This window comes from Phocoena phocoena, chromosome 19 (assembly GCF_963924675.1).
Source record: "Phocoena phocoena chromosome 19, mPhoPho1.1, whole genome shotgun sequence".
Lineage (NCBI taxonomy): Eukaryota > Metazoa > Chordata > Mammalia > Artiodactyla > Phocoenidae > Phocoena > Phocoena phocoena.
The window spans coordinates 6335403-6404298 of record NC_089237.1 but is presented as its reverse complement, the minus strand read 5'-3'; the positions used below and the strand labels follow the sequence as shown (position 1 = coordinate 6404298).

The following is a 68896-nucleotide window of genomic DNA, read 5'->3' as shown; positions in this document are numbered from 1 at the left end:
CGTGAGGGCTTTCTCTAGTTGCAGCAAGTGGGAGCTACTCTTCGTTGCGGTGTGCAGGCTCTCATTGCAGTGGCTTCTCTTGTGGAGCACCAGCTCTAGGCACGCGGGCTTCAGTAGTTGCGGCACGTAGGCTCAGTAGTTGTGGCACATGGACTTAGTTGCTCTGCAGCATGTGGGATCTTCCTGGTCCAGGGCTCGAACCTGTGTCCCCTGAATTGGCAGGTGGATTCTTAACTACTGCACCACCAGGGAAGTCCTCCCTCTTTTTCTTGATGAGTCTGGCTAATGGTTTATCAGTTTTGTTTATCTTCTCAAAGAACCAGCTTTTAGTTTTATTGATCTTTCCTATTGTTTTCTTTGTTTCTGTTTCATTGATTTCTGCTCTGATCTTTGTGATTTCTTTCCTTCTGCTAACTTTGGGTTTTGTTTGTTCTTCTTTCTGTAGTTCCTTTAGGTGTAAGGTTAGATTGTTTATGTGAGATTTTTCTTGTTTCTTGAGGTAGGCTTGTATAGCTATAAACTTCCCTCTTAGAACTGCTTTTGCTGCATCCCATAGGTTTTGGATCGTCGTGTTTTCATTATCATTTGTCTCTAGGTATTTTTTTATTTCCTCTTTGATTTCTTCAGTGACCTCTTGGTTATTTAGTAAAGTATTGTTTAACCTCCATGTGTTTGTGTTTTTTACATTTTTTTCCCTGTAATTGATTTCTAATCTCATAGCGTTGTGGTCAGAAAAGATGCTTGATATGATTTCAATTTTCTTAAATTTACTGAGGTTTGATTTGTGACCCAAGATGTGTTGTATCCTGGAGAATGTTCCATGCACACTTGAGAAGAAAGTGTAATCTGCTGTTTTTGGATGGAATGTCCTATAAATATCAATTAAATCTATCTGGTCTCTTGTGTCATTTAAAGCTTGTGTTTCCTTATTAATTTTCTGTTTAGATGATCTGCCCATTGGTGTAAGTGAGGTGGTAAAGTTCCCCACTATTTTTTAAAATTTTTTTATTTATTTATTTTGGGCTGCATTGGGTCTTTTTTTTAAATCTTATTTTATTTTATTTTAAGTTCCCCACTTTTATTGTGTTACTGTCGATTTCCTCTTTCATAGCTGTTAGCAGTTGCCTTATGTATTGAGGTGCTCCTATGTTGGGTGCATATGTATTTATAATTGTTATATCTTATTCTTGGATTGATCCCTGATCATTATGTACTGTCCTTCCTTGTCTCTTGTAACATTCTTTATTTTAAAGTCTATTTTATCTGATATGAGTATTGCTACTACAGGTTTCTTTTGATTTACATTTGCATGGAATATCTTTTTCCATCCCCTCACTTTCAGTATGAATGTGTCCCTAGGTCTGAAGTGGGTCTCTTGTAGACAGCATATAGATGGGTCTTATTTTTGTATCCATTCAGCAAGCCTGCATCTTTTGGTTGGAGCATTTAATCACGTTTAAGGTAATTATCGATATGTATGTTCCTATTACCATTTTCTTAATTGTTATGGGTTTGTTTTTGTAGGTCCTTTTCTTCTCTTGTGTTTCCCACTTAGAGAAGTTCCTTTAGCATTTGTTGTAGAGCTTTTTTGGTGGTGCTGAATCCTCTTAGCTTTTGCCTGTCTGTAAAGGTTTTGATTTCTCTGTGGTATCTGAATGAGATCCTTGCCAGGTAGAGTAATCTTGGTTGTAGGTTCTTCCCTGTCATCACTTTAAGTATATCATGCCACTCCCTTCTGGCTTGTAGAGTTTCTGCTGAGAAATCAGCTGTTAACTTTATGGGAGTTCCTGTGTATACTATTTGTCATTTTTCCCTTGCTGCTTTCAGTAATTTTTCTTTGTCTTTAATTTTTGCCAGTTTGATTACTATGTGTCTCGGCGTGTTTCTCCTTGGATTTATCCTGCCTGGGACTCTCTGCACTTCCTGGACTTGGGTGGCTATTTCCTTTCCCATGTTAGGGAAATTTTCAACTATAATCTCTTCACATATTTTCTCGGGTCCTTTCTCTCTCTCTCCTCCTTCTGGGACTCCTATAATGTGAATGTTCTTGCATTTAATGTTGTCCCAGAGGTCTCTTAGGCTGTCTTCATTTCTCTTCATTCTTTTTTCTTTATTCTGTTCTGCAGGAATGAGTTCTACCATTCTGTCTTCCAGGTCTCTTATCCATTCTTCTGCCTCAGTTATTCTGCTATTGATTCCTTCTAGTGTAGTTTTCATTTCAGTTATTGTATTGTTCATCTCTGTTTGTTCTTTAATTCTTCTAGGTCTTTGTTAAACATTTGCATCTTCTCGATCTTTGCCTCCATTCTTTTTCCGAGGTCCTGGATCATCTTCACTATCATTATTCTGAATTCTTTTTCTGGAAGGTTGCCTATCTCCACTTCATTTAGTTGTTTTTCTGGGGTTTTATCTTGTTCCTTCATCCAGTACAAAGTCCTCTGCCTTTTCAGCTTGTCTATCTTTCAGTGAATATGGTTTTCCCTCCACAGGTTGCAGAATTGTAGTTCTTCTTGCTTCTGCTGTCTGCCCTTTGGTGGATGAGGCTATCTAAGAGGGCTGTGCAAGCTTCCCGATGGTGGGTAGAGCCGGGTGTTGCTCTGTTGGGCAGAGCTCAGTAAAACTTTAATCCACTTGTCTGCTGATGGGTGGGGCTGGGTTCCCTCTCTGTTGGTTGTTTGGCCTGAGGTGACACAGCAATGGAGCCTACCCGGCTCTTTGGTGGGGCTAAGGGCAGACTCTGGGAGGGCTCATGCCAAGGAGTACTTCCCAGAACTTCTGCTACCAGTGTCCTTGTCCTCATGGTGAGACACAGCCACCCCCCGCCTCTACAGGAGACCCTCCAACACTAGCAGGTAGGTCTGGTTCAGTCTCCCCTGGGGTCACTGCTCCTTCCCCTGGGTCCCGATGCGCACACTACTTTGTGTGTGCCCTCCAGGAGTGGAGTCTCTGTTTCCCCCAGTCCTGTCGAAGTCCTGCAATCAAATCCCACTAGCCTTCAAAGTCTGACTCTCTAAGAATTCCTCCTCCCATTGCCGGACGCCCAGGTTGGGAAGCCTTACGCGGGGCTCAGAACCTTCACTCCAGTGGGTGGACTTCTGTGGTATAAGTGTTCTCCAGTCTGTGAGTCACCCACCCAGCAGCTATGGGATTAGATTTTATTGTGATTGCGCCCCTCCTACCGTCTCATTGTGGCTTCTCCTTTGTCTGCGGATGTGGGGTGTCTTTTTTGGTGAGTTCCAGTGTCTTCCTGTCGATGACTGTTTAGCAGTTAGTTGTGATTCCGGTGCTCGCGCAAGAGGGATTGAGCACACGTCCTACTCCGTCATCTTGAACCAATCTCCTGTCCCTGGCTTCTTAAGTGGCAGCTCACAACTCAGAGCAGGTAGAAATGGCCAGTCCTCTCAAGAGTTGGGTGTGGATATGGCTCAGCATCCCTTCTGCCATATTCTCTTGGTCAAAGCAGTCACAAGGCAGTGTGGCTATAAGGGAGTGGAGAAGTGGACTCTACCTCCCAATGGGGCAGTGGTATGAACATAGGAGGGCAGGAATTGATGGCCACCATCTTTTTTTTTTAGTTAATTAATTAATTTATTTTTGGCTACATTGGGTCTTTGTTGCTGCACGCGGGATTTCTCTAGTTGCATCTAGCGGGGGCTACTCTTTGTTGTGGTGCACAGGCTTCTCAATGCGGTAGCTTCTCTTGCTGTGGAGCATGGGCTCTAGGCTCTTGGGCTTCAATTGTTGTGGCACGCGGGCTCAGTAGTTGTGGCTCACGGACTCTAGAGCGCAGGCTCAGTAGTTGTGGCGCATGGGCTCAGTTGCTCTGTGGCATGTGGGATCTTCCCGGACAAGGACTTGAACCTGTGTCCCCTGCGTTGGCAGGCGGATTCTTAACCACTCTGCCATCAGGGAAGTCCCTGGTCACCATCTTTGAGACAAGCTACCACTCAGATTAAGGGACAGTCCCACTACTCAGGCTCCTGAGCTGTCCAGCTTTGAAGGGCTGTTGCTATGACAACAGCCTTTGGTGGAGTGTGGGGACAGGAAGAAACCTCTCAATCGAAAAGCTACTGGGAAACCTTAGTCCCCTCCCTTGTCACCTAGGTGCTGCTGACTTGCCCTGGACAACGGGAATCCTGGTAGAGCACAGGCCCTGGGGCACCAAGATCAGAGTCACAACATAGAGGCCAATACATGGCCACCATCTAGCCTGGTTTTACTCCCACATCCTGACCACAGCTCTGACCTAGAAGTTGAATGGCTTCGTGGGAGTGGTATCAGATTGTCTGCTGGACAGCTGTGCAGGCACAGGCCCTGATGTGGGGGTGGTGAGGGCAGCTTGAAGTGGAAGAGGGAAGCCGACCAAACAATGCATTCATTGAATGCGCCATCTTTCTTTAATAAAGAACTTGTCACCAGCCCCGTTTATTTGCAGTTCTCAGGCAGAGAGGAGATGGATCCTTGCTCAGCCAGCCTCACCTCCCATTTATTTCCTGACTTCACCCCTATTCCTGGCTCCTAGCAGTGGTTTACCTTAAACTTGCATTATACTCCCTGGCTTTCCAAACCCACCCTGGCCCACCGGTGGATTTCCCCCTACCTGCGTCCTTTCCCTGTCCCTTCTCTTATCCTACTAACATCATTGTGGACCTCAGAGTGTGCCGGGCACCTGAACACCAGGAACTACCCTCAAAAGTTCACACATGGTGTGTTAATTTCCTGCACTGCTGTAACAAATTCTCACAAACTGGGAGCCTTCAAAGAACGGAAATTTAATCTCTCACAGTTCTGGAGGCCAGAAGTCTGAAATCCAGGTGTCGTCAGAGCCACACTCTTTCTGAAGCCTCTAGAGAAGGATCCTTCCAGCCTCTCCCAGCTTCTGGAGGCTGCCGGCAATCCTTGGCTTGTAGGCACATCATTCCAGTCTCTGCCTCCATCTCCACATCACCATGGTCCCTAAGTCGCCTGCCATGTTTCCTTTTCTGGTTCTTACAAGGACACTCTTATTTGATTTAGGGCCCGTTTTAATCCAGTCTGATCCCATGTCAATCCTGACTTTGATTTTGTCTGTAAAAACCCTATTTCCAAATAAGGTCATGACCTGGGTTTCCAGGTGAGTGGATGTGAATTTTTGAGAGACACCATCCAACGCAGTACACGGGGGCACTGGGATATACACCCAACAACCCCCAAAGAATCTGTCCTTTCCTGGGAAAGACTGGCAGGTGTACAAGAGACAGGCTCAGAGGCAACTCCCTCTTCCTCCCCAGAAAGTGAAAACGCAGTTATTCCAATGGAGCTGCTTCTCTGCCCACTGCCTGCAGACGTTCTGCAGCTCCCTTGCCCACTCCCATCCTTTTCTTCTTGTACATGTCTTCTTGTATATCATGCTTCCCTTTAAAAAAAACACCTTTATTTGTTTTTATCGAACTATAGTTGATTTACAGTGTTGTGGTAGTTTCAGGTATACAGCAAAGTGATTCAGTTATACATACATATATAGCTATTTTTTTTTCAGATTCTTTTTTCACACTTCCCTTTTGACTATAACTAACTCTGTATGCCCTGGGGCAAATTATTACTTCTCTGAGACTCAGTTTCCTTACCTGTAACATAGAGATAATAAGAGCTACCTCATAGGGTTGCTATAAGCATTAAATAAGATTTAACTTAGCAGTTCCTAGTACAAGTCTGACACATGGAAGATGCCCACTGAGTAAGTTAACAGCCATAGCTGCAGGTACGGCCCTGCCCCCAAAATGTTAGGTGTTAAATGCTTTGCATGTATTATCTGATCTAAACCTCAGGGTGCCAGGAACCAAGGACTGTTTTTATCTCCATTTTATAAATCAAGGAAAGTATAAAGCTTACAGAGATTAAGTAACTTGCCCAAGGTCATTTGGTTAGTAAGTGACAGCAGCTCTGAGACTTGAACCCATTTTTTCCCACAGCAGCCTGATCTGAAGCCCCATGGTCCCTCCTCAGGCTTCCAGCTTTTTCTCTATACTCACATACCCCCTGCAGAAGGGTCACTCCTTGTTCATCCCTGTAAGTAAGGGGCCTACCTTGGTGATTTTTGTGACAAGCCACAAACACTCGTTCACTGGGGAGGTATCGGATCAGGTTTAATTAAATTGGGCAAAGGTGAAGTGATTTCTGGGGTCGGGGTGGAGGGCTCAGCTCGGCAAACATCTGCTTCCTCTCTCCCCATACAAACTCTCCTCTCGGCAGTGATGGACATCCGGGCTCTCGGGGAATACTGCAGGTCCAGAGTTTAGGGAGGATGCCAGTCTTAAAGGCTGCTCAGACCTGCCCGAGCAGGGGTCTGGTGAATTACAGCAGGGGTCAGCAAACTATACTCCACAGGCCAAATCCTGCCCTTGGCCCGTTTTTATAAATAAAGTTTTATTGGAACACGGCCACAGCCATTTGCTGATGTATTGTCTGTCTGTGTTCATGCCGCAATGGCAGAGTTGAGTAGTTGTGACGGAGACCACGTGGCCACAAAGTCAAAAATCTTTGCTTTCTGGCCCTTTACAAAAACTGTTGGCGGGCTTCCCTGGTGGCGCGGTGGTTAGGAATCGGCCTGCCAATGCAGGACACGGGTTTGAGCCCTGGTTGGGGAAGATCCCACATGCCACGGAACAACTAAGCCCAAGTGCCACAACTATTGAGCCTGCACTCTAGAGCCCGCGAACCACAACTACTGAGTCCGTGTGCCACAACTACTGAGCCCGTGTGCCACAACTGCTGAACCCTGTGCGCCTAGGGCCCATGCTCCGCAACAAGAGAAGCCACTGCAATGAGAAGCCTGCGCACCACAACGAAGAGTGGCCCCCGCTCTCCGCAACCAGAGAAAAGCCCACGTGCAGCAACGAAGAACAATGCAGCCAAAAAATAAAATAAAATAAATAAATTTATAAAAAACCATAAAAAACAAACTGTTGGCTCCTGAATTAGGGAAGCCCTCAAGCTGCCCGCTACATGAGGATTTCTGTTTGAGCTGATAGAGGAGATTTGTGTTTCGAGTCAGTGACAGTCTGTTGGAGGGGATGTTTGGGTGTTTCTCCCAACCTGATGGGCTGGACTTGTTCAGAATGAGAGCAGGTTGAGGTCTTAAGTGGTGCTGACTCAGGACCTGGGTTGTTTTTTACTCCTGCCCTGAGCCATTGGTCACTGGGCAGCCGCAGTCCCCAGCAGAGAACCACTGGTTCCCTCTGTCCACCAGGTCCTGGGCAGCCCAGGAGGAATGGATAGAACTTGTTCCCAGCACGTGAAGAATTTCCGGCCCCCATGCCCCTAAATGACTGCGGAGACTGAGGGGCAGGAGGTAAATTCCGGAGGGGTGAGAGCCACTGTTACTTGAGCTCAGTGTGACCTGGTGTACTCAGCTCGCTGGAGGGCCCTGGGCTCCCTGCCAACCCTGCCTCTCTCCCACTTCTTCGGAGTCATCCTGGGGACCTGCCCTCCTTTCATGGGCAGAGTGACGGTGGGTAGGGACTGCCCCTGTTAGGAACAGCAGTAGTCTCCTATAAGGTCCCTTTCTTGCTCCTGTGGTCTCCGGGGTTCTCCATGGACCGTGCCCCCAGCCACTTTCCCAGACCTGGGAGGGGCTGTGAGCAAGGTAGTACTTTGTCCTGGGCGGACTCCAGCCACATGGGGAAATTCACACCCACACCCACGTGCGAGGAGCTTCAAACAGCAAATAAACAAGTACAAATGCACACGGCTCCATTCTTCCTCACTGCCTGGTGAAGGTGTGCCAGCCCCCGCCTGTGCCCTTGGGCACTGAATACACTTGGCCAAGGCTGGCCCCAGCGTCTGCTGAGCCATCAGTATGCCCAGAACCCACAGCTGCAAGCTGGCTTCTTGGGACGATGGCCTTGGCGCCCAGCTCCCTTACTCTGGTGGGCTGGTGCCCCGGTGATTGATTTTTTTTAAATGTGTTCTGTGCTGACTCCACTCGGTTCTGTAGCATCCTCCTCTCTGGCACCACGGCTCCTGCCTACAAGCTGGTGTGGCCAGACAGCCAGGGAGAAGCACATGTCCCAGACCTGGGAGCTCAGAGGGAGGGAGGGATAGCATCCTCGCAGCCACATGGAGCTGCATCCCTATCCCCCGCCTCCCCTGGAACCCAGGTTCCACCCCAGCTGATCTCACGGGCATCCGCGGCCGGGCCGACCGACCCACACACAGGCACGGAAGAATAGCTGGCAGCTTAACGAGGCTGGAAACCTTTTGAAGCCCACAAAATACATTAATACAGTAACATATTTAGTCACTGTAAACATTCCTAAACTCTTTTTTTAATCACAAAGGAATTCATAATTGATAAAAAAAATTTGAAAGAAGATCAGAGTCGCTTGAAGATGGGGCATGTCCCTGATCCCTCTTCCCCCTTCCATTCCCTGCAGAAGCCAGCGTGGGCTGTAGCTTTCCAGATGTTTTCTGTGCTTGATCATTTGAACCTCACCACAATTCCACGAGACGGGCAGGTCCGATAGCAAAGTGGACAGTTTACAGGGGAGCAACGTGGGCCCCAGGTCTAGCAGCAAAAGCAGAGGACCTGGGAGTGGAGGGGCTGAAGGACAGCGAGGCCTCCAGTCCCAGGAAGGAGGCCATGGGGAGAGCGTGGTCCCGACTCCGGGCTCCAGAGGGACCAGTGGAGCAGGTGGGACCTACTCCCACTTCAACTCTGCTCTTAGCTTCCGTGTTGAGCTGCAGCCTTGTCTATTCTAGAAACCAGAGAATTGGAGGGCAGTATATTCAGACCTGACAATCACAGAAGGCCACACAGATTCCCACTCCACCTTAGTTATTTGACCTTGATGAAAAACATGTTTCCAATGGATAAGTAATATCCATTGCAGGTTAAGTCAGAAGTGCTGTGATCATTTTGCTGCCAAAGAGTGAATAGACTTGGCCTTGCGGCCTAGAGGGGAGCATTCAGTGGATCTTTTTGTAACCACTTACCAACTCAGTGAGAAAAGAAAGCAAATTTGCATTCTTTGTGTCCCTCAGGTAAAATAAAATCTGTTCTCCCAGGAAGCAGGTGAATGTCTGGTTTTGAGTTTTTCTATAAGTTTAGCATTTCTCCCACCCTTAGAACCTCCTCAAAGTCTGATCTGAGTGTCAAAGTCCTACCTAGAACAAAGAGAGTTGGGGTATCACAAGTCTATACCTGGTGGTATAATAGGAGCAATATTTGGTCTTTTTCTTCTGTTCTAGACACAGAGCTCCTGAAACACGTTTAATTTCCTAAGTGACAGGAGTACCTTTTGTGATTCATAACAAGCCCTTTGGGACACAACTGAGTTGGTGCTGATGGGATGACCTAGAGTGGGATCCCTATATAGCCTCTGGATGGGGCTGGTCACCAGGAAGACCAAGCGAATAGAATTCAGCTCCATCTACCACTGGGGAGCAGAGCTGGAGATAAGCTGCAGAAACACTCTTGAACAACAAACTTGATGAGCTTCTGGAGTGGTGCCTTCACGTGCCAGAAGTATGGTGCACCCCAGATCCACAGGGACAGAAGCTCCGGAGCTTGGCACCCTTCTGGACTTCACCCTATGTACTTCTTCACCTAGTGGTTCATTTGTATCCTTCATAATGTCTTTTGTAATAAACCAGTATTCTACTAAGTAAACTTTTCCTGAGTTCTGTGAAGTGTTTTAGCCAATTAATCGGACCCAAAAAGGGAGTCATGGGAACCTCGGATTCATAGCTGGATGGTCAGAAGTACATGTCATAACATGGACTTGCAGTTGGTGTCTAAAGTGGGGGTAGGGATGGTGGGGTGGGACTGAACCCTTACGCTGTGGGATCTGATGCTATCTTCCGGTGAATAATGTCAGAACTGAGCTAAAGTTGTAGGACACTCTGTTGGTGTCCTCTGGGGACTGGAGAATTGCTTGGTGTGTTGGAAACACTCCAGATCTATAAAAACAAGGAAAGATTGTATAGAGACAAGATGTTTGTAAAATTTACATGGACGGGCAAAGGAATCGGAATAGCCAAAACAATTTGGAAAAAGAAGAATAAACTGGTAGGACTTAAAATCATTCTACCCAACTTTATTTTTTTTTAAATAGATTATTCAGTTTTTTAAAAATTTATTTATTTCTTTAGCTGCATTGGGTCTTCGTTGCAGCGCGTGGGCTTTCTCTAGTTGCGGCGAGTGGGGGCTGCTCTTCATTGCGGTGGCTCCTTGTTGCAGAGCACAGGCTCTAAGTGCGCGGGTTTCAGTAGTTGTGGCATGCGGGCTCAGTAGTTGTGGCTCGCGGGCTCTACAGCGCAGGCTCGGTGGTTGTGGCGCACGGGCTTAGTTGCTCCGCGGCATGTGGGATCTTCCCCGCCCATGGCTCGAACCCGTGTCCCCTGCACTGGCAGGTGGATTCTTAACCACTGCGCCACCAGGGAAGTCCCTACCCAAATTTAAGACAGTATAAAACCACAGTTATAAAGAAAATGTGGTGTAAGCAAACAGGCAGACATCATCAGTCGATGAGACAGAACAGAGAACCCAGAAACAGACAAAAACCCAAGGGGGCAAAAGTAATATCTTGGAAGAGGATGGTGTTTTCAACACTTGGTGCTGGAATAATTGGACATTCGTATGCAAAAAAAGGGGGGACCTAAAATTCACACCTTGCGCACAAATTAACTCAAAATGGATCATAGATCTAAACGTAAAACTATAAAATTTTAGAAGAAAACAGGAGAAAATCTTCATGACCTGGAGTTATAGGCAAAAGAGTTCTCACACATGGCGCCAACTGCACAATACAGAGAAAGAAAAACGTCACAAATTAGACTTCATCAAAATTAGAATATGGGGCTTCCCTGGTGGCGCAGTGGTTGGAAGTCCGCCTGCCCATGCAGGGGACGCAGGTTCGTGTCCCGGTCCGGGAAGATCCCACATGCCGCGGAGCGGCTGGGCCCGTGAGCCATGGCCGCTGAGCCTGCGCGTCCGGAGCCTGTGCTCCGCGACGGGAGAGGCCACAACAGTGAGAGGCCCGCGTACCGCAAAAAAAAAAAAAAAAAAAAAAAATTAGAATATAACACACCATGTGAATATAAGACAGAATGACCTCCACCACCTCATGCTGTCCTGGAACTAGTAGCTGCCTCTCAAGTACTGGAGTTATTCCTTTCCATTATGGAGGTGGGGAGCACATACTTTAAACTGTATTTTCTTTTTCAATAGGTCGTATATTCACACAGTTCAAAAGGTATATAATGAAGATGTTTGCTTCTAGAAAACCGATGAAACCAGTTTCTTGGGTATCCGTCCAGAGAGATTCTTCGGTACGTACAACCAGACAAGGATATATACTGTTTTTCTTACCCTTTTTTACCCAAATTGTAGCATGCCATTTCATTCACTCATCGAGAATTGAAGCCAGATAGCCTCAGAACCTGTTCTCCTTCTGCTTTGCTTTTCTTGCGTTTTCGCACATTACAATGCATCTGGGTGTGTTTCCAAATCCATACATCCATGGTTCTAATTCTTTGTTCTGGCTGCTGTATTCCATCACCTGGGCATACCATGAGTGCGGACCTACGGAGGATACCTCCAATCTCTTGTCATTCTTACGAACAATGCCACTTGTCATTTCACCAATGCACAGGCACAGCTAGACACCACATTTCTAGAAGTGGAATTGCTGGGTCAAAGAATTCGTGCATTACATAAAGTTTGCCAAATTTCCCTCCACGGAGGCTGTATGGTTTTCCAATCCCGCTAGCGAACCATGAGAAATCCTTTCCCCACCCTTGCCAACTCAGTGCGTGATCAAACCTTTGATGTTTGCCAATCTGCTTTGTGGGACGTTGGACCTGGGTATAGTTTTCATTTGACTGCTCATAATCTAAGTGAGATTGAGCGTCTTTTCAGCATCCAGCTCGGCCGCTAGCCTCAGTGCTCTCCCCACATAGCCTAAGGCCATGGCCTTGCCTGCTACCCCTTCTGCAAGATCCAGGACTAGATTTGTTTTCGTCTGCCAGCTTCTTGCCGAGTCACTCACAGGAAGGAAAGGGCAGCCGGTTCAGGTTATTCTGCCCCGGGAGCCATCTGAGCTGCCAGTCCTGGGAAGACCTTGGTCTCTGGCATTCCCTGTGGGCACCCGTGCACTGGATCATTGCACCTGTCAAACCCCGGCCCCCTGGTACCTTTGGGACAGATGGGGCTTGCAGGTTAGGATCAGGTCAGACATGTTTGCAAACTAGGCATGGAAAGGACCCAGCTAGATTTGGAGAGGGGACATTTGGAAGAAACTAATGAGAGCAGAGTCCAAAGTTATAAGTGACAGAATGAGGGGAACCGAGCTGGGTGTAGAGAAGGCAGGATTTAAATTGTTGGAAAGGACTTTGGGCAGAAAGGGTGGTGAGCCACGATGAAGGAATCAGGGGAAGTTGGTAAAAGATTCTCACCTGAAATCTCTAAATGGGGACTTCCCTGGTAGTCCGGGGGTTAAGACTGCATATGCTTCCATGGCAGGGGGTGCGGGCTCGATCCCTGGTCAGGGAACTAAGACCCCGCAGGCCACGCAGTGCAGCCAAAAAAAAAAATCTCTAAATGTATCTCTCATGAGGTGCGCCCCGCCCTGGTTCCTCAGCTCGTCACCACTTCAGGGTTAGTGCCAAGAGCTGCCTGGGACGGGAAGCAGGGGCCCCCCTTTGGCTGCACATGGAGGATTCAGGGCTCTTGTGTGACCACCTAGAGGTATGGGAGGCCAAGGGACCCTCACTGACGCTCTCTGAGTGGGTTCTGGGCATCTGTGGGGCAGCCCGGGTCGGGTTGTTGTCATTTAACCTCTGTGCTGGGCTCTGCATCTGGTTGCATACAAGCCAGGAGGAGCCAGTGGCTAGACTCCTGGGCCCTGGGGAGTCTGCCACTGTTATTTCCAGACTCACATCAAAAGCAAATTTGCCCTGGATATTGCTGGAGCAGAGTCATCCTGAAGCCCTTTGAAGCATGGGCTGCTGTGTACGTTTATGACCTCCAGGACATCTAGATCCCATACGGGAGCTGGGCTGTGGCATCCATGAGCTACCATAGAGCCCCAGTCCTATTGGACCTGTTCTAGGCTGCGTGACTGTTCACAGTCAAGCCTGTCCTCTCTACTGGGGCTGGGGATCCAGAACTGTACTCAAGGTATGGACAGCGGGTGGCGCCCTCTTGCATCTCGGTCCCCACTGCAGTCCCTCCCAGGGCTCCTCGCGCTGCTCCTGCTTCAGGCAGAGGATGGGCTCTTTATACCCGAGACCACGGCTGGTGCGGGAGCGGGCATCCCCAGGCAGAGGGCAGGGTGGGGCTGCCTTTCTGCGGAGAGCTTCTCGGAGTCTTCTCAACGCCACATCACGAAGCAGAGTTTTCAAGAGCTGCGGCTACAGAGGCTCTCCTCCCCCACGCCTCTGCCTCCCCGGGGAGAAAAGTACAAAAAGTTGAGGCTGTCCCTGAGGCTACCAAGAAATGCTCAATTGCTTTCTGAGAGAGTAGTCACCTCATGGAGGAAGGGCCTCCATCACCCTGGTCCACCTCTTCTCCAAGCGCTGGCACCTTTTCCTTAGAGAGCTGGGTCTGAACATGTCTGCTCCCCTGGCTGCGTCCCAAAGTACCAGGGGCCCGGGTGCTGAACAGTAGCTCGCTTCTCCAAATATATTGCTACACCACCTTTGCTGAAAAAGGAACCCTATGTTTTGGGGGAATAAATGTGCATTTTTCTGTGAGCCAGGCACTCGCTGCCAGCAGATGGATGGTGGCCCAGGCCAGGTGAGTCAGCCAGACTTTGGAGCAGACAGTGTGAACCAGGACAGGCATGGGAGCCAGCCACAGGCAGTGAAATACAGGGATATTTGGAGGTTTTCATCCCAGGAGTTTAGTCAGCACCTTGTGCACTTTGTTTCAGATCGCGGGCCTAGTAGAGGGGTGTGTATCGTGAAAGGTAGGCTAAAAAGCAGTAATAAATAGACCCCTAAATGTATAATGGTCTAAATATCTTAGAAATTTATTTCTTACTCATATATCTCATATCACACACTGAGGCAGGCATTCTTTTTTTTAAAAACAATTATTTATTTATTTTGGCTGCGTTGGGTCTTTGTTGCTGCACGGGGGCTTTCTCTAGTTGTGGAGAGTGGGGGCTACTCTTTGTTGCGGCACGCAGGCTTCAGTAGTTCTGGCGCACGGGCTTAGTTGCTCCGTGGCATGTGGGATCTTCCCGGACCAGGGCTGGAGCCCATGTCCCCTGCATTGGCAGGCGGATTCTCAACCACTGCGCCACCAGGCAAGTCTGAGGCAGGCATTATTTGTTGGCCAGTGGCTTTCCTCCATATGGTGATCCAGGGACTCAGGCTCTCTCCAGCTCGGGGCTCTGCCATTCTCCAGGGTCTCACTGTCATCTACATCCAGCTGGCAGAAGAGGAAGGGGTGTACGGAGGAGGCACACCTGCTTCTTACCCTGCTTCTTATGGGGTTGGCATACATTTCTTCTGCTCACATTCTATTGGTGGGAACCAGTCACATGACCACACCTAGTTTGCAAGGGCAGCTGGGAAATGTAGTCTCAGCTCCTCAGCGAAAACGCTATACTATGGAAGGGGAGCAGAGATTTGGATGGACAGCTAACCATCTTTGCCACGGGATGAATCAAGTCATTTAGGTCATGGGACCAAGAGAGAGAGACAACAATTCATTCTGAGTTTTAAGGGACTCTCTGGAAGAATAGTCTGGGTCCTGACAGGGAGTCCTAGATAACTTGCTGGAAGGGATTTTGCTTTTGTTAAAGACTGAGAGACCCAACAGTTTCAGAAATGGGCAGAAATATAGGAAAAGCTAGCAGAGAAGCAAACGTATAAGAAACATGGATAATTAGGCCTAAGAAGCTGTGCCCTTCACCTGTAATTGGTCTATTGATCAATAGTTTGTTCCCAAACTTCCTAGCCCAGTGATTGGAGCTTGACCCTCTGGCAGAGGCTACATGGACAGAGATTTCGATGCCTCTGTGTGGAGGAGGGTCACAGCCAGAGTGCAGGAAGAGGCTGAAACCCCAAGGTTGTGGGTGAAATCAGAATCATGCCTTTTCCTTCTCACTTGGGTCAACATGCATGACCTGGAACCTTCACTGTGTAGGCACTTATATTGCCAAGTTAACAAGTCACCACAAGCTTAGAGGCTTAACAAGCCCCATTTATTAGCTCCCAGTTTTGTAGGTCAGAGGTCTGGGGTGGGCTTGACTGGGTCTCTGCTTAAGACTTAAGGCCAAAATCAAGGAGCTGTCCAGGCTGAGCTCTTACTGGAGGTTCTGGGAAAGAATTCGCTCCCAAGTTTGTTTAGGTCATTGGCAGGACCAGTGCCCTGTGGTTGTAGGACTGAGGTCCCTGTGCTTTTGCTGGCTGAGACAGAGTCTCAGTTCCTAGAGTCGGCTCTCAAGTCCTTTCCTTGCAGTCCTCCATCTTCAAAGCCACTGACTGTGCATCAAATCCTTCTTTTGCTTAGAATCTCTGACTCTCCCTTTGCCATCAGACAAACTCTACTTTTTTTTTTTTTTGGCCGCACTTCGCGGCATAAGGAACTTCCCTGACTAGGGATTGAACCTGTGCCCCCTGCAGTGGAAGAGTAGAGTCTTAACCACCGGACCACCAGGGAAGTCCCAAAACTCTCTGCTTTTAAAGGGCTCTTTCCCTGGTGGTGCAGTGGTTAAGAATCCGCCTGCCAATGCAGGGGACACAGGTTCGATCCCTGGTCCGGAAAGATCCCACATGCCACGGAACAACTAAGCCCGTGCGCCACAACTACTGAGCCTGCGCTCTAGAGCCCCCGAGCCACAACTACCGAAGCCCACTCGCCTAGAGCCCGTGCTGCGCAACAAGAGAAGCCACCACAATGAGAAGCCCGCACACTGAAGAGTAGCCCCCACTCCCCGCAACTAGAGAAAGCCCGTGCACAGCAACGAAGACCCAACACAGGCAAAAAAAAAAAAAAAAAAAAATATATATATATATATATATATATATATGTATGTATGAATGTATAAAGGGCTCTTTCAATTTAGGTCAGACCTACCCGGGTAACCAATCTATTTGACGGTCAACTGATTAGTGATCTTAATTCCACTAAAAATCTCTTTCGCCATTTAATGAAAAACAATCTCAAGGGCAACACCCAGGGGAAATCTTAGAATTCTGCCTTCCACAATGCCTGTTGCTTTGGGTCTGGGATCCAGAGTGGTGTCCTTTGGAGCTAAAGAGACTCTCAACTTCTGGCCAAAGAGCTGCCCCACTTGGTTCCACCCAGCCATGGTCGGGCGACCAACGTGCCTGGCCCCAATTCTTTCCAGATACACTCTGGAATCTAGGAATAGAGAGGAAAGGCACTCCTCTCCCTCTGCTGCAAATTCCTTTCTCTGAAAGCCTCATGGAGATGGGACCACCCCCCACCCCCCCCAAGCAGAAGCTCAACATTGCACATAGCTCTCTGCCCCCCAAGAGAAAGCTGGGCCCTGTCTGTAGGCTCCAGGCTTCCCTGAAGTTCTGCCCTTAACTTGCTCCCATTTGTAGCTCCTCTCAATGCCTGTTCCTTGTAGCAATGCCAGGTGAGTTGCCTCTCCCTGCCCCCAACATCTGGGGCCTGCTCCCCTTTAGCTATTCAGGAATGTAGGTGCCTGCAGCAAAAACCACTAGAAATGTTTTCTTAGCTGCAGGCCTCCCCGCTGGGGCCCCTCATTGCAGAAGGATGCTTTGTGCAGATTTCTCCTCCTTCGCCCAGGAGCTGGCATCTCAGACCCAACTCAGATTCGACCTTGCTCTCTACTCCTGTTGGTGAGTTTCAGGGCCTGGAGGACTCAAAGGGGCCCCTGTCCAGGTAGTCAAACAATGTAATCCAGAGCTCTCATCAAAAGCCATCTGTTGGGCCTGCAGCCCTTCCTTTCCTCTGGGACCCCATGGAGGGCAGCCAGCGACAGACAGGCAGCAAGGGATGGGGGTGGTTGAGGCCCAGGTGGCCGCCCAGTTCCCTGGGGCCCAGACATTCTCTGCAGCGTCACTGGGCAGAGGAACACAGCAAAGGCGCTCAGGCTGGTGTGCACGCAGGTGCCGCGGGCGCTGCCCGGAATTCCAAAACGAAAAGGAAACTCTCCAATGGGCCGGACTTCCTGTTATCATTTGTGCACTTGGTACAAATTTAACGGATAGTAACATCCATGTGTCAGGCACTGAGGCGGTGTGGTTGGGAGGGAGTATGCGGGGAGAGATGGGCTGAGAGGCTGGGTGCCAGGCCCCGGAAAGGGCAGGACTTCCCCCGAGGCAACAGGAAGCCAGCAGAGGGCTTTGCGCAGTGACTCTATGCAGGGTCAGGACTGCATCGAGAAAGATGACTCTGGTGGGACTTCTCTGGCGGTCCAGTGGTTAGGACTCCACGCGTCCACTGCAGGAGGCACGGGTTCGATCCCTGGTCAGGGAACTGAGATCCCACAAGCTGTGCAGCGTGGCCAAAAAATTTTAAAAAATAAAATAAAATAAACAGGTGACTCTGGCTGCAGAGAGAGGAGGGGACACACCTGGAGGAGAGAGGCCAGGGGACCCACTGCTGGAAGCCTGGAGAGGTGACAGAGGCCTGTGGACCACGGCTCCCTTCTCTCCATCAGCACCAATCATCCACAACTGAGTCTGTAATGAAAACTGCGTGCCCTTTGCCAAATCTGATTTGGCACCAAGCAGCAGCTCCTCTAAGGAGAGGTTTGCCTCCCAAGTCCAGTTTCTTTGTGCATCTTCTCATCCTGTCTCCTCTTAGCCCCTCTGGCTGCTAAACGGGTTACAACTTCCTTTTCTCCCAGAACCCCACCCTCTGCACCCTCAGCTTGTTTTCTGTGTCTCTCCTCCATCTGCCCAGCCTACATGACACTTTTTCTCTTTCTTTTTCAAAAAGAAAAATTTCTTATTGAAGTATAGTTGATTTACAATGTTGTGTTAATTTCTGCTATACGGCAGAGTGACTCAGTTATACGTATACGTACATTCGTTTTTATATTCTTTTCCGTTATGGTTTATCCCAGGATGTTGAATATACTTCCCTGCGCTATACAGTAGGACCTTATTGTTTATCCATTCTATATGTAATCGTTTGCATCTACTAACCCCAACCTCCCAATCCTTCCCTCCCTCCCCCTTCCCCCCCTTGGCAACCACAAGTCTGTTCTCTATGTCTGTTTCATAGATACTTTCATTTGTGTCATGTTTTAGATTCCACATATAAGTGATATCATATGGTATTGGTTTTTCTCTTTCTGACTTTCTTCACCTAGTATGATAATCTCTAGTTGCATGCTTTTTTCTTTCCTTAGCTTTTCAGGGACCAAGCCCTCTGTGGGATGCCTTTCTGGAGACAAGAAAGAAGAGAGAAAGCTGAAGGTGGCAGAGCCACTGAGATGTCTAAAGGCAGCTGCTTGACGGGCCCCGCCCACTCCCTTTCTCCTGCAGTGAGTTGTGTCCACCTGGAAGTCAGAAGGGCCGTGAGTGAGGGTCACGAGGGGTCAGTCACCTCCCCAGCCTGGGCTCAGACTCCCAATGCACAACCTTGTGTGCAGTGAGCCAGGTGCCTGGAGGCTCCCCAGGCTGTGGGATTCAGAAGTCTTTATCAGGGGACTTCCCTGACAGTCCAGTGGTTAAGGCTCCACGCAGGGTAAACGGGTTCTACCCTGGTCAGGGAACTAAGATGCCCCATGCCGAAAGGCGTGGCCAAAAAAAAAAGTCTTTATCAGTTGTGACCACACCCCTCCTCCTGCAGGGCCCGGGAAGAAAGCAGAACCAAGCCCTGGGAAAGATCAACGGCCACACATTTTTTTGCTTCATAGGTGTTGCCCTTCTACCCTGAGGTTGTAGAGTAACTGGGGCTGCGGAGGGCGGGGCGGGGGGCTGGGGTGAGGGGATGAGGGGCCCTGAGGGAATCACTCGTGCCTGCGGATACCACACCCACATCCGGAAATGATTTCATCTGCTTGTCTCTTTCCCCGGGACCGAGGAGCCACCTACACCCACCTGACCCGCGTAACCCAGGGGAGCTGGCCTTAATCCTGGCCTCAGAGGAACCTGGATCATAATTGGTAAGGTTAGATTACTCAGGCCAACGCACCTCCCTTCACAGATACAGAAACTGGGGCTGGTGGAGTCTCCGGGCAAGTACAGAACCCGCTGGCAGCCAGGTCACCTGACCCACCCCCCCACCCCCATCACCTGACCCATCAGGTCACCCGCCCTCAGGCCGCTGCCCTTGCCCCCGCGGTATGGTTCTCTCCACACCGGGAATCTCTCTGACTGTGTAACATGATATAATTATGGAATAACTCTTGAGGACAGAGACGGAGATCACGAGGCCACCTAAGAATTCTGCCTCCAGTGGGGCCCCAGGCTCCCATCCCCAGCACCTGGCCATGCCCCCAGGCCAGCTCCTGGGAGGAAGTGTCCTTCTCAGCTCTTAGCTGTCCCTTTCACTCAGCGAGGTTGGACCAGATCCCCCAGTACGCTGATTATAACAGGGGGGTGGACAGGCCCGTGGGCAGACAGCTCTTGTCTCCCAGAGGCCGGTTCCCTCCCAGTCCGACTGGCCCAGACTCGCAAGTCTCAGCCTGTGGTTTCAGCTTCCAAGCAGGGAGTGCAGAGATGCTTGCGGGATGCCAGAGGGGACGATGACCAAGAGCTCGGCAGTTCTAACTGCAGGTGCCTCTTCAGCCAGGATCCCCTATCTTTACTATTTAATTCTATTATTTTATTTATTTTTCTGGCCATGACACATGGCTTGCGGAATCTCAGTTCCCCAACCAGGGACTGAACCCGGGCCGTGAGAGTTAAAGCCTGGAATCCTAACCACTGGACCGCCAGGGAACTCCCCGCCCCCCGACTCTCTGTTTGCATTTCTACTTGGTTGCCTCAAACATTAGTATGAGTTCCTTTAATAAATATTTATTGAGAGCGTGCTCAAAGTACTGGCATAGGAGCTGGAGGCTAGGGGGCAGGACCCTTGCCTTCAGAAGACTGAAGGGGAAAAAACAGCAGCACAAAACCAGTGGGCTCCAGTCCAAGTTCTGAAACCTACTGGCTCTGGGACTTCGGCGGGTCACTTAGCCTTTTCGATTCCTAGTTTGTTTGCCTGAAACACCGGAGTAATATTCACGGGTTGTTGTCGAGAGACTGACTATACAGATGGATAATGGCCAGAGCATCTATAAAAATAGAACTCTGACCCGCAATCTACAGCAACCAAGCCAGGAAGCCGGCCTGCTAGCTGCAAGTCAGACTTGCAGGAAATCAGACCACCATCTCGAACAACCGGTCCAGGAAGCCGAACAATAACCCCTGTAGCAATCGCCCCAAATGGCCAGAACTGATTAATGATTGACAGCTTCCCTGACTCTCATCCCTGCTTCCAACTTAGGACCAACCAGAGAAAACCAGGTATGCACCTCTAACCAGTCACATAGGACACCCCATTTCTATTCTTCTTCTTCTTCTTTTCGCCCGGCCCTGCAGCTTGCAGGATCTTAGTTCCCCGACCAGGGATTGAACCTGAGCCCCAGCAGTGAAAGCACCGAGTCCTAACCACTGGACCTCCAGGGAGGTCCCAAGGACACCCCACTTCTAGTGAGCCCCCCTAAGCTTCCCTGTGCCCATGGCCTCCAATCGGGGCACCCCTGACACCTTCCCTTTGCCCCACTAGGACACCGTTCCCCTCCCTGTCTCGCGATGGTGGCCGACTTCTTGTGTAGCACACTGGATAGTCTCTGCTTGCTCTCATTCGAGTGGCCTTCGTTTTTTCCCATATTGGGGTCAAAGGAGCTAGGGAATGTGGCTGAGCTGGGGAATTCTGGGCTTCTGAAGAGCCCAGAATTCTAGGCACGTAAGGTAGGAAGATTCAAGGTGGAGAGGGTCATGGCTAGGAGAGCCTCTTGATTGCAGCGGCTGGCCCTGCTCCAGGCCACTGTTCAGAGTTCTGAAGGGGGCGGTGTTTGGGTCAGCCTCCCCCGGGCCTGTGGCTCCTTACGTGTAGCCATCGCATGAGCCCTATAAGGACAGGCCCCAGCGCCCCCAGCCTAGAAACGCCAGCTGTGGCAAAGTGAGCAAGGGCCGGTGAGTGGGGGGAGGCCAGGCCGCCAGGGCTGCCGGGGGGGTGGATCTCTGCTCACCCCCAAGCATCCCTTCCCTTCAGACCACCTCTAGGTACCTGGCCAGAGTCTGGAGGGACACCTCTGAATGCCTGGACTCAGGGCTAAGCCCTGACAGGTACAGGCTGATCAGTGCAGAGGGGAGAGAGCTGAACCCCCCAACTTATGTAGCGGTGGAAACCCAGGGTGTAATATAGGGACCGTCTTATGGGGGATTATGTCACAACACAGGCAAAGTATCCTCCTTGTCTCCACGTCCAGCCTCTTCCACAACCTTCCTTCTCCCCAGAAGTGTTGCAGGGGCCACAGAGCGGGTGAGCTTTCCCTCCCTCTGTCCCCGGGTCTCCTCCAAACTCAGCATATCCTGCAGGAGCATCTGGGCCTCTGTCCTGGACTCACACTAGCCTGGACCATCGCAGTGGTCTCCTAAGGGGCATCCAGCATCCTAACTCACCGATCCCTTGTCTAGAATGCCGTCGGTGGGATCTTTCTAGAACTTGATCCTAAGAACCTTCAGGAGCTCAGCCTGCATAGAAAGAGCAGCCTCCATGCCAGCACCAACCCACCTTTCCAGCTTCATCTCTCACTGCCGGCAGCCCCCTCCCCGACCCACCAGTCTCCGGCTGCACCAAACTATTAATACCCCCTGTTCTTACCTGACTCCAAGAGTGAGAGTAAAGAGAGGTGTGCTCGTGCGTGTCTGGCCGTGCAGACTATGCGCTGTACCTCCCTCTGGACCTGGGCTCCATGCTAACTCAAGCGTCTCCCTGAGCCTTGCACAATGGTTAGATATACAGAATGCAGAGGTAAAGGGGCCTTGATCCGAGTCCTGCCTCCCCCACTAGCCAGGTATGTTCTTTAGGCCAATTGCTTTAACTCTTTGACCCTCAGTATGTCCATCTAGAAAATGGATGCAATAATTCCTGCCTCTGAAACGGGAGGGAAGGGGGCAGGGTATAACCTTTGAAAGAATGACATAGTCTGAGGACACGACATAAAACTGATTAGAACCAAATGGGTCCAAGATGGCAGAGGAGTCGGCTTCCACTAGACCCTGAGCCTCAGTATACGCTCATTGTAACACATCAGCTAAATGACACACCCGTAGGTGCCATGACAGTTCCAAGGCCTACCATCAAGGTCAAAAAGTGAGTGGTGGCCCAATTCCTGGAAATCCCACCCCTTCTCCAAAATAGCTGGAATACTTCTCCCACTCATTAGCCTATGAAATTACCCAGCCCTATAAAAACTGACAACCCCGTACCCTGGGGCCGCTCTCGCCCTCTGAGATGGCCCATACTCTGTCTGTGGAGTGTGTTTCTTTCTAAATAAATCAACTTCTTCCCTATCACTTTGTCTCTCACTGAATTCTTTCTGTGGTGAGACATCAAGAACCGGAGCTTCATTAAATCCTGAGACCAGGTGTGTGATCTCAGTGAAAAGAACGTGGGCTCAAGTCCTAATCCGAGTTACACGGTTTCACCTCCTGCCTGTTATTGTAGTAGTCTATGAGACGGTGCAAATAAAATGTTAAGTCTAGGGCTTCCCTGGTGGCGCAGCGGTTGAGAGTCCGCCTGCCGATGCAGGGGACGCGGGTTCGTGCCCTGGTCCGGGAAGATCCCACGTGCCGCGGAGCGGCTGGGCCCGTGAGCCATGGCCGCTGGGCCTGTGCTTCCGGAGCCTGTGCTCCACAACGGGAGAGGCCACAACAGTGAGAGGCCCACGTACCGCAAAAAAAAGAAAAAGTTAAGTCTAGTGCCTGGTCCATGGAAAGTGCTCAGAAGATGCTACCTATTCTGTGAGATGCCTCCCATCCAGCAGGCTCTTCTACGCCGAACTAAGGTTCATGGAGGACTCAGGAGTTTGCCAATGGACTTGACCGTTGGTCCCATCTGGTCCAACCATCACATTTTACAGACAAAGTAACTGAGACCCCCGGGGCTGGAAATGACTTTCCCAAAGTCACACAGTGCATTGGTGTCAGAGAAGGGCCTGGAACCCAGGTCCTCCCGTGCCAGCCCTGTGGCTTCCCTACCGTGTCCCACCGCAACACTTGTGTGCTCTTTGCATCAAACAGCAGACCAGCTCACTTGCATCCATCTCCCTACTTTTACAGTCTCCCCCCAGAAAGAATTATCAGGTCAAACTGTGTCCTCATAGTTTGTAGAGAGGGCACTCTGGGGAAGGGGTTTCGGTCAGTTACCTCCATGAGGGTTCGTGACACAGAAAGTTCTAGAAGGGTGGTGATCCCTGGTCAGGGGAATCCAAACAGACTAAGACCTGTAACCACTGGCATGTCTTGATGGCAGGCGACCCCTGGATCTTTTCTGGAAGGGCCCATTTCTCTGCTGGCTGAGGGGGCCCCACCCAGAGATGCGCGTACTCCAGGCCTCAGTGGGTGTCAGTGGGTCAGGGAACTGAGTTCTAGGACAAGTGGGAGGCTCTCTGGGATCTGGCTGGACTGCTCCATTGACCCGGGGAAGAAAGGAGGGCCCCTGGTGACAAGCCCTGGGGATGAGAGGTAAAGATCTGCAGAATTCTCCCTGGGTCTCTGGGAAGGGTGCAGACACTCCAATTTAAAAAAAAACAAATATGCAAACAAAATATAGTTCCCAAGAACAGAACGTCCCAGAGGTTCTTGGAGGAATTGGATTACTTGCTTCACCGTTTCCACCCTCTCAAAGTCAAAATACTCTGCAATCAGCCCACCTCCAGTTATTTCTCAACATCACGCTCTCAAGGGCAGGGTCCTTGGAAGTGCTCTCCGTGGAGAACTTAGAAAAACTCTTCTGCTCTAGCCGGGTGGGTGCCTGGACCAGAAGGGGCACCCTGCCAGAGACCCTCAGTTCCCACAGCCGCCTGGCTGGGGCCAGCACGGGGGCTCAGTAGGTGGAAGGAACCCTCCCAGCGAGCCCTGCCCCAGTGCCCGCCACAGTGAGCCCTCTGATCCCAGCCCTCTTTCCACAATCCTCCCGTGTCCCTGGGAGACCTGGTCACTCAGTCCTTCGCCCTGGAAAAAGAGCAACGTCCTGCCCTCTCCTACTGGGGCCTCGAAGTCCTCTCTGAGACCACAGCCTTCCATTTAAGGCCAACTCACACATCCCTGCCCCCCTCCATCGCCCCTCCCCCTCCCCCCAGGAGTGGTGTGGCAGATCAGGGGCTACAGTGCCAGGGCATCTGGGCATTCCTCTCCCTGGGCCTTGCCCTGTCTGCTAAATATACATCCAGGAGGAGCCCGGGAAGCAAACGGCCACAGACCTTGTTAACTCTTTCACCTCTGGCAGCTGTGGAGGGGGCGGAGGACTGGCAATCCGGTGGGAGGGGCGCCCAAGGCCAGACTGGGGTGGGGGGGGGTGGGGGGTGGGGGGTGGGTGGGAGGACCCAGCCCCTCACACCCAGTCATGGGGATGGGGACCTGGGCTCAGAGGTCAGGGGTGACCTGTGGAAGGAGACCAGCTGTGTCCTCACTGCCCCCTCCCCACTCCTGCCCAGAGGAGGAACCGAGGTCAAGGAGGGCAGCCCTGAGGCTGAGTCAGGCCCTCAGCCACTTTCTCCAGGAGGACCTGAAGGATGGCCTGAGCTCTCCTTTCAAGGAGAAAGTGAGGGAGTGCCAAGCGGGCAGGCCCCCTTCTCCCCAGGGTGGGTCCCTTTCCCAGGCCCCTGGAGTAGAGGTGTGAAGGCCTGGGAGTTGGCCTCAGAGGGGAGGTTGCTCTGGATTCGCCCCCCATCTTCCCCTCGTCCTTCCTCTCAGCGTGGCGCCCCTCAGCCCAGGCCTGGCTTCCTGCCACCAAAGATGCTCCCAGAGCCTCCCCAGGTCCTCCTGGCTAGAGGGCAGGGAGCGTCGTTGGAACCCCACCCTGGTTCTCTCCTCCCTGGGTCCCAGCTCTGCTCCTGACTCACTGTGGGCTTTGGCAGGCTCCCTCCCTCCTCACCTTCCCAGCCCCTTTCCCTCCATCCTTGTCGTGTGCCGCTGGTGGCAAGACTCAAACTCCCTCAGGGGGCAGGATGCCCAAGTGGTTGCCGCGGACAGGAACCGCTGGTGGAACTTGGGACCCCAGAGGACTGACTGGAGCCCTGGGGCTCTGAACCCAGGAGGGCTGGGCTCCGCACAAAGGGGAAGGCAGGCAGCTGAACCAGAGACCAGGGGGAGGGGCTGGCCGGACCCTGCCCCTGGAGAGGGGAGGGACGAGGGTGATGAAAGGGCCCTTCATAGAGTGCCTCGCGCAGGAAGCCTTTCCAACCACCAGAAGGATCTGAGAAAACTGCCGTGACCTGCCGCTCGCCTCCACCCCCAACCCCAGCTGGAGGAAGCACGTGGCTTGCTTCGTGGCTTCAGGGTGGAGGGGGCTGACCAGGGGAACAGCGGAGTCGTCCCACCCCACTGCTCCCCGCTGGCTGTGGCTCGCGGGGCTGAAACAGTTTCTTTGCAATAACTCGGATCTGCCTAGAAATCTGGCTTAAAGCCCCGCCCCTCGGCTCCCAGGCCAGTCTGTCCATCCCGCCAGTCCTGCAGCGCCCTCTGCTGTCTGAGCCCATAGCGACAGGCCAAAGGGGGAAGTCGGGCCGTAAGGCCCTCTAAGGAGCCCAAGCTTCCCCACTGACAAAGGAGCCAGGGCTTTGGGGCTGGGGGAGCCAAGATCCTCAAGACACCCCCATGTCAAAGACTGTCCCATTGTCCCTGCCGGCACATCTATAACCTGGCCGACCAAGGCGCTCAACGTTTAATTCGGTGGAAAAGTAGGGTTTTGTTCTCTGGGTGGGCGGGGTGGGGGTGGGGGTGGGGGCCCTCCCCTGGGCCAGGTTGCTGAAAACAGCAGATCCTCCAGAAGCCTGGCGGTTTGTCCCCTCCCACCCTTCCCCATCCCAGGAGGTCGTGGACAGCTGTGACGTGCTTTACCCAACTAGCCCGAAGCGGGCTGGACGGGAATGTAAATGGGGCGGGGTGGGGGTGGCGCTGGGGGAGTGAAATTGCACCTCAGAAGCCCCTGGGAGCACTGCTATCGTGTGGGGAAGCAGAGGAAGTAAGCGCAGATAACAGGGAATCTTTGGCGATGCCTGCAGGTCGTGCAAACTTGAAGCCAGATGCAGAATGGAAAAAACGCTATTGGAGGCGAGATCACTAAAGGGAACCCAGGAAATGTGGCAAACAAGGCATTTATTCTCCTGCCTGAGGACAAATAAGACCGGTAGAGGGAAAAGGGGGCCAGCAACCCAGTCACGATTAAGAAAGTGAAGAAAATTCTTCTGAACGAAAAGATACTCTCAGTGTGGAATTTAAAAGCTCTGTAGCAGACTCCGGGCAAACTTCTTGAAGGAAGACACTTGTCCTCAGATACATCTTCATTACGGTTTAATCAAGATCTTCCAAGAATCCAGGGAGAAAGGAGAGGTCGTGTTGAAAGATACAAGACTGAGGCTGAATCCTTCTACGCCAACCAGAAGGAAAAGTGGAGGGACATTTCCTATAAAGCTAAGAGAAACATTCCTTTCATCAAGAGCTGGATATGCACCAAACTAACATTTTTCTTTAAATTAACCACAGTGGGGACTTCCCTGGTGGCCTAGCAGGTAGGATTCAGCGCCTTCACTGTGGAGGCCCAGGTTCAATCCCTGGTCCGGGAACTGAGATCCTGCAAGCTGTGTGCCACGGACCAAAAAAAAGAAAGAAAGAAAGAAAAGAAAAGAGAAGAAAAATAACCTTAGTGTATGGGCCGGATTGTGTCTCCCTAAATTCACAGATTGAAGCCCTAACCCCCCCTGTACCACAGAATGTGAATTTCAAGAGATGATTAAGTTAAAATGAGGCTATTAGGGTGGCCACTCATCCAGTATGACTGGTGTCCTCAAAAGAAGGAGAGACACCAGGCATGTGCCCGCAAAGAGGAAAGAGCTTTTTAAGACATAGATAGGAGACAGCTACCTGCCAGCCAAGGGAAAAGGTTTCAGAAGACACCAAACCTGCCAACACCTTGCTCTTGGACTTCCAGCGTCCAGAACCTTAAGAAAATGAATTTCTGTTGTTTAAGCCACTCGGTCTATGGCTTTTTTGTTGTTGTTGTTATGGCAGCCCCAGAAAACAAATACACATGGATGTAGAGACCAGAAGACAGCAAAAATCATATATAGACTTGGAAAGATGTGGAAGACACTAGAAAAATCATTGTCTTTAAATATTAACAAAGGGTTAAAAATAGAACATAAGATCAACTGACAAATTGTGTGTGGGGCGGGGGTTGGTGGGGGGGACCTGTAAGGAAAAAACTTAGAATTCCCAAAAGGATTTCCGTTAGCCAAGCTATTTCAGCAGATGGGATGGAGGCGAGAAGGGTAACCCACACCCCTGCTGTCTTGTTCTCCAGAAGCCATTGAGAGTTTGACAATAGAAATGCATAAAGGAAACATGAGCCGTTTTGTTTTTTTTTTAAGATTTTTAGAAATTTCGTATCATGTCTGAAACATTTATATTAACATATTTCTATACAAATAACCCAAAGAAAGTTTAGTATTTAGGGCCATGTGCATATCACTGAACCTCTCTGTGCCTCCGTTTCCTCTGTCTGTAAAATGGTCGCAATACTCAGTATCCTGGGTTATTTGAAAACACTGATGTCGCTCCAGCCTGTGGGTACAAGTGAGGTCACATTAATAGGGACACCCACATTCCCATGGCTTGAATCCCCCACCAGTGCAAAATGCTACCTGCCTCAATAGAGCCTCCTCACCTGTTTCTGGAACTACCTGGTTTCCCTGGTGTTTGGGGACAGGTGAGTGAATCTTTCTGTCTCCTTGAAGACAGCCCACCAGCCGGTTGAAAGAGGCGTCCCATCCTCATTTTTTTTTTTCTTGGCTGTGCTACATAGCACACGGGATCCTAGTTCCCTGACCAGGGATTGAACCCATGCCCCCCACGGTGGCAGCACGAAGTCCCAACCACTGGACCACCAGGAAAGCCCCAGACTTCCAGTCTTGCCCCACCACAGTTGCCTTCCATGCCAAGGGTACCCCCTGGTACTGGGCAGCTCTCCTGCAGGGCCCCACAGGTTTCATATAGAGGGGGAGGGGGGTCTCTCCCTCAAGGCATTCCGTTTGATTCTGCATCAAAAGCACCTATCCTCTGTAGGGTGGACTTGGCCCCTGGGGCTGGGCTGGGGAAGGCCTCCTCTCACCTTCTTGTGCCCCTTCTTGGGGTACCTGGACTTGCACCCCCTCCTCCTTAAGCAAGGAATGAAGCTCTGGTGCATCAGCTCTACCCACGGACACGTCTGTGTGCACATAGGGCTACCGAACCAAACTTGATTCCACTTGCCTGCTCACAGTAAAGCCAACCTACTGACACTGGTTGTGGTGAAGGAAAGTGCAATGTTTATTGCAGGGCACCAAGCAAGGAGTCCAGGCAGCTAGGGCTTAAAAGGCCTGAACTCCTTATCTGGTATGTTAAATTACAAGGAAATACATTTATTGGAACAAAGAAAACAGTCAAACAAGACAAAATAATAATAGTTTAATCGTTAAGCAAAGTCAAGGACCTTTAGTTCCTCCTCAAGGGCTATAGATAGTACTCTGTGCCAAGTCCTCTGAGCTGTTTTGCAGACACCGAAACCCCAGGCCGAAGAAATTAACTGTATACTGCCCACAAGCATGGAGACTCCAGACCAGTTGGAAACGGAAGGTTGATGATGTGCACTTCCGATTACCTCACTACCCACCAGTCAGAAGAGTGTCCACAAGCTGATCACTCCTGCATCCCTCTCCCTCACCCTGTCTAAAAACCGTTCCCTAAAAGCCATCGGGGAGTTGCAGCCTTCTGAGCATGAGCTGCCTGGACTCCTTGTTTGGCGCCCTGCGATCAATGTTGCCCTTTCCTTCACCACAACCGGGTGTCAGTAGATCGGCTTTACTGTGAGCAGGCAAGCGGACCCAAGTTTGGTTCGGTAACCATGGGGGAATCTGCCATGCCCCAGACCCACTCAGGGCCAGCTGAGACCTTGCTGTGGCAAAAATGATGGGACTTACAGGTCCTCAATCCCCTCTCTGAACTCTTGGGACCAGAGGTGTCTCAGGATTCAGAATTTTTCAGACTAGAGGAAGGTAATGTGTGGTTTAGATAAAGCAACAGATCTCTATTCTGGCAGGGTGTAGGGCGTCGTCGCAAAATCACACCCGCTGAGAGTCTGCAGCGGAATCTACGCAGTGGGACAGCACCAAGACATATGCGGTGTGTTTGTGGCAAACTCAGGAAAACTGTCTTGGTTTTCAGAGTTTTTGGAGTTTAGAATTGTGGATAAAGGATTGGGGACCTGCCTTTTCCTCCTTCTGGGTGTGGCTGAAAGTCCCTTCCTGGACATTTCTGCTGTGGGGAGAAGTAGAGAGGAAAGGGGGAAAGCCAAGTGCATTTATTTTGCACCGACCGTTTGCCCAGCACAGAACTGGCTCTTTCCCTTCTGTGATCCCATTAAGGGGTTGGGTGCCTGTGGGGGCCCGCCTGGACCTCACATGCAGGGGAAAGGTCAGCTCAGTCTGGTCTAAAAGCAGAAAGCAGACTGCTAATGTGTTTACCCAGTGCCTGGAGCCGGTGGGAGGTTTGTCTGCTAATCTCTCCCAGCTGCCTCTCCGGGCTGGCATGGCTGAAAGGAGGGAGGCTGGGAGGGGCCGAGCAGAGCCCCTCAGAGTCTCAGGTCGGCTGAGCCATCTCCCTTCCTCCCCTTGGTGGAGAAAGAGGCTTCTTTTCCAAGAGGAGTGAGCTTAGGGGTGTGGCCGGGAGCCCCCTTCCGCTCTCCTGGCCCTTGAGCTAAGAGGACATTTTCTTTCTTAGTCCTGGTCCTCAGCAACCGTGGAAAGTGCAGCCCCAGGGCTGTTCTGGGGCCCTGAACCTGTTCTGGCTCCAGGGCAGGGATTTAATCAGTCCAGGATGCTAGAGACCCCAGAGGTTATGTCGCCCCAGGGCTGGGGCATTGAATCTGCTTCAGACCACTCCCTTTCAAAAAAAAAAAAAAAAAGACCACTCCCTTTCTCAGGCGGCCCTGTCTCCCATTGTTCAGCCCCCTGCATTTGGTTCCCGCAGCCCAGGAAAGGCCTGGAATCCCGCGGACATCTCCCTTTCTCCCTGGCATTGCCACTAGAAGCCGGAGAAGTAATCAACTCAGGGAATGAGAGGTGGGCTCCAGGAAGGGGTGGCCTGGAAACAACTCATATTCATCCATCCATCCATCCATTTATCCATCTATTCAGTCACTCATTCATTCATTCAACCAACATTAATTTAGCTTCCTGGGAAGCCACTCCTGAAGGAAGGAGCCTCTCCTTTCATCCCCAGATTGCAAGGTAGGGTATTGATAAAGTTTTGTGGAAGCAACCACAAAGACCCCACTAATCTGGCTGTGAGCCACCCCAAGCTCCCTGTATGGGCTCCTCCTCTACAGTTCTGCCCCTTTGGGGAGTCCTGCAGGCTTCAGCACAGGTTCTGCCACCACGCCCGCTGGCTGTGACCCCAGGGTGCAGGGCAGGTGGGCGTCATGGATGACCTCCTGGACAGTGGCCCGGAAGGTCTTGCTCACAAAGGAGTAGAGCCCAAAGTTGACTGCTGTGTTGAGCATGGCCGCCATGTTGGCCACATCCAAGGCCAGGTGGACCCTCCAGTCCCGGTAGACGGGGGCCACGTACAGGTGGTAGAGCATGACAAAGATGCGGGGTGCCCAAAGGAGGGCGAAGAGCGTGGTGACACCCAGGAGGATGGCGGTGCTCTTGCCCACCCGGGGCCGAGGCCCACTCTGGCCCCTTCTCTGTAGCTGGCAGACAATGGCCGAGTTGGTGACCAGGAAAACGGCACAAGGGATGAAATAGACGATGAGGCAGTGAGCCCACTTGAGGACCTTGTCCAATGTGCTGGGGGGGTCCTCGTCCCTCCACACGTCCATCCACCAGTAGAAGGGGATGCCAGTCAGCAGGGCAGTACCAAGGACAGCAGCGATGGCCCGCCGGGTCCGGCCTGGGGATGAAGTGGCCCGATGGTGCAGGGGGTGGCACAGGGCGCCGTACCGGTCGACCGTGAGCAGGACGGCGATCCAGACTGAGGCGTGGTTGGCAGCAAACTCCAGGATGTTAGCCGCGCGCACCACAGCCTGGGGCACCTTTCGGGCCAGCACTGCTCCCTGTAGGAGGAAGCCCACGAACACGATGACTACCTGGGTGATGACATCCGAGGCCGTGAGTGCCAGAAGGTAGTAGTAGGAGGGCTTCCTGGTCCTGGCGGCGAGGCGGGCCAGGGCCACTGTGGTCAGGAGGTTGACTGATGGCAACCGAGGTCAGGGAGGGGAGAGGTCAGAGGCGTTAGAAGGGCTCCTCGGATTTGCTTTCTCATCGTCCCTCCCCACCTGCTGGTTCTGGCTTCTCTTTTCCTCTTTCCAGACCCTTCTTAAACCTCACTTTGTCTGGAAGGTTAATCAGATCAGCCCTGCCTCGTCCAGTCATGCGCTGTAGGCCACTGCCTTATACACTAGCTTCCCTGGCAACGGGCACAGGGATGGGCAGTTCCCTAATTCCACCCGTCCTTTCCTGCATCCACACCCCACCCGACCCACAGCTCTGCTCTCTGAACGCAGTGGATGGTACAGGAAGCTTTTGATGGAGCTGGGGGCGGTCAGGCAAAAACTTAGTCATCCTAGGAGGTGCCCATTCCTGGGGGTAGAAGGGGGCTGTCTGCTGTGGTGAAAACTTGGGTTTAGCTATAGAGCACCCCAACTCCTGGCCCCTCACTTTTACTCCCCATTATGCTTGGCTTTCCAGTGACCCAGATCACCCCACAAAGGCAAGGAGAGCGCTGGGGTCTATGATCCTGGGTTTCAGGGGTCAGCCCAGAGGGTTGGCACCCATTGAAGGAGAACTCCAACTTCTGGGCAACCCCAGGACCCCAGACCCAGCTCCCCACTCACCAGGCAGCCCCAGGCCCAGCAGGACGCTGTAGTAGATGACAGGGAGGACCCCGGCCACACACGGGGACCTCTCTGGGATCTCCGGCCAATGGCCTTCAAACTCCTGGCTCAGCCCACTGCCATTGGGTGTGAGCATTGGCGTCACCTGTAGCTGGCCAGCTAGGAAGCGCAGAGGGTGGGTTAGAGCATTTGGTTCCTTTCCAGTCTGGCCTGGCAGCAGCCCTACCCTGCCCCTGACCCACTCTGTGCAGACCCTGTGGTCAGGCCCAGCCAAACGGTAATGCTTCCTGCCAAGCACACTCCACCCCAGCCCACCCCCGCAGTGGCCCGGCTCCCCAGTTGGCGGGAAGAAGCACTTGTTGGCGTTTCTTGCTGACACGGAGATTATTTCTCGATCATATTTGCTCCTGGTGGATCTTCAGCCTGCAAAGCAGGGCCCTAAACGGGCTGCTAGTCACGGTCAGGAGGGGATTTGGGGGTGGGGCGATTGTGAAATACGGGGGCCCTGGGCCTTGCTCCAGGCGGCCTGAGCCAGAGGGTCTGCACCGGCGCTTGGGCAGCTGTGTTTTTAAAGCATCCCGGGTGATCCTGACCCACAGTAACTCACGGCTCTGCCAAACAGCCACCCCCCTCTTTAAGGAGAGACGTTACTAAGTTCCGCTCCTTTCTACTCGAGAGCACCCTCTCCCAGTGCTATTGGAGCTGGAATGGCCCCGGTTTTCAGACTGGGAAACTGAGTCCAGAGGGGGTAAGGTGACCTGCCTGCTGTCACACGCAGCTGGCAGGTGGCCAGTCTGGGATAAGGACCAACCTCATGCTCTGGTCCCTGCCTCTCTTAGTCCACACTTTAGGAGTTTAGGTTCCACCTTCCAGCTTTTGATGTTTCCATATCCGCTTCAAGCTCCCCTCTCCCAGACTCTAGATTCCTCACTGGTCCTGCCACCTTACTCTCCCTGCCCACCCTGGCCCTAGACACTTTACCTGTCTCTTGTCCTGCAAGCCTCATGCTGCTGGGTCCTGAGTCCTGGGTCACCCCGTGGCTTTTTCTGGTGGTCCCAGCAGCTCGCTCTCATCATCGCCAGCTCTCCCGAGCGGTTGTTTGCCCCGGGATTATTCCAGCCGTGCTGAGCCTGACGGTCGGTGCGGGGAGGTGGGGTGGAGGGGGGAGGGAGGAGGGGGAAGGGGAGGGCGGGGCAGAGGCTGAGGGGAAGGTCTGTAAAGTAGTCGCTGCCCGGAGCAAACCAGGATGGGGAGGGTGCACAGGCAGGGGAGGGGCGAGGCTGGGAGGCAGACCTTGGGGCGGTGGGGGGCGGTAGCATCAGGGCTCTGGTTGGGCTGCCTCGTGCTCCAGGGCACTCTGGGAACGGGCCTGGCCTCGGTCTGGCAGTCAAACCCGGGGCGTGAGGCGTTTGGGGAAAGGCAGACAGATTCCAGGAGCTGACTCAGACGGGGCTGGGGGGAGGGAACCAGTGCTGGGGAGGGAGAACTGAGGCTGCCCTGGGCAGGACCCAGATCTGGAGCAAAGCCTCACGGGCCAGGTTTGAAGGAGTCAGTGCCGCGGTGGCTGTGGGTGGTGGGACGAGAAGGAGACTCTACCCAGGCGGGCTGTTGGCCTGGAAGGATGGCAGGAAGCCATGCCCAGTGCTGGCCGTGACGGCCAGGCCAGCGGAAGCCTGACCAGGCTGCCAGCAGCGCTGGGAAAGCCAGACCCAGCGGCTCCTTGCAAGCCGTTGTTTTCCTGGCCCTGGTGAAATGGACTTTCCTTTAAGGAAAATTAGTCACCGGCCGATCAACACCATCCGGCGTGGCTTGCGCCCTGGAGAGGCTGGAACCTGCGCCCAGCCGGCTCCCCGGCCCCACGCGGGGAAGAGCGACCGGGGCAGCTCACAGAGGGCACCCGGGACAACGTGTGGAGTGGCTCGAGGAGAGCTGAGGCCCAGCCAGCACTCGCTTCCCACGCTCACCCTCTGGGAACGCCCCAGAGCTGGTTTCCCTACGTTAGATCCCAATTCCGGGGCTGGAGCTACCTGGATGCCCACCCCCAGCCTCACCTCCACGCGCAGCCCTGGAACTCACAGAGGCCTTGCTGACCCCTGCTGGCTGGGGCCTGACCCTGAAGTCCTCCGAGAGTCCTCTGGCTTTGGCCAGGTCCCCTGGGTGGCACAGTGGGACCAGAGTAGGCACTACCCACTCAGGTCCCCAGGCAGAGTGTCCAGGACTCCAGACCCAGAGGGTGAAGGTAGCACAGATAATTCCTCAGGCCACCACGTCCCTGCACCAGGACGCTGTGGATACGCAGAGGGCCGTTTACAGCCGGGTGTGAGGGTCTCTGCTGACATTTCCTGAGGACCTACCCTGTCCTACACGTGTCACCCTCCCGGCAGCCCCTCAAGCTAACTCAGGTTACCTCCGTTTCACACAAGAGGGGACCGAGGCTCAGAGAAGGCCAGCAACTACGCTAAGCCCACAGAGCTAGCAAGTGGAGGTTGGAAATTGAACGTGGGTTTGTCCCTCCCCCAGAGCCGTTCGCTGGTCACTGGCCCCCACCATCTGCTCTCCGGAAGAGCAGGGGCTGAGGCAGCACGAGGCCACTGTGAGCTCGGGCTTTACAGGGAGAGGAAGTGGGCCAGGCGGACAAAACTCAGATGTGGAAGGCCCTCCAGTCCGGGGACAGCAGGATGGAGGCAGGAAGGCAGGTGTGCCACCGCGGGACAGCCGGGCTTCAGGGGAAGCTTTCAATATCATGTCAGTTACTTCAGGGCGCAATTCCTGTAGCATCGCTGTGCCGCCCTGAATCCACGTGGCCTGGAACCTAAGCTCGGGATTGCCTCTTCCCCAATCTAAGCGTTTGGGGGCTCCCTAGCTCAGGAAGGGAGACGTCACAGGTGCACGGGAGGCTGCAGCTGGGGTGGGGCTGGGGCTGGGAGCCCACCCCTCCGCCATCCTGTGTCTGATCACTCACGCCACAGATCCAGAAACTCTACATCTGCCCCAAGCTTGCTTCTCCAGCACTAGAGATTCCTTGCCCCATGGGGATCATCTACGGCTACCGAAACATCGGCTACTGAACATCTGTTCAGGTTTTTCCATAAGCTGTTACCCAAAGGGCCGAATGAACTTTTTCGCCAACACAGTAGCTTCCCAGAAAAGACAGTAGGGGCCGTGGAAAGAAAGGTCAAGCAGCAACGCAGCACTTGACTCCTGGCTCTGCCCATTCTGAGCCGTGAAACCTCAGACAAGTCCCTTGAGTTATAGACACCCTTGCCTCGGGTGGGAAGCGACACTGCTCTCTGTTCTAGCTCAGAGTTGCTCTCAAGGAATTATGGAGCTTCCAGGTTGACAGGGCAAAATGAAACAGATTGTCTCAGATCTTCCATCTCCAAGATTGGGCAGGGCGAACGCCCTCCTTCTTCTCTCCAGCTCCAAGACTCTCACGCACACCACACACACACACACACACGCATGCAGGGAATTCCCTGGCAGTCCAGTGGCTAGGATGCCGCGCTTCCACTGTAGGGGGCACGGGTTCGATCCCTGGTCAGGGAAATAAGATCCTGCATGCTGTGCGCTGTGGCCAAAACAAAACACATGCGTGCACACCTACACACCACACACACACACACACGTGTGCGCACATACATAGCGCGCGCACACACACACACACACACACACACACACACACACTCCAGAAAACCTCAGGCTAAGAAAATGAGAATGGAGAGTGCGTATTCCTGGAGAGCCAATTTCTAAATCAGTAGAGGGGTTTCAGGGATAACAGAAGTTAGAGCTAGTAAGAGGTGGAGCCTCTCAGAGATGGGGAGTCAGAGGTGACCCTCCTGAGTCTTCTTGGTAACCTGGGACCTCCCCGATCCCTGCACACTCGAAATGCCATCCATGTAATTCTAGCAGGTGGACCTTAGCTTGGGGGTGTACGTGACAATCGCCGAGATGCTGAGAAGACACAGATGCCCTGGCTCCTAGGTGGAGTGGGGGAGATTCCAGTGCAGGCAGCCACACCTCTAGGGGCTGATGCAGCGCGAAGTTAAGACCATTTTCTGAGTAGTGGGTTCTCGTAGCCTCATCTTTTTATCATCAACATTCCTGTCGGAAAGCATTGCACAGGGAAGCTGGGATGCCCTCAGAGGCCACGACCCCCGTCACACTGAGGCTCTGTTTTTCTGAGCTGGGCCAGGGAGGTGGTACAGCCCACGGGAAGGGCAGGCGGGCAGCCAGTGGGCAAGGGATGGTGGATCTGGACGAGGGGAACCAGGCGTGAAGGTCAGGACAGCCGGGAGGGGTTTCCGCTGGGCTGGACAGCTACATGTTTGCCAACCCGGACGAGGCAGGTGCCAGACCCACTTCCCGCTCTCTCTGTGGCTCCAGAGAGGGGGGTGGAGCTGTTGGGTCTCTCTGTGCCAGCCCGGGGCAGAAATCAATGCGTGGAGCTGGTCCCTGGCATCCAGAGAGCAAAGGAGGGTGGGCTCCCACCCATCCCCAGTTAAAGACCCAGCCTCAGGAGAAACTCTGAGCTGGATCTCTCAGGAGCACACCCCACCTCCACCATTTCAATTCAACAACTTGGAAGGACTCCCTCCCATGGAGATCGGGGCCAGGCCCTACTTGCTTCTGGAAAAGGTGAGGCCTCCCCAGCACCTGCCCACCCATAACACACACCCCTTGGGCTCTAGACGCCACCCTCCTCTCTCTGTCCTCCTTTGTCCTTAGAAGAGCTCTCCTCTGTACTAACCCAGCTGAAACGGCCACCTAGCTCTCTGCCTGTTTCTCCAACTGTCAGGGTGGGGTACTGGGTCTGCTGTGTGTCTCCTTGGAACTCTGAGATGGGAAAAATTACACTAGGAGGTCGGACAGAAGCTGGTAAAAGAAGCCTTCCAACAAGGTGAACCAAGAGACCTGAGACCTCTCGGGAAGGTGAATTAAAGGAAGGAAGTGACCAGGCATCTCCAGTCCCCATGCCTGGATTTGGGCTGCTTGGGCGGGGGGTGGGATGCCTGCCGAGGACCAGCCTCCAGCGAGGCGGCCAGCTCTGTTCTGGGCAGGGGTCCTCCGTGCAGGGGTGCACAGGCTCGGGTGCAGCTCCTCTATGCCCAGCCCTGCCATCTTAGCTCACCTTGACCCTGGGTGAGGGGTGTGATGGTCACAGCCCCCACCTCCCTAAAGACTCATCACCCTCCCAGGAACATTCTTCAAAGAAGACACGAAAATGCTACCAGTTACCCCGTGGGCCCCTATTTGAGACCCTTGCCCTCCTTTCTGGAGAGCCAGCCCACCCCAAAATGGGAGAGGGGGAGGGGTGGGAGCGTGAGCTGCCGCCGTGTTTCTCTTCCAGGCCCTTCCTTTGCCGCCGGCTCACCGCGGCTCCCCTGCCATGACGCTGGCAAGCTCGTGCTCTGTGCCAGGGTGGAGGCCGAGCCTGGGATCCGGGGACCGGGCCGGCGACCCTCTGCGCTGGTGGCGGCGACTGGTTCTGGAGCCCCCTGCCTGCCCTTTGGAGAGCCTTAAACTTCCCAGAAGAGGAATGAGTCGCTGTGCCAGGTGGTAGGAGCTATGGGGGAGGGTGCCGGATCCGTCCCCCTCAGGGGCCCACCGGCAGTACAATAGCCCCTGGGGCTGCTGCTCTCTGGCTTAACTCGTTGCCTGGGCAACAGCTGGGGCCCGTTTCCACCAATCCACGGCAGAGGCTGGGTGGTGGGCGGGAAGCCAGCCGGGGAAGGGAGGGCACCAGCCCCTTGGGCGGGACCCTATATAAGGAGGAGGAATGTGAGTGGAGAGGTCTGGGCTTCGCTCTCCCTCCAGTGGGCTTGGGGACAGGGCACAAAGATGCTTAGGCTGGGCTACACCAAACCTGGGTCCTGGGCCAGCTTCTGGGCCATCCTGACCCTAGTGGGCCTGGTCGCTCGTGCAGGTGAGTGGGCAGGGGGCAGGGAGAAGGGGCAGGACCTTCCGGCTTTAGCCACACACGGCCAGGAGGGGGCGGTGTCCAGCCAGCCAGGACGGGCGCAGAGTGGATTTGATCACACAGCTCCGTGGAGGAGGGCAGCCTGCCTCCGAGGGGACGAGGGCTGGGTAGGCAGGCAGGCAGGAGTCTCAACGACAAGAAGACCCTTCCACTGTCCATTGTCCCAGGCAGCTGGGCCCAGCTAGAGGCGAGTGGGGTGCCATCAGCATTCAGGGCCTTCAATGTGACAGCTTGGAGAGGCGGGGCTGGGAGATAACCTCGGGCTCCTCTCTCACCCTTTCTTCCTCCCTCTGTCTCCCTCTTGCTTTACACAAAGATGCTCTGCTCTCCTGTGAGTGCCCTCTCCAAGAGCGCACATGGGCCTCGGGACAAGTGTGTGTGTGTGTGAGTGTGTGTGAGTGCGTGTGTGTGCATGTGTGTGTGTGTGCGCGCGCGCGCTGGGGGGTAGGTGTGCCCGTCTGCTGCTGTCAGCTCCTCACACTGTGCTCCGCTTGGAGAAGCTGCTGGCAGTGTTTTCTGTCATTGAGTTTTCTGTCACCGAGGGCATGTCCCCAGCTGACCCTCACGGTATCCCTGGAAACATGCAAGAAGGGCCCAGCGCGCCCAGCCTGCAAGGCGGGAACACCAGCCTCAAGGCACAGGTACCCCGAGAGTCCTGTCCAGGACAAGCTGGCCCTCTGTGCTTTCTCTGGTCTCCCGCAGGCCAGTGGAGACGGGACCCAGGAGGGCTGCTGGGCCTGGAAGCAGCTTCCCCTCCAGGCTGCAGCCTCCTCTCACAGCCAGGCCCTCCCCTCCCACTCAGCGCTGGGGCGGATCCTCGGCCCCCCCCCCACCCCCCAGGTTGCCAAGCCCATCCTCTTCCAGGGCCTCTGGCAGGCTCCTTCTCAACGCTTCCTCAGGGAGCCTGTCTCTGATTCCTGCACCTAAAGGAGCTGCCACCCCACTGCTATCACCTCCCTTATTTACCACCATCTAAAGCTAGAGTGCTTACTTGTGTATGTATTGCTGGTCTAAGGAGCTTGTGCTTTGATGAGTGTAAGAAGCTGGCTTGTTTTGTTCACTGTGCTATTCTGAGCTCCAGGAGCGTGTCTGGCTTGTAGTAAGTGCTCAGTTTGTTAGTGACTGCACTCCTTTGGACAACTCTTCCGAGGGGTGAGGTGCACAGTTCTTCAGGAGGTGAGACGGGGGGGAACCAAGAGGTTCCTCGACCCCCGCCTAGGGATCTGGCATCATGGAGACCAGCTCTGGACACTTTGTCCCACGCTGGGTCACGAGCTCTCCCCGCCAGGAATCTGCCCACCTTCCAAGAGCATCCTCTCAGGGTCTGCTCAGGGTCAGGTTTACAAGCTTCCCCACCCAGGATGTGCTTGTGTGCGCACAGGTGCATCCACGCACTTCACGGGCACAAACAGGTGAGCACACAGCCTCCCCGGGCTCATCCGCTCTCTGCCCACAGCCAACCACATGCATCTCCAGCTGGTCCCTCTGCAACCCCAGCAGGCTGCCCGGGGCCTGGGTGCCTTCTCAGGCTGTGCCGTGTTCCTTCCTGCTGCAGCCCAGAAAACCGATGTCGGCGGGGAGTCAACGGGCACCTCCATCAACCACTCCCAGACGCTGCTCCAACGCCTGCAGGAGCTGCTGCGGCAGGGCAATGCCAGCGACGTGGTGCTGCGGGTCCAGGCTGCGGGCACCGACGAGGTCCGAGTCTTCCACGCCCACCGCCTGCTGCTGGGACTGCACAGTGAGCTGTTCCGGGAGCTGTTGAGTAACCAGAGCGAGGTGGTGCTGCAGGAGCCCCGGGACGGCGCTGCTGTCTTTGACAAGTTCATCAGGTGGGGAAGGATCAGGGGGAAGACTCCGGGACTTTCCAAGCCCCTGGCTTCTCCACTCACAGGGTGACGGAAGCCCTGGATCCTAGCAGACATCATGCCCGTTCCCTGGATGTCATTAGGATGACCGTGCAGCCGCCTCCTTCTTCCCTCCTTCCACTGCACTCCTGCAAAATGCAGCGTGACTCCCCTGCCCTTGCCTGGAGGCTCTGTGTGGTTTGATGTCACTTAGCAGTTACCCTCAGAGCTGTTTCCAAATCTGGCCCTGAGAGCTTTTAAAAACTGTAGATTCCCGGGCCCCACCCTGGATCCTGGGCTTCCCGTCTAGGGTTGGGCCGAGCAGTCGTTTCTTTCCTTTCTTAAAAAAATATGTATTTATTTATTTGGCTGTGCCGGGTCTTAGTTGTGGCACGTGGGATCTTTAGCTGCGGCATGCGGGATCCAGCGCCCTGACCAGGGATCGAACCCACCCCCCGCGTTGGGAGCGCAGAGTCTTAGCCACTGGACCACCAGAGAAGTCCCCCAAGCAGTCGTTTCTTATTTTAATGTCTCCGGGTGGCTTCGGTGTCTGGCCCCGTTTTGAACCAGAGGGCTAGGGAGCTAAAAACGTTAGCCATCTCTCTGCCCCATCTCCTGCCTCCTGCTAGTGGGGCACCATTCACACTCTAGCCTGAGAAAGTGACCCTGATTTGACGGCTTAGATAAGATGGCTGCAGAATTCGGGTCATTGCTTCCAACTTCCGGGCAACGGGAAGAGGGATAACACGGAAGGGCCAAAGGGTCTCCCCGCCACCCCGGTCAGTTCTACTTAACCAGCATTCCCCCAATCCCACTCTGTGCCTCTGCGGAAATCTCATTGGCTAGAATTCAGTCACATGACCGCACTCGCTCTAAGGGAGCCTGGGAAACATCTTTTAGTCCCAGAGGCAAACAGCGAAGTGAAATGTCTTGCCCACTCTCATAGCGAGCAGCTGGCGGCATGTGAGTCCAGATAGTAAACCCCGCAATGGCAGGAGCTACATCTGTCTTGTTCTAGCACAGAGCTCGGCACCTAGTAGGTGCTCAATACATGCATGCTATTTCCATGTCCCCACGAGAAACGGAAAGAAGAGGCCGTGAGGTCGGATGGGCCTGGGAGGGCCCTTCTGTTGGCGCCCTTGACCATGATGGCCTCTGACCAAGGCCGGGGCCCTCTAGACCCAGAAAGCGGCTCTGGGTGGGGTCGGGGTGGGCCCGCCCGCCCTGACCGCGCCCCATCTCTGCGCCTCTCCGGCAGGTACCTCTACTGCGGGGAACTGATCGTGCTGCTGGCGCAGGCCATCCCCCTGCACAGGCTGGCCACCAAGTACGGCGTGTCCTCCCTGCAGCGGGGCGTGGCCGACTACATGCGCGCGCACCTGGCGGGCGGCGCGGGCCCGGCGGTGGGCTGGTACCACTACGCGGTGAGCACCGGGGACGAGGCCCTGCGTCAGAGCTGCCTGCAGTTCCTGGCCTGGAACCTGTCGGCCGTGGCGGGGAGCGCCGAGTGGGGCGCCGTGAGCCCCGAGCTGCTGGCGCAGCTGCTGCCGCGCTCGGACCTGGTGCTGCAGGACGAGCTGGAGCTGTTCCACGCGCTGGAGGCGTGGCTGGGCCGCGCGCGGCCGCCCCCCGCCGTGGCCGAGCGGGCGCTGCGCTCCATCCGCTACCCCATGATCCCGCCGGCGCAGCTGTTCCAGCTGCAGGCGCGCTCGGCAGCCCTGGCGCGCCACGGCCCGGCGGTGGCCGACCTCCTGCTGCAGGCCTACCAGTTCCACGCCGCCTCGCCGCTGCACTATGCCAAGTTCTTCGACGTCAACGGCAGCTCCTTCCTGCCCCGCAACTACCTCGCGCCCGCGTGGGGCGCCCCGTGGGTCATCAACAACCCGGCCCGCGACGATCGCAGCACCAGCTTCCAGACGCAGCTGGGCCCCAGCGGCCACGACTCGGGCCGCCGGGTCACGTGGAACGTGCTCTTCTCGCCGCGCTGGCTGCCCGTCAGCCTGCGGCCCGTCTACGCGGATGCCGCGGGCACCGCGCTGCCCCTCGCCCGCCCCGAGGACGGCCGGCCGCGGCTCGTGGTCACGCCGGCCAGCAGCGGCGGCGACGCGGCGGGCGTGAGCTTCCAGAAGACCGTGCTGGTGGGGACGCGCCAGCACGGCCGCCTGCTGGTCCGCCACGCCTACAGCTTTCACCAGAGCAGCGAGGAGGCCGGCGACTTCCTGGCGCACGCCGATCTGCAGCGGCGCAACTCCGAGTACCTGGTGGAGAACGCCCTGCACCTGCACCTCATCGTGAAGCCCGTCTACCACCCCCTCATCCGGACCCCCAAGTAGCCAAGCGGGGCCCGGGGCGGGAAGCTCGGCGTCCCTGAGGCCTCTGGATCGGGAAATACAGGCCCGGCAGAGATGGGCCAGAGGGACCAGGAGTGGCATGGCCAGTGGAGGTGCCCACCCTGGCCCCCTGGGTGGAATCCACCTGAGGGGTGGTAGACCACATGCCTGGTTTCAGGAGCTGATTTCACACTGACTTGAAGGTAACACTCTTGGTAGAATAAACCAATGCTCAGAGAGGCGAGGGGATGATTAAACCACCCAGTTCATGGGTAAAAACCATCCAAGGAGGGCTGCACAGGTCAGGGGCTCCCCATCTTTCTTTAGCTTTTCCCTGAGGGCCGCACCTCCACAGGGAACAGGGCAGGTAAAAGCATCCGACTGGTCAAGGCACCAGGTACCCCTGTGGGAGCTTTCTCACCCTGAAGCTGGGGGGCTTAGCTGAGCAGCTTCTGAGTCCCGACTTGCAGGGGGTAACCACTTCATTTGGCTTGTGGACCACCCCAAGTCTCTGGCCTCTCCTGGGAGGGGGTCTGGGGAGGGGGGAAGGCTGGTGGGAGGGGATGTGAATGGGCCTTATAGCTCTGCCCTTCCTGGGGAAAGACCTCAGGGTCTAGAGGAAAACTGCTTTCCCCCAGGTGTTTGCAGGTTGGTGCTGTACAACCAGCCAGAGGGCAGTAGAGGGTGGTGGTGGTGGTGGGAGGGGAGTTGGGTTGAATCTTAATCAGTCATGGCCACCCCACATTTCAGACAAGGTCTACTTTCCAGCACAACCATCAAGACTCAAACGGGATTTTATTGTTAAAAAGGGGGCTTGGTGGGGGCGGAAGCCACTGCTAAGTAACAAGACCAGATTCCCTCCCCGACCCCAAGCACAGCCTGGGAATGTTCCTGCCCCAGATGTGGGCCCAGGAGCCCTGTCCCATTAACAGTTCCCTCCCCCCCATTTCTGAGGCCAAGTCGGGCCACAGGTCTCAGAACGGGGTTTTGGCAGCAGGGTTTTCTGTCCAGGGCTGGGAGGCCAGGGAGCCCTGCCATCCCGGCCGTGCCTCCTGGGCTCACCTCCCTTTCCCAGTGGCACCGCAAGCACGGAAGTTTTGGGCAGGCACCCTCACCGTTCCTGGGTCTCAGGAGCCCCCGCCTTCTGAGATCCCGAGCTCCTGCTCGCAGGGCACCCCCGTCTGCCCAGCCTCCATCTCCCATTTCCTGCTACACCCCATTCAGTCTTGGGGGCAGGAGGGCCGGTTCCAGGCAGGGCCCCTCAGTTATGTTGGAAGCGTCCATCTTTGCCATGGGTGCTTGTGCCATGGGGCAGGCGGGGCCCCCGGGTAGCCCGTTGGGAAACACCAGCTGGGTTGGAGGGGACAGCGAGGGGTGAGGAGTCCCCAGGGCCTGCAACGGGGGAAGGGCCACGAGCAGTGCTTTAGGAACGCCTCTCCATCCCCTCTGATCACCCAGTGGCTTTGAACTCCCTAGGGGCACAACCCCAAGGTGCCAGCCCCACAAATATTCTTCAAGAACCCTGTTTCCAGCAAGGGGCAGCCATAGGGCAGGGAGCTCAACCTGCTTCCTCCCTGGGCTGACCAAGCGCTCCCCTCCCATTCCCTCCTTTGCTGGTACTGACCTGTGTTCTGGCTTGGAGGGAGTTTGACCTTGGCCATAGGCAGGGTGACCTTTCCCAGATGCCGGGTACCAGAGGCTGGGTGCCCGCACACTTGCACCCTGTGGTCCGAGATGCTCTGCGCGGGATGGGGCCCCAGGAGGTGTGTCTTGGGGCGGGAGAGCTGTGTTGGCTGAAGAGCAGTGAGGTGAGGTGGGAGCTGCGTGCGGATCTGATACACGGGTCTGCCCTGGCAGCTACGCCAGCTTGGGGGGATACGGCGTGGAGGGTGGTGCACAGCTAGGGGTACCCTGGGGCCGCTGGAGCAATCCAGCCCTCAGAGCCCCACCAGCAAGGCAGGGGCCCAGAGCCCCCAGTCCTTGTCCCGGGACTCACCCCTTGCCCTGTGACCTCAAAGGACTGCAACCTCCGCTTCCTCCTCTTTGCTTCCAGCAACTCCTCCCGTTTCTTGCCCAGGCTTTTCTTCTGGCCACGCAGCCAGGGCCCGGGGCCATCGCCACGATGCTCGACGGCCCGGGATGGGGCCTCACCCGTGCTGCCGGACAGGTTGTCCTCACTGGCAGCGTGCTGCAGCATGGGGCTGGGTGGCCGCTTGCAGGCCAGCAGGCCGGGTGGCCGCGCATCGTCAGCCTCGCTCAGCGAGTGCAGGGACAGGCTGCTGCGCTCCGTGCTGGGTGCCAGCAGGTGGCGCCCCTCGGCGCCCAGGGCCCGAGAGCGTCGCCGGGCAGCCTTCACCGAGATGCACTTGGTGTCCGTCAGGATCTCCTTCCTCTCTGCGGCGGGACAAAGGAGCACCCAACCGGGGATCAAGGCCACATATTCCTCCCCCTCCTGCACCTCCAACACCCCTTCTCTGCCAAAGCATCCCCCCTTGCTTGCTGTTTAAGAAACTGTGGGCAAGTTTCTGAGCCTTACTTTCATCTGTAAACTGGGGATGGTAAAACTAACCCCACTGGCTTGTGAGGATTTTTTTTTTTTTTTTTTTTTTTTTTGGCCAAGGCTTAGTTCCCCGACCAGGGATCGAACCCATGCCCCCTGCAGTGGAAGCGCAGAGTCTTAACCACTAGACCGCCAGGGAAGTCCCAGGTTATGAGGAGTAACTGAGATAACGGGCACAGCCTATGGCCAGGGCGTAGGGGTTCGGTCTATATTTACTCTTACAATTATTTCTGAGTGGGAAGGTGGGGCGTGATCCTAAGCGCCATGTGTTCCCCATTCCGGTTTCTGATTGTGCCCCCAGCTTTGTGTGGACAGAGCAGCTCGTTAATCCTCTCTGGGCACTGGTGCCTCTCTTTCTAGAACGGTCAGCACCCGACGCATGGGTGTACTTAGAAGTGCAGAGGGAAGGAAGGGGCTCTGGGCTGGGTGATCTGAGCAGTTTGGACGATGCCAGGCTCAGGCTGACAGGGTGGGCAGGGGGCACACCTTTGCAGGACAAAGGGATCTCTGACAGGTTCTCACTGCTGTCAGGGGAGGAGTTGATCCGGCCGCTCAGGCTGCCCAGGCTGTCCTGAGTGGGGGCCTGTGAGACGAATTGGTTGGGAAGAGAAGCCACTGGACACAGCAGGGACCCTATGTCCCCAGGGGGCTGTTTTGGAAAGGCTCCATCCCAACCACTGGGTGTCCACCCTGGTGCTCCCACCTGCAGCAGAGGAGCCCATAGGGCCAGCGGTGCTCAGTGCTCACCTCCTGCGTCACCAGGCTGCCAATCTGGATGGGGGGTGGGGTGGGCACAGAGGAGCTCTTCACTTGCCAGGCCCCGGAACTGGCCTTGGACACGTGGTTGGCTTCACTGAGGTTGGTAGAGGAGGATGGGCATCTGTTGACCAGGCTGGTCCCACTGCGGTCCCACCCCCACCCTAGGGGGGAGCTGTCGTGTAAAGGGAGAGAGGACCCAAAAGTCCTGGCTCCAGACCTGTGTCACCTCCCCCCTTTCGTTCCTGCTCCATCCCCCCCCAGGAAGCCCTAACCTGGGCTGGCATCTCTGGGACACAGCCCGTGGTGGCTCAGGCAGGAAGGACTGGCAGAAAGCGGCCCCTGGCCTCACCCCTCTGTGCTGATCGGAGGCAGGAAGCTGCCCTGCAGGAGCTGGGCTTCAGAGCTCAGCGTCTTCACGCTCTCTGGGTCAGACTCTGGGGTCAGCAAGGTTCCTGCTCTGCTAATTTTGGGCAAGGAGCTGTCCTGGGGAGGTGGGGAAGGGTCCGTCAGAAGACTTGGTCCTGGGCCGGGTAACGGCACAGGGTGACAAAGGCACACAGGGTGTCTGGGGCGGTAATAGGGGCTGGGAGCCCCAGAGGGCAGTGGGCTTGTTCTCGGTCCCCAGGGACAAGCTGTGGTAGGCTAGGCATCCCCCGTGGCACTGCCTGGTGGCCTGGTCTCCTGGGAGGGCGTCTGGGGCCATTTGTCATATCTCAGATAGCCAAACCTGACCTTCAGACCCTGGGTGGGGACAAGTGCCAGAGAAGAATACGCCGAGAAAGGAAGCTTACTCAGGCTTGGCAAGCCTTTGGGTGGGATAAGAAGGAAGGAGTCAGCGCCCTGGGGACCAGCCAGCCTGGTCCCACCGCCATGCCAACGACCTGCACGCACTGCCCTGGCCATCGGCCCCTCCCTTAGCGCGTGTGCGCGTGCTCGGGCCCGGGGCGCCCACCTGCAGGGCCCCAGAGGCCACGCGGTCCATGATGGTCGCCCGCTCCAGGCTGCCCTCGTCCTGCGCTCGCACGTACACGTCGTACAGCTCCTGCAGGCGCTGCGGGACGGCCAAGCTGTAGTCTGCCGGGGGAGGGGCAGGGCTCAGCGCGTGCCCTCGGGCCCTCCGCGGGGCGATGGGGCCCGTGGGCGGCTCGGCCGCGCGGGGCGCGGGCCCTACCGTCGATGATCTGCCGCTGGCCCTGGATGATCTCGTCGCAGAGGCTGCGGTGCTGCTCCAGGCGGCGCAGGGCCTCGCGGCGGTGACGGAGCGCGCCGTCGCGGAGCAGCGCGTGCGACTGCATCTCCGTGTTCTCCACCTCGAGCTCGTGCACGCGGCACAGCAGGCTGAGCAGCTCGCGCTGCTCCTCGGAGCCGATGCGCCGCGGCAGCGTCTCCTCTAGGCGCCGGCCGCGCGCGCGCAGCTCTCGGCAGCGCTGCTCCAGCGTCAGCTGGGGACCAAGCGGGGTGAGCGCCAGGCGGGCTCTCGCCCACCGCTGCGCCTGTCCCCGCGCCTCCAGTCCCCGGACTCTGGGCTCCCGGCTGAAGCCCCGTTCCGAGGCCCACTCTCGCAGCTGCCTCTCGGGCCTTGCAACCAGGGGCTGCCCCTGAGGGGCCCGTCTCTGCCTACCTTCTTGCCGTCCTGACCACAAACCATCCCTGGAACCAGCTCCGTGGATCTGCTGAGCCCCAGCCCAGCTGATGCCCTCAGGGCCCACGGTACCCTGAACCCCCCTGGCCAGGATATGCTCCAGAACGGAGGGCAGAGATCTGGAAAATCCTAGTTACGATATTGGCTACCAGTTTTTGAGTCCTTGGTATGTGAAAGGCATTTGTTTAATCTCCCCATAACCCTACTAGGGCTGACTGCTCCCATTTTGCAGATGCGTAAGAGAGGCACGAAGAGGTGAAGCAGTTCAGTGAGGTCACAGGGGATTTGTGGCCTGAGCTCCCAGCTCTCACTCCTCGCACAGGCCTCCCCCAGCCCCTTCCTGCTGGGGCCTCTCAAACCCACTCTCCCAGACCCCCAAGCCCCAGGCACCTTCTGCTTTCGCAGCTTCTTCTGCTCCCCCGTCAGGGCAGCGATGCTCTCCCGGGCGCAGGCCACCTCGGGGGGCTCCAGGATGTCTGGCTGGTCATCGCCTGTGTCCGAGTCCTTCTCACTGTCGTCCTTGGTGTAGGACTCCTTGCGTTGCTCCTCCCTCCACTTGAGCGCCCTGCGGGACTTCTCCTGCTCCCAGCTGCCGCAGCCCCACCCCCGAGGGAGACCCGGGATTCAGGCCACGGTGGGAGGCACGGCATGCGTCTCCGGCTCCCAGCCCCTGTCCCAGGCGGGGAGTGCTTACCCTGCAATGGTGAGCAGGTGGCGGGAGGTGTCGATCTGCACCTCCATGGCGTGGTTCTCCAGCTCCAGCAGGTGTCTCCGCACGTCCATCTGCTCCTGGAAGGCGCTGATGAGCTGCTCCCGCAGCTGTCCCATCTCAGTCTGCTCACCCTTCTCGCTGTGCAGCTGGACCTTGGCTGGCCGTTGAACGGCAGGTGGGGGAGGTCAGTGGAGGAGGAAGGGTCAGGCCAAGATGTCTGGGCTACCTGGGGCCCTCCCCTTTCTTTCTTCCCAAATGACTTCCTGTACAAGCACCTCCTCCAGAAAGACCTCCTCGATTACCACAGCCCTCCCACATCCCACTTCCGCATTGAGTCTTCAGGCTATGACCCAAAGGTGATTCCCAGCTTCTCTGTATGAACTGGGCTTCCGTCGGCCTTTAGAGCACCTCTCCGTCAACTAATAAAAGGTGCCCTTTAGACACTTTACTGCCATCTGTTGGAAAATCATCATAGCAATTACAGAAAGTGTATGAGCACCGTATCCCTTCTGGTGATGCCAGGCACAGTCTCGGAGCCCTGCACTGCAGCCCCGAGAGCGACGCCCCACACAGCTAAATGCCCACCTGCCACTCACTCGTGTGATACCACCTAACCCTCAGGTCGAGTCTCTGAAGCAGAGATCGTGATTCCATTTGACAATTGAAGGACTGAAGGTTCAGAGTGGTTGATGACTAGCCCAAGGCTACCCAGCCAGAAAGAATCTGAGTCTAGCTTTGAACCCGGCCCCGCCTGACCCATGAGCAATTTGAGACGGCCCGGACGGGCTTCGGGAGACGGGCTCCCACTAACACAGACCCCCCCCACACACACCTTGGATGTGACAGATGTCGCCCCGCTCCAGCCGGCCGTGGGCCTGGCCCCGCCCACCCTGCTTGTCGATCTTGCACTTGAGCCTCTTGATCTCGCCCCGCAGGTCGGCGATGATGCTGGCGTACTGCGCGATGTGGTAGGAGACGTTGAGCAGGTTCTGCTTCACCTGTGGGGAGGGGAGGGGAGCAGGTACGGTCACCTGGACGCCGGGGCCTGCCTGCGGGTTCCTCTTTTCTCTTTCTTACCCCTAATCTTTCTGACAGTAATGGCCTCCTTACCTCTGACCCTACAACCTCTCAACACTGCGTGCCTCCGCCAGAGGCATACTCCTAAAACGCTGCCTTCCCTGGTCAACCTTCAGTGGCTCCCTACTGCTTGGGGGAATGCCCTAATTCCCCCCCCACTCTCTCTAGATTTTCTTTTGACTCACTGCTCCAACAGGAACATTCTGCTCCAGCCGAGGAACCACCCTACTTGCCCCACTCCCACCGCCGACACCATCTCCTTCCTGCCTCTGGAACCTCTACCCTTACTGCTGCCTCTTCCTAAATTTCCTCCCCATCCTGTTTCCCTCTCACAGTCTCTAAAGAGCTACAGGGGATCCCACCAGCACCCCCATCCCCGATCGTTGGCATCATTTCCTGCTGTTAATAATGTTCTGAGCTATCAATTCGGAGTATCATTATTACCTGTCTCCTCCCATCATTCAGTTCCTGGAGGGTTGGGATAAATCGTAAAGTGCCTGGAACAATGGCTGGCGAATCGTAGTGTCGGGAGGGTGTTCAGGAAATTCTGTCTTAGAATTCCCACCCCTCTACCCACACGGGTGGAAACAAACGTCCTAACGGAATAGTGGGGATTCTAACACGTTCACCGGAGAGGGTGAGAACGTGGGCTTGGAAACCGGGCAGACACAGCTCCAGTCTCAGCGTCATCACTGCCCTGGGACTGGGAGGTCACTGAACTCCCTTCTGCCTCATTTTCCTCAGCTGTGAAACGGGGACAGAAATGACGCCTGCCTCATTTGAGGATCAGATGAGATGATTTGATAAAGGGCCCGGCGTAAGTGCATAGTAACGGTCACCTCCGTCTATTGGGATTAGGGGCTTTGGAAAGGTAAACATCTGACTATCTAAAGATGAAAAGGGGGAGATGGAAGGGGATGATGGGGCTCGGGGCTCACAGACCTTGCACGAGAAGAAGGGGACTCTCAAGGGCTGTGGGCTTCCCGGCGGGCAACAGGGAAGGGCACAGGAGTGACACTGGACTGGGGAGTGGGGCCGGTGCGGTGGTGGCTGGTTCCAGAGAATGTGCGGTGCAGTGGCAGGGACTGGAATCAGTCCAGGGGCTCGAATCTTGGCCCAGGAAGGCGGGCCCTGGGGGACAGACCAGGGGTCCCTCACCCTGGTCTTGATGTTCTTGGCCCGGCCAGCGTAGGTCAGGGTGTTCCGGGATTCCTCAAAGGCACTGCTCGCTGGGCTGATGTGGGCGATCATCACCGTGCGGCTGTTGCCCCCCAGGGAGTCCTGGACGGGGCCGAGGGCGGGCTGTGGTCAGCAGGACCCTGCCTTCCTGCACGCTGCTCCTGCCAGGCTGTTCGTGATGCCCCTGTGGGGTGTGTGTGTGTGTGTGTGTGTGTGTGTGTGTGTGTGTGTTTCCCTCTATCTCACACTCACACACACACGCGCACACTCTCACAGCCGCTGGTGCCAAGCATCACGGGACTCTCCCCTCCTCCTCTGCTGTCCCCCCTTCTCCCCTCTTCCAGCTTCTTCGCCAAAGTTCGTATCCAGGTCAGGGTCTCCCGGCTTCCCTTCTCCTCCCCTCATACGTGAGAACGAGGAAAGGCAGCGGCCCTGACTGGCTGGGAACCAGAGGGGGGAAGAGCCCCGTGGGGCCCTGGGCCCCTCCCCCATCCCCTCTGGCTTCCCAGGTCCCCCTTTATCCGACTGCTGGTGGCGCTGTCGTCTTGGCTGGAGTGAGGGGGGTGACGGGGACCTCTGTATGAAGGTTGAATTTGGCCTGTGGCCACCGCCTCCCTTGCCCTGGGCTTGCTATGCCCTCCTGGACAGACAGAGAGTGCACAGCGGGGCTGCGGGCTTGGGGGGAGACAAAGCCCTTGGCTGCAGCAGTTACGAGCTGGGCGACTCCAAGCAAGCTCCATGACCTCTCTAATCCTCAGCTCCCTTGGGTTTCGAGGGTGGCAGAAATTAACTGTCCTGCCTCCCAGGCTGTAAGTGCAGTGATGCTGGCAGGCCGATTAAGCCACCTGCAGCTCTGCTATCGGCCCAGACAGACCTCTGCTGGGACCCTACGTCCAGCAGTGACTAGTGTGAGGCCTTGGGAAGGTTACTTAGCCTCCTAGTGCCTCGGTTTCCTCATCTGCAAATGGAAATAGTAATCCCCTAACTCAGACTCGCTGACAAGATGAAAGGGACCGAGAAGGGGGTGCTGAGGTACCGAACACAGAGCCCAGCCAGGAGCGGGGCCTCCCCAACAGCAGCCTCTGGGAGCCCTGATGCTGACTGACCACCTGAACCCCCAAATCCAGACGACCCCCAGTTCCCCTAGACCCACAGCCCTGGGGTGGGGGGTCAGAGGCAGCCCTTTTCCCTCCCTGCTGCCCAGTCTTTGGTGAGAGTCACCAGATAACATACAAGACACCCAGTGAAATCTGAATTTTGGATAAATAACAAGTGGGTTTTTGGTTTTGGTTTTTTAGTATAAGTATGTCCCAAAGATGGCATGGGACATACTTATACCCAAACAGATTTTGTTTATTTGAAATTCACATGCAGCTGGGCGTCCTGTATTTTTCCTTGAGACGCTGGCGGCCCCCCCCGGGTGCCCAGGCACTGGGCCCGGCGGCAGGTCATACCTTCAGGAGCCGGGTGAGCTTGCTGTCACGGTAGTTGACGTACTTGTTGCTGCTCTTGTCACTCAGCGCGTTGATGCAGTTACCCAGGGCCAGCAGCGAGCGATTGATGTGGGCCCCCTCTTTCATGCGCTGCCCACGGTTCTGTGTCTGGGGGGCGAGCAGTGGGTGTGACTCCCTGCCCCGGGCCATCCTGAGTTGTAAACCCCTCCCTCTCCCCCAGGGCCCCTGCAAGGGAGAGATGCTGAGGGCCTGGTCCCACCCTCTGTCCGGCGGGGGGGTGGGGGGGGGTCACGGAGGGCTTTCGAGAATGTCAGAGAACCGGAAGGCCTCTGAACAAGAGTGGGGGACAAGAGGCTTCTGAGGGTTGAGACCCTGGCACTTCGTCTGCCCCGGGGGGCTAGCCCCGCGGCACAGCTAAGGCAGCGCCGAGAATGCGATGGAGGTGGGTCGTGGCTTCCCAGGCAGCTTAGCTGAGAGCCGGCCGGCCACGGGCATGGCAACAGGCGTGGCCATGGGCACATGGCTCTAGAGGGTGCGCCAGGCTTCAGGGAGGGAAGAGGGAAGTTTGTGTGTGTGTGTGGAGGGGGGAGTGAGTGTGTGTGAATTGCATGTGTATATGTGACAGCATGTATATGTGTATAAGAAAGTCTGTGAGTGAGGAAATGGGTTGAGGTGTATGTAAGTGGGTGTGAGAGCAGGACAGTGTCAAGTCCCAGGAAGCTCTGCCTACAGCCGCCCTCGGGAGACGTCTTTGCCCAGCCTGGTGAAGCTGGGACCCGCTCACTCCAGAGGCCGCGGGGCACACCCTCTCCCCCCGCGGGGAGCTGGCTGCTCCCCTGTACTCCTCCTCCAGGAAGCCCTCAGGCCTTTACTGGAAGAGAGGGGTGTGTTTCTCCAACTCCACCTTGTTTAAACCAACCCCACACATTCAAACCAACCCCACACGTTCAAACACAAGCCCTGTTACATCTCCCTGGTGCTGTCCTGTCCCTTGCATTTGCTTCAGTGCTAACGGTGACATCACGCAGCCCCAGCACTCACGTGACCCTGAAACCTCCAAGTTTGCCCGCAGGAGGGGGCCCGGGCCCAGGCGCAGGGCCAGGCGGACTGGGCTTAGTGATGGGGGACAAATGCTGAGAAATGGGTGATGGACCTTTTTCTCTCCCTGATGTGGTTGGCAACGGCCCCCTCCCGGGCTCTGCCCAGGGTGCCCCCAGTCGGGGGACGTTGTTTCCCCCCTGCCCCAGCTCCTCATTGGGCCCCTTCATTCTCTTGCCTGTTCCCCGCTCCTCCGGGGCAGCCACTGTCTCCTTCCCTGGAGAAATCCCCACGCTCCCAGGCCCCTTCCCACAAACAGCCCTTGTGTGCTTCCCCAGGGTCCCCCCCATCCTTCTTGCTCATCGGAGACATTCCTCAGTCCCTTCCCCTCGGGATCCCCCTCATCCCCGCCCTCCCTGGGACAGTCCCCACCCTCACCCCTTGGGAAGCTGGGCGGCCAGCATCCCTGCCCTGCCCCCCAGGCTTTCTCCCCAGCCCCACGGGGAGCTAGCCTCACCTGGGAGGCCCGCTCAGAGCCAGCCAGGTCGATCATGAACAGGCGGCCCTGCCGCACCTCCTGCAGGACGTTCTTGACCCGGCTGCGCTGGCGCACGGCCACCTGGAGCACGGCGTGGGAGCGGGAGGACGTCTGGTTGGCGGCCGTGGGCTCCTGGGTCCTCTGCCGGTTCCCCTTCAACAGTAGCTGCATGATCTGGGTGGGTGGGGCGGGGGAGGAAGGCCACTCCTGGGGACCCGTGAGGATGCTCCCACGTCCTGCAGCTGAGAGGTTGGGAAGGGGCCCAGGCAGGGGTGGGTCGGCCCCCTGGGTGCTGCGGGGCCCGGGAGGTCAGGGCCTGTCTGTAAACTGGGAGGCTGGTTGCCTGGTCAGCCCCCAGGGTCTGCGTGGCTGGGGGCGTGTCATCCAGGATTCTCTGTGTCTGCCCCAGCCCCAGCCCAGCTGAGCGAGCAGCTGCTCCCTGGCTGCAGGGCCCAGCCCCCTCCCACCCATCCCCACCCTCCCCTGGAGGTTAGTGTCCCTCCCTACTGTGACTCGCCTCTTTGGCATTGACGGTGGAGACCTCGGTGATCCCGGCCACCTGGATCACCCCTTTGGAGTCCTCCCTCAGCTCCAGGTACCCCAGGGCAGGGTTCAGCAGGTCCCGGATCATCTCATTGTAGATCTGATGGGCCAGGTTGGGAGGGGCAGGGGACAGATGTTAACAGGAGACCAAGGGCAGGAGGTTCAGGCAATGGCCAGGTTCTCTGTCCCTCCCGAGAGCTCCAGGCTCCTCTCAGGGAAACCCTGGTTAAGGAGGACGACCCCTTCCTTCCTATGGGGTGGGCATAGGGGGCTTCAGCACCCGGAGGGAAACATGGGGCCACCAGAGGCAAGGGTGCAGAGGCATCAGAACCGCACGGAACAGGCTGGCCAGGCCCGGGACGGGGGATGGGGCCTGACCCACGGCCGAGCCCTGTTTGTTACCAGGCAACCCATACTCGACCTTCACCTGCTCCCACCTCGCAGGCCCCCAGAGTGCATCTTGCTGGCTGAGTCAACGCCACGCTGGCTGGAGCAGCTGCTGGCAGCAATGTCTCACTGCCCTTCCTGAGCTGTCACCCGGGAGATTATCAGCTCCCGGAGGGAGCCGGAGAGGCCAGGAGCCAGATGGCGTCTAGCCTGCTGGCTCTCCTGCCTCTTCTGGCCTCTGTGTGTCCGCCCCCACCGCCTGGCCACCCCCGCTGACCCCTCGTTGCCTGGTGGTAGCACTCATACAGGTGGGCATCAGAGGCTGTGGCAAGAGAGCGAAGGCTGGCAGGTCCCAGCCTGTCCGTGTACGTGCAGTTCCCACCTGTACCTATAGACGCTGAGTGCCTGCACGTAGCCCGGCAGGGCAGAGACAGGGTTGGCTTTCAGGAGTGTGCCCAGGACGATGGCGTCTGGGAGGATGGCTGAGGTCTGTGCTCAGCGACAAGGCTACTTTGGAGTGTGGCACAACGGGCACGGCTCGGCTTTAAAGCCCTGGGGTCCTGAGTTTGAATCCCTGCTCCCTCACTTACTGTGTGACCTCGATCTAGTTGCCTAACCTCTCTGAGCCTCAGTTTTTAAAAAGTGAGGCCAACCATATGCACATGGGAGAGCAGCAGCGATGAGCACCCCAGGAAACTGCCCCGTGACAGGGAGGTGAGCCAGCCCGGTCCTATGGGCCTCTTGTCCAAGCCCACGGGACAGGGTGGAGGGAGGACCCACCTCCAGGTAGGACATGGACACCTCATATTCCATGTCGTTGCTGGTCTCCTCAATGGCACAGAAGAGGTCATTGAGGGTCCGAACGTAGATGCCGGGCTCGTGGTCTGTGCCCAGCATGGTGTAGGTTTTCCCGCAGCCTGGGGCAGAGCAGGGCGGTGGGTGAGCAGGGGCTCCTGGCAAACCTGGGTCTGTCCTCAAGGCTGGACCCTCCCAGATGGCCAGGGAGGTGGGGGGAAGGGGAGAAGATGGCATCCTTGGCTGGGGATGGGGCTCTGGGTCCAAAGGGCCCTGGGGGAGGGTGGTTTTAATCAGCCACGTCCTCGGACCCTGCTCCGGTTGGGGCCAGACTAGCTCGGCGGTGGAGGGCAAGGGGGCTTGATTCTCAGAGGGGACAACCAGGGCATACAGTCCTCTCCGTGGGCTCTGCTCCCCCTCACCTGTGGGACCATAGGCAAAGACAGTGGCATTGTAGCCTGAGATGACGCCTTCAATGAGGCTCTTGGTGGTGGCCTGATACACCATCTCCTGCAGGAAAGAGGAGACCCGTCAGGGGCCTGGGCACAGGCAGGGCAGAGCACACAGGCCCACGGGCACATCCTGGCTCCCAACAGAAGCAGCTTCTGTCCCTGGAGCCCTCGGCCCCAGAGAAGTGGGGGTGGGAAGTGGGGAATGGATGTCTCTGCTTTCACCCCATGGGGGGATGCCAGCCTGAAAGAGAGCTCAGGACACCTGAGACGCCTCCCCCCACAGCCGGCTCCCAGCCCCCAGCCCCGAGGACGCACGCATTACATCTGCCGCTGGGAGCATCCCGCAGATGGGCAAGACGGGGGTCCCTGGGAGGGTGTCAGCTTCCCGTAGCTCCCCTCCCAGCACCAGATGGGCTTCAAGCACTCTCCTCCAGCTCCCATAGGGGCCACCTGTGGGGTGTGCTGTGTGGGTCCCCGTGTAGGGTGGCCTCTGCGTGCTGACCGGGGCGTGTCCACACAGGAGGCTCTGAATGCACCACGCAGGCACACGCACACTTGCACGTGTGGGGAGACAGCAAGTGATGGAAGGAAGGCTGAGGGTCGGTGGCAGGGTCCCCCAAGGACTCCCTCCTGAGGGGGTCAAAGGGCAGAGAGAGGATCTTGTGTGTCCCTGGGCCCGGGCCCCCCTCACCTGGGTGGCAGTGAAGTCAAAGGCCACGTCGAATAGGTAGGACTTCTCCCGGGAGCGATGCGCCCGCAGGATGTCGTCAGGGTCTTCCATTGGGTCCATAAGAACCACCATCTGCAAAGGCACCCGAGGGGAGGCTGGTGGTCACCCGGGAGCCCCAGGCCCATACCAATGTCAACACTGACCACTGACCTCACCCCTCCTCACTCAAGACATGGGAAGGAGTGGGGACGATGCTCTGTGTCCAGGAACGCCGGGGCCAAGAGGTAAACTGAGTCCTGACAAAGGACAAGGCACTGAGGGGGATGGGCTGTCCTAGAGCCACCCAAGGTCGCAGACACAGTGATGCAGCTCCTTTCCTGGGTCAGCAGGGGAGCCAGGGCCAGTGGCAGCCCAAAGAGGACTTGAGAGCAGACAAGGCATAAGGGGCAGCCCTTGGAGGGGCAGAGGGAGCTGACTGACAGAGGAGGCTGACTTGGGAGCCCGGCCCGGCTCCATGGACCTGGGAGATCCACATGGGTCCCTGTCGGTGCACCCCAGTCCAGCACCAGGATTCAGGAGGCCCAGTGCCGGGAGGACCACAGCCTTGGAACTCCCACCAGACTCCTCCCAATAGGTACACAGCTGTGCTCACTGCGTCTAAACTGGCCTAAGACCCCTGGGGTCCCAGCAGGGCCCCCTTCTGGGATTCTCAATGGAGGAGGGAAGAAGGAAGAGGTAAGACAGCTCTCTAGGAGGCCCGACCCAGGACCCTCACCCAGAGGTCTTATCCAATCAGATGGGATTCCAGGTGAGCCAGTTAGAGGGGATGCTCCAGACAGGCTGGGCTGGGGCTTTGTGCAGGGAAAGAATGAGGCTACTGACTGAGGCCTCCTCACAGCCTGCCAGAGGCTGGGTGGCCATGGTGAGCTGAGTGTAGGGTGTCGGGGCCTGCGGCTGTACCTGGGGTGCCCACCTGTCCCCAGCCACCACCTCAGGGCTTCAGCCCCAGTGCCCTGTAAGCTTGTCCCAGGATCCAGTTCCAGGCTCGGGCCCTAACGCCAGCAGCAGGAGCCCTGATCAAGTTTCAGACCCAAATGAAGATACATCCGCCCACAAGTCCCCAGGTGTGGGTCCCAGTGGAACGCAATGGAACTTGACCAGATGTACAGCTCTCACCCTCGGTGCCAGAACTCCTGTGCATACCAGCAGCGCCAGCGGCCTGAGGACCGCCCTCTAGGGACCTTTGATGCAGGAGTGGGTGAGCTGTGTGCACTGATGCCCATCACCCACTGATCACCTTCAAGTGACCTCTGGGCACTGCCAAGTTCATGGCACCGTCGGCATTTGGTTCTTTTGACATCCAGGCTCCTGAATCAGGACATTGTCAGCACGACTGCTATGATCCCCTCTTAAAGAGGGTGTTGGGGCTTCCCTGGTGGCGCAGTGGTTGAGAGTCCGCCTGCCGATGCGGGGGACGCGGGTTCATGCCCCGGTCCAGGAGGGTCCCACATGCCGCGGAGCGTCTGGGCCCGTGAGCCATGGCCGCTGGGCCTGCGCGTCCGGAGCCTGTGCTCTGCAACGGGAGAGGCCACAGCAGTGAGAGGCCCACGCCAAAAAAAAAAAAAAAAAGAGAGGGCTTTGTCTGGGTCTCCATCTGTCTGGGCCCCAGCCTGCGCCCCACCCTTCAAAGCATCACCCCCATCCTGGTCCACTCTGGCATACAATGGAGCCCTTGTGCCCCCCAGCCAGGTGAACTGGAGCTGAGCCGCGGAGGGCTGGGGTGGGGTGGGGCGCTGTGGGCTGTACAGGGAGTTCAGGCCGGGTGACCACGACTGCTGGGCACCTTCTATGGACCAGGCATTAAGCGGGGCCCCCCGAGGAGAGAGAGAAAATGAAATGTGGTTTCCTGCCTCTGACATCACAGTGGAGTGGGGAACAGATCATTGTAATAACAAGCGCTGGGCTCCAGGAGGCAATCAGAGCATAGAGGAGGGGCATGTGATCCGTGATGCAGGTTTTCCACTGCAGGAGGGCTTGCTGGAAGAGGTGGCGCCAGCACTGAGTCTTTTTTTTTTTTTTTTTAAGTTTATTTACTTATTTTATTTTTGGCCGCGTTGGGTCTTCATTGCTGCATGCGGGCTTTCTCTATTTGTGGCGAGCGGGGGCTACTCTTCGTTGCGGTGCGCGGGCTTCTCATTGCGGTGGCTTCTCCTGTTGCAGAGCATGGGCTCTAGGTGCGCGGGCTTCAGTATTTGTGGCACACAGGCTTCAGTAGTTGTGGCTCGCGGGCTCCACAGCACAGGCTCAGTAGTTGTGGCGCACAGGCTTAGTTGCTCCGCAGCATGTGGGATCTTCCCGGACCAGGGCTCGAACCCGTGTCCCCTGCACTGGCAGGCAGATTCTTAACCACTGCGCCACCAGGGAAGTCCCCAGCACTGAGTCTTAAAGGATGAGTAAGAGTTGGCTGAGGAATGTGAGGTGAGGAAAGCAGACGAGGGAAAAGCATTAGCAAGGCCACGAGGTGAGAGGCAGGCTGTGGGCAGACAGCCTCAGCTCCGAATCACTGGCGATTCTTATGAGAAAGGCAGGGATTTTTCCTCCCGTCCCGTCTGCCAGGAATCTTGACAGCACAGACCCAAGATGGCCACAGAAGGAGACGTTGGGGCTCCTCTGTGAGCACGTGCTGCCCCCGCTCTGGGAGGCTCCTGTCTGTCCTAAATGTCACCCAGGCTGGCACCCAGCATGTGCCCAAGGAATGTTTTCTCAATAAGGCTGCACGGAGGGAGCTTTGAAGGTGCCATATGCAGTGCTATGTGCTTTGCACACACTTTCTCATTTTCCCCGACAGCTTAGAGTAGGCACTCATATCATCTCAGCATTATTACGAGGAATCAGACTGGTACCCAAAAGCTGCACTGCCGAGTACAGAGCTGGTTGGATTCAGAGCTGTTGGGTTCCAGAACCCAGGCCCCTAACCAGCAGACCTCCCGCCCCTGCCTCTGGACCAACAGCTGCCTTCCTGGGGCCTGTCCTGGTTGAACTGTGTCCTCCCCAAATTCAAATATTAAAGTCCAATCCCGCAGTCCCTCAGAATGTGACCTTATTTAAAAAGAGGGCTGTTGTAGCTATAATCGGTTAAGTTAGGGTGCGGTCCCTTTATAAGGACTGGTGGTGTCCTTATAAAAAGGGGAAATTTGGACACAGACACGCGTGGCAGGAAGATGACGGGAAGAGACACAGGGAGAAGATGGCCATCTGCACGCCGAGGACAGAGGCCTGGAACAAATTCTCCTTTGCAGCCTCAGAAGGAGCCAGCCCTTCAGACTCCTGGCCACAGAACTGTGAATGAACATATTTGTGTTGTTTAAGCCCCCCAGTGTGTGGTACTTGGTTCCAGCAGCCTTACAAATTGATACACTACTGGAGGCAGGCTCCTGCCTCAGCTCTGAGGGCGTGGGCTAGTCTGGGAGCTCTCTTTCACAATTCCCTGCATCTTATATTTTTTAAAATTAATTACTTTTTTTTGGCTGCGTTGGGTCTTTGTTGCTGCGCGCGGGCTTTCTCTAGTTGCGGCGAGTGGGGGCTACTCTCGTTGCGGTGGCTTCTCTTGTTGCGGAGCACGGGCTCTAGGCGCACGGGCTTCAGAAGTTGTGGCTCGCGGGCTCAGTAGTTGTGGCGCGCAGGCTTAGTTGCTCTGTGGCATGTGGGATCTTCCCGGACCAGGGCTCAAAGCCGTGCCCCCTGCCTTGGCAGGCGGATTCCTAACCACTGTGCCACCAGGTTAGGTGCATCTTAAATGTTCATGCCTGTGGCATGCTGGGCACCTGACTCTGGGAGGTTTCAAGGGCCACGCTGACCACACAGGATGCACAGGGCCCTCCCGATGCTGGCGGGATGGTGGAAAGCAGGGCCGGGAGTGGGGAAGCTGGGTGGCACACGGCAAGGCTCTGTCCCCACTGGTCCAGGCCTGCTAGCTCAGCAAAGGCCCCCGGGCTTGACCTCTCCCTGCCCCCACTGCCTCCACCTCCAGACGTGTTTTTCATTCAATGCTGACTGTGACCTTTCCACGGTTCTAGCTTTGGGCCTGGAAACCCAAGACCCGCAAGGGAAGTAGGGGGCCTCAGGCTTGGGGGAGGGTGTCATCCATAGCCTGTGTCCCCATTAGGGACCAGGCTCCTCGCCCGCATCTCCTAGGTGAGAAATACCGTGAACAAAGTGTGTCGGGAGTTCTTCCACTGCACACCGCTAGCTGCTGGGCTCTGATCGGCTTTGCAGTTTTAGCCGCTTCTTTCTGGCCTCCAAATGGCTGAACTGAGACCAGGGTTTCACAGTCTTGGCACTATTGACACTTTGGGCTGGATCATTGTTATCAGGAATTGTCCGGTGTGTTGTAGGATGTTTAGCAGCAGCCCTGGCCTCTACCCACTAGAGGCCATGGCACAGCCTCCTCCCAGTTGTGACATTGCCGAATGTCCCCTGGGGAGCAAAATCGCCCCCAGTTGAAAACCTCTGACCTAAACTATTCCTCCTCAAGCCTCCAAACTGGCAGCGAAGATCTCCGGGGAAGGGGATGTGCAAATTGGGTTCAGGTTCCATACTGCTGTGTGACCTCGGGAAAACTGCACCACCTCTCTGGGCCTCAAGTGCTTCCCAGTTGGAAGTCTGGGAGGACCAACAAGGCCGTAGCCTTGAGAGAAGAAATCATGCCAGCACTCCTCACCTACTCAGGAAGCCCCAGCAGAGAACGGGCATCTGGGGAGGCCCCAGCCTAGGAGACATCATTTCCAGTCCTGGGAGCTGAGTCCATAGCTCCTGTATTCTCAGGGTGTAAACAGGACACAGCGAAACAAAAGCCTGATTCTAGGTGGCTATCACACCTGTAAGGCTGTTTCTAGATTTTTGTTTTTTCTTTAAGAAGGAAAATTCATGGCTGGTCATAGTTCTAGTTGTAAAAGTACCATCTTGTGGGTACTCAAGAAAGGAGATTTTGATCTCAGGAAGGGTGTCCCTGGGCCCTGACAACCTTCAGGCTAGATGGAAAAGACCAGAACGCTGAGCTCATAAAGCCACCAAGGCCCAGCTGGCTGCTCAGGACAGAGCCACACCTGGCTGATGTCCTGGACAGGTCTCCACCTGCCTACAGGACTCTGAGGACCCTGAGGCCTCGGGTGAGAGGACGTGTGGCCAAGATCGTCTAGGGCTGCATCTCTCATGGGCCTACAGTGTCGCCCTGGGAGCTTGTAAAATACAGATTCCCAGGCACTACCCAGATTCACTGAATGAAAATCTCTGGGGAACTGGGCCCACAGATCTGCCTTTTTAACCTGCACTCTTGCCTTGTGCCCATTCAGGCACTCAGTAGAAGAGTCCTTGCATCCTGGCAGCATTATTCATAATAGCCAAAAGGTAGGAAGCAACCCAAATGCCCATCAACTGATGAATGGGTCACCTAAATGCAGAGTAACCATAGCCTGGGATAGTATCCAGCCACAAAAAGGAATAAAGTTCGAACCCAGGCTACAAGGTTGATGCAGCCTTTTCCTTTTTTTTACTTTTTGGCTATACCCCGTGGCTTGGGGGATCTCAGTGCCCCAACCAGGGATCAAAGCCCCACCCCCTGCACTGGAAGCGTGGAGTCCTAACCACTGGACCGCCAGGGAAGGTCTTACAACGTGGATGAACCTCGAAAGCATTATGCTCAGTGATACAAGCCAGACATGAAGGACCACATATTGTATGATTCCATTTCTACAAACTGTCCAGAACGGGTGAATCTATAGAGACGGAAAGTGGTTTCCTGGGGCCGGGAGGGGGCTGGGGAGATGGGCGGGGTGGTGGCTAAGGGTGGAGAGAAAGACTTCTTGAATCCTCTCCCAGTCACCCTCCTTTGGGGCTACAGAACCAAGAAGCATCCAGATGGTGGGTGTGCACGGGGGGCTCCACCCCCAGGCAGGTGAGTGGGGCTGAAAGCGCCCGGGCTGCTCCCACAACACTCACAGTCTCTGACTCTCGGCATCTGTCACCTTATACTTTATTCACCTTTCACAATAGTCTGTACTTGTGTGGCACAGCTCTCCCTTACAGGATTGCCTCTAATCCTCTCTCAATAGCTCTTGGGCTGGGCCGGGCGAGTTCTTTTTTCTTTTTTAATTAATTATTTTTGGCTGCGTTGGGTCCTCGTTGCTGCCCGCAGGCTTTCTCTAGTTGCGGTGAGCGGGGGCTACTCTTCGTTGCGGTGCGCAGGCTTCTTATTGCGGTGGCTTCTCTTGTTGCGGAGCACGGGCTCTAGGCACGCGGGCTTCAGTAGTTGTGGCTCGCAGGCTCAGTAGTTGTGGCTCGCAGGCTCAGTAGTTGTGGCTCACAGGCTTAGTTGCTCCGCAGCATGTGGGATCTTCCCGGACCAGAGCTCGAACCCGTGTCCCCTGCATTGGCAGGCAGATTCTTAACCACTGTGTCACCAGGGAAGTCCAACAGTGGAGCAGGTTCTTAACATACTGTCTTCTGATGAGGAAACGGAGACCAGGATCCGGAAGCCCCTTGGTGGCTCCTCCGATAGGACCCCAGGGGCACGGGGTGGGGGTGACAGTTGGGCTTTGAACAGATAAAGGCTAACTGCGGGATTATGCATATGGTCAGGTGACTTAAATCCTGTCGACAAGCATGGTCTGGAGGGCTGGGGGGAGGATCCGCAGGCTGTGGGCTCTGTAGGGGGGAGGGAAGGGAGCCGTCTATTCCGGAACTTCTGGGCCCCAGCGACCTCTCAGGCTGTCCCTGTGGCCATCAGTGGCATCCCTGAGGGGTCTGGCGTCAGGGTCTACTCCCGGCCCAGATGCTAGGAGACCAAGCTCCTACCTGACCCTTCCGTGAACACAAAGGTGTGGCCGTGACAGACTGGGGACAACCAGACAGGGAGCCCTGAAGCCAGAAGGGGGCGGGCAGGAGGTGGACCAGGGTTTCACTTACCTATGGGGCCTGAAACCATCCCGTGTGTCAGCCCTGGAGATAAACTAACCTCTGTTAAACGCTGACTGTGCGCCAGCTGCTGTAAGCACTGGGCATGCGTTAGCCCGTGAAGACTTCTAAGATGGCGCTGTGACAATGATCCCGAATCAGATGGGGCGATGGCGGTGGGTAAGACCACAGGCACCCGGACCACCTCGTGACAAATCCAAACCCTAACTCCGGCTTCCCCAGAATCCGGGCACACCGGCCTCTTGTCCCCAGAGGACACTCTGCCAAGTGAGTGTCCACCTCTGCAAAGCTAGGGGAACAGTGTCTCCTTCATCTGCAGGAGAATGACGCCTAGCTCTAGGCAAGGCAGTCCCAGGCAGTGGCTGGCTGAGGCCTCGGTCCACCTCTGCCCGCTCAGAACCCACCGACTGGTGGGCTTTGGCATCGCCTCCCTGCTGACCACCAGGGGCCGGGCTTCAGTAGTGACCTCTGGCCTGCTGTGCTCGGCGGCTCCCGACCCGCTAGCCCGGGACGGCAGGAGCAGGGGTGAAGTAAGCCCTGCATCACAGAGGAGGCAGAGCCCAGAACCCCAGGCCAGCAGAGGCTGGGTTGGGGAGCCCTTCTGCGGGGCTGGGCCGTGATGGAGGGACCACAGCCAAGGGAGCAAGGGAAGCAGCGGGTCAAGGGCAGATCCACTTCCCAAGCACACGGCTCTTTAGCGGAGGCCGGGTCTGTGTAGGATGCTTGGGCCCAGCTGCACCTTTGCTGGGAAAAGACTCGAAGGCCCTGTTGTCCTGGGGATGCTCGCAAACTCACCCTGCCAGCCCACTGGGCTCCAGACCTCAGGGAGAAGAACCAGAGCAGCTGGCCCATCAGTGAGGCTGGCCAAGCCTGCAGCCCCCAGCCTCCCTCAGGGCCAGCTGCGCAAGCCTGGATGGCCTGGGCCACAGAGAAGCCATGGGGGTCACCGGAGAAGGATGGAGGTCAGGGGGCAGGGCCTAGCCAGAGGGCGAGGCTATCCATTTTACTTTGTGGACTTCACCTTACTGGTCAGAGGGACGGAGCACCTGAGCGGCGGCTTGTTTTTCGGAGGTTCCCAGCCTGCCATTTGCTGTGGCTTCTCCCAAACTGCAGCCCAGGCAAATGTATCTTTGGGGTTTTTGTTTGTTTGTTTTCTTCGGCCCCACCATGCAGAATCCCACGTGGGATCTTAGTTCCACGACCAGGGATCGAACCTGGGCCCCCTGCCGTGGAAGTGCAGAGTCTTAACCACTGGACCAAGGAAGTCCCAGGCAAGTGCATCTTTGAATCCAGCAGGGAGAGAAGATGCTGGGGCCCACATGCTTAGCATTCTCCCTGCAGGGCCTGGAGTCTGTGTTGAGAGCCCTGAGCCCACACTGCTCAGACCACTCTTTCCATGTCTAAGCTGACAAAGGAGCAGCTCCGTTGGGACTGCCCAGCCCTTGGGACCTTCTCGGAGGCGCAGCTTGGCCTCCCTCTCCACTGGCAGGGACAGAAAGGAGCCAGTGTTTGCTGTGTGTGGGCACACAATGGGCTGTGCCCGGGCCCAGAGCATTTCTCTCAGCATCAGTTAATATCTGTCAGCCCCCACGCCGGCTGGGAGCCAGGAGCGGCCCAGAGAGAGGGCATCATTGTTCCACCTCTGAGGACCTGATATCCTTGGGGACAACCTGGACAAACAGGGAGTGGCCTTGCCTGGAAGGAGGTTTCTCCTCTCGAGTTCTCTGGCTGTTCATGGCTGGCCCCTCTCATCAGCCAATCCAGCAGCCCTGGGCACTCTCAGTCACTTGTAGATGATAACTCACAGCTATTAAATGCCTACTGGGTACCATGCCCTGTGGAAGCACCGTGCATATATTTGCGGCTGAGGACCCTCCAGAGGAGGCATTATGGTGACTGTCGCCACTTACAGAGGAGGCAGCTGAGGCTTCTGGAAGCAACCTGACCCAGGCCACACAGCCGGTACATGATGGAACCTACACTCCACAGCTGTTGCGGGCATTCATGCTACCCCCACCAGGCCTTTAGATGGGTTCTTCCCAGCCCCCCGCTGCCTTCCTTCAGGCCTTTGAGGAAGGCTACCCTTTTCCAACAGGGCGCGGAGGAAGAGAAATCAGGAGGCTGGTGCCACCCAGCTCTGTTGTGGCCACAGCTCACTGGGGCTGAAGGAAGAGGCTTGCCCCCAGGGACCCCGAGGCAGGCAGGCATCGCAGGCTTTGTCTACCTATGGTCTTCTTACCATGGCCCCTGGGCTTCCTGAGTCCAGCCCGCCAGGCTCAAGGCCAGCAGGTGCCCACTTTACGCCTCTCTCTGCAATGCACTGCCCCGCCCTGACTCCTCTGACCTCCTAGCACATCCAGCCACCTGGATGGATGAGCCTGGCCACTCAGGAGAAGCTAGCAGCGGCCACAGAGCAGAGGCAAGGGGTTGCTCTCGGGGTCCCCAGAGGCCATATCACCATGATGCTTCTACCTAGGCAGCAAGCCTGCCCCCACCACTGTGCCCATCCCCACCCCAAACCTGAGTCAACTGCCTACCCCAAAAACCATCCTGGCCGTGGTCTACAGAGTGCGCAGCCTGGCTCCTGCCCACGCCGCCAACCTCATCTCGCTCCTCTCACCCCTTCTCTCTCTGGCTTGAGCCACACCGGCCTTTTCTCCATTACCCAAGTGTATCACAATCCCTCTCACCACAGGGCCTTTGCACACGCAAGTCCCTCTGGTTGAAATTTCTCCCTTTGGCACACTCCTAATGACCTCTTCTTCATCCCTCCTGTTTCAGCTCAAGCACCCTTTCTCAAGGAAGCCCTCCCTGCCCTCTGGGTCTAGGTCAAGTGCCCTCTTATTCCCATACCTCCACACATTTCTTTGCAGCCCTTGTTGGCTACAAACTCATACGTTCATGATTCAATTCTTTCATTTAAGTCTCATCTCCCTGCGCTGGCAACGGAGGGAGGACAGGGTCTCTTCTGTTCACCGTGGTTTCCCGGCTCCTAACACTGTCCCCAGCATGTGTTGTGGGCACTTGATAAATATTTCTTGTCTCCTGTGTAGACGGAGGTGGGGCTTGCCCTGCCCACCTCATCATGTTGACAGGAGAACCAAGAGAGCAAATAGACATCCAAAGACTTTGCAGAACATGAACGGTCTGGAGGTGAGCATTAGCTCTAGACCCTATGAACACGTGCTCTACGGGTAGCAGACCCACTAAGGTGGGGAAGTCAAGTCATGGGTACACGGAAGGTGTGTGAATTTTTTCAGGGCTGGAGGGAGGGGCTCAAGCTCGCCCTCCCCCTCAGACCAGGGAAGCTTTTAGCTCTCCTTGGATCAATCTAGGGAGGCTTCCTGGAAGAAGGACTATGGTTTCCTTGATGATGTAGTCAATAGTACAGCCAAGAGTTCAGAGGGCAGAGGAAGGGCCCTTCCCGCCCCTACCAGGTGTGAGCAGACCTCTGCCCTGCCCTACAGCTCCCAGCCACACAGCCCCATGTACCTGCTCGTCTACTTTATGGGCGATGAGAGTGGCTCCTTCTTCCAGCTCCGCCACGCTGATGGGCCGGACCCGGAGCGCCACCTGGGAGGGAAGGCCAGACCCCTGGGATTAGATGGAGAGGGTTGTGCCGGGCCGCATAGAGAAGGATGAGAGGACCCCAGGAATCCTCCCCTGGACCAGCCCCATGGGCTCCTCTCTGTTCAGCCATCCGAGCCTGGTTCATCTTAAGGAAAACTCAGTGGTTCAAGGCTACCCTCTAGGTCGAGGGTACCAGGTCCACAGACTGTGGGCTCTGTCTGAGTCTATGAACTTCCCAGGAGCCTGTGCCCTAGGGAGAGCCCCAGCGGAGAGAGCTGTCTGCTCCACCAGGCTGCATCAGTCACACCCCAAATTAAGCACCTGCATCTCCCCTGGGCCTTGAACTTGGAGCCCTTGGCAGTGGAGCAGCCTGTCTGTGCGTCTGTGGACAATGTGGGCGGGAGGTGGGACGGGGGCCCAGGGGACATCCCCTCCTCATGCTGACAACCAGTGACTGCATTCCCACCTGAGGACAGTGCCATCGGAGGCTCCCACCTCCCTCTATCCTCCCGCCAGAGAGAGATGGTGGGTCTTCATCCTGGGCCTGGGTCTCCCCCCAGACGGGGCACTGCTGTTTCTACTGATCAAGGGGAAATAGCTGCTCTTGTGGGGCACCGAGGGGGGCGCGTGGGTATAACTAACGGGCCCTCATGCCGGGTAAGAACCCTTCACTCTCAGAGGCACTTCACTGCCTGTCAGGCCGCGCACACCGGCCTCCTCAGCCAAACTCCACGGGTGGCGGGGAAGGCCCCTCCAACCCTGCCCCAGGGGCGCGCACCACACAAGCCAAGGCAAGCCATTTTCCAAGACACAATTCTAAACTACCAGAGAGGATGTTCCAGAGCCTCCCCGGGCTTGCTTGGGGGCCTGGGGCTGAGGTTCGTCTTCGGAGCAGCGAGCTCACCCTACAGAGGCGGGAGTCTCTGGGGGCTGTATTATCCTCCAGTTACATTACCACCCACCTGCTGGCGATGGCGGCCCTTTCCCGGATCTCAGAAGTTAGGGGGTGGGGGGGGGCTGGGAGAAAGCAGTGGCCTTGGGGTCACTGAGTCTTCCCCCCATCACTCAGTCTGGCCCCACTGATAATCAGAAACCTGTCTTTGTCTCCACCTGTCTCCCGTGCCCCCCACTCACAACCTCTTCCTCTGCCCCAGTCCCCGGGGCTATGAGGGGCCACCTTGGTTGCTTCCAGCACTTCTCGGAAATGTTTAGAGTCCTTACTTGGGCGGCATCTGTGTTGCAACCCAATAACCAGCTACCTTCAACCCTGTACCAGCTCCTCTAGTACCTGGGGGCTCTTGTCTACCTACCTGTGATCCTCAAACCCTTTAAACTCCTGACGCCACCGGGCTGGCATGCCCTGGTTCACTAGGAAGCTCCCACTTTCCTTCCCCGGGCAGGTAGGTCAAGCCCTCCCTGCCCATGGCTTTTCTGGATCAGAGAGCAGTGTTGTTCCAGAGCCCCATCTGCACAGGTGGGGGGTGGGGGGGCCCTGCTGGGAAGGTGTAAAGGGGGAGTGGGACTGAAGCCAGGCTAACTTTCCAGGCCTTAGCAGGGTGGCCATGATGCCCTCCTTCCTGACATGCACCACTCGGGGCAAGTTGCTCTGGACGCTCCCAGCCCCTGACCCTGAGTGGGTCAGGGGGCACCCAGTACGGGGGCACCCAGTACGGTACGGAGGCCGCCCGAGGGTGGGGGTTCGGGGGACCAGGGATGGGGTCGAGGAGGGCGAGGTTGACGGGTTCTCACCATGAGTTGCTGGTCCTTGGAGTCCCCGCTGTCCTTCATGCTGGCGGCGGGTGGAAGGGCTCAGGCCGCGACAGCGGTCGTGGCCGCCGCCGCCGGCTCCCTCGCAGCCTCGCCTGCGCTGCTGCTGCCTGACAACCCGAAACCAACGACGCGCCCGCGGCCGAGGCCGCCGACAGGGAGGCGGGGCCGGGGGAGGGCCCCGACGGCACCTCCCGCCTCCCGCGACCCCGCCCCTCCGCGCTGCTGCCGAGGGGTGGCCGCCTCCGCCGGGTAGGCGCCCTAGGCTGCTCCGCTTTCCCGGCGAGTGTCCGCCTATGCGACCCTCCGGCCTCCGGCGCGGCCCAGCGTCCGTCCGTTTGGTAGCTCTCGGCGCCCCCTCCCCGCGCCCCGGGGCTCGCGGCCTGGGCTCCTCTTCCACGGCCCTCCAGGGGGCGCCCGTCCGGCCGCGTGGCTCGAGAGACAGACGCGCTGCCTCCCGCTGGGGCCGCGAGCATCCTCTGCCGGTCTGTCTGTCTGCCTGTCTGTCTGACTCAGCGTCTCTAGGGCGGCGGCTGGCAGC

At 56.2% G+C, this 68896-nt stretch overlaps 3 protein-coding genes across 3 annotated transcripts; 1 reads left to right on the top strand and 2 right to left on the bottom strand.

Moving 5' to 3' along the window:
- Positions 1–30571: 30571 nt before the first annotated feature.
- On the bottom strand, positions 30572–33162 carry GPR142 (G protein-coupled receptor 142). Its single transcript, XM_065896916.1, is given in 4 exon segments — positions 30572–31443; positions 32087–32245; positions 33068–33119; positions 33121–33162. Coding segments are annotated over 4 exon segments (1125 nt in total).
- Positions 33163–37924: 4762 nt separating this feature from the next.
- On the top strand, positions 37925–42290 carry BTBD17 (BTB domain containing 17). Its single transcript, XM_065896915.1, has 3 exons — positions 37925–38009; positions 39619–39895; positions 41169–42290. The coding sequence occupies exons 1-3, from the start codon at positions 37925–37927 to the stop codon at positions 42241–42243; spliced, it is 1437 nt and encodes a 478-aa protein (XP_065752987.1). The 3' UTR covers positions 42244–42290.
- A 1211-nt stretch (positions 42291–43501) lies between these two features.
- Positions 43502–68376, bottom strand: KIF19 (kinesin family member 19). Its single transcript, XM_065896914.1, has 20 exons — positions 68338–68376; positions 66511–66591; positions 56068–56178; positions 55347–55434; positions 54910–55046; positions 53717–53842; positions 53179–53373; positions 51624–51770; positions 50149–50271; positions 48746–48911; positions 47896–48070; positions 47592–47790; positions 46731–47001; positions 46512–46633; positions 45909–46042; positions 45548–45653; positions 45287–45383; positions 44237–44634; positions 43865–44024; positions 43502–43632 (listed from the first exon to the last, which is right to left on the bottom strand). The coding sequence occupies exons 1-20, from the start codon at positions 68374–68376 to the stop codon at positions 43502–43504; spliced, it is 3006 nt and encodes a 1001-aa protein (XP_065752986.1).
- Positions 68377–68896: the final 520 nt, after the last annotated feature.

Excerpts from the sequence above, each read along its gene's own strand:
- BTBD17 (XM_065896915.1), top strand. The coding sequence starts at position 37,925 with ATGCTTAGGCTGGGCTACACCAAACCTGGGTCCTGGGCCAGCTTCTGG. Across the intron at positions 38,010-39,618 it reads GGGCCTGGTCGCTCGTGCAG|CCCAGAAAACCGATGTCGGC; the intron begins GTGAGTGGGCAG and ends TTCCTGCTGCAG. Across the intron at positions 39,896-41,168 it reads GTCTTTGACAAGTTCATCAG|GTACCTCTACTGCGGGGAAC; the intron begins GTGGGGAAGGAT and ends CCTCTCCGGCAG.
- KIF19 (XM_065896914.1), bottom strand. The coding sequence starts at position 68,376 with ATGAAGGACAGCGGGGACTCCAAGGACCAGCAACTCATG. Across the intron at positions 45,384-45,547 it reads GCAGCCTGGTGACGCAGGAG|GCCCCCACTCAGGACAGCCT; the intron begins GTGAGCACTGAG and ends TTCGTCTCACAG. Across the intron at positions 44,025-44,236 it reads TTGAGGTCACAGGGCAAGGG|CTCTCCCGCCCCAAGACACA; the intron begins GTGAGTCCCGGG and ends CAGCCAACACAG.